At 36.1% G+C, this 72,089-nt stretch overlaps 3 protein-coding genes and 1 pseudogene across 5 annotated transcripts; 3 read left to right on the top strand and 1 right to left on the bottom strand.

The window, feature by feature from the left end:
• Window positions 1-16,332: 16,332 nt before the first annotated feature.
• Window positions 16,333-21,331, top strand: LOC145107426 (uncharacterized; annotated as a pseudogene). The gene is made up of 10 exons (XR_013707857.1): window positions 16,333-16,518; window positions 17,422-17,517; window positions 17,816-17,925; window positions 18,034-18,102; window positions 18,332-18,437; window positions 18,651-18,705; window positions 18,855-18,961; window positions 20,774-20,821; window positions 20,905-20,997; window positions 21,098-21,331. The product of XR_013707857.1 is annotated as an uncharacterized LOC145107426 (transcript).
• Window positions 21,332-24,069: 2,738 nt separating this feature from the next.
• Window positions 24,070-26,941, top strand: LOC145107425 (Ist1p). Its single transcript, XM_079044307.1, has 6 exons — window positions 24,070-24,402; window positions 24,510-24,642; window positions 25,304-25,407; window positions 25,487-25,658; window positions 25,738-25,866; window positions 26,074-26,941. Exons 1-6 carry the CDS (start codon window positions 24,350-24,352, stop codon window positions 26,794-26,796), a joined length of 1,314 nt encoding a protein of 437 aa, XP_078900433.1. The 5' UTR covers window positions 24,070-24,349; the 3' UTR covers window positions 26,797-26,941.
• A 10,327-nt stretch (window positions 26,942-37,268) lies between these two features.
• LOC145107423 (RNA helicase, ATP-dependent, SK12/DOB1 protein) lies at window positions 37,269-47,640 on the top strand. The gene is made up of 23 exons (XM_079044303.1): window positions 37,269-37,625; window positions 38,130-38,381; window positions 38,908-39,165; window positions 39,565-39,624; window positions 40,143-40,221; window positions 40,483-40,673; window positions 40,755-40,862; window positions 41,047-41,148; window positions 41,414-41,614; window positions 42,011-42,121; window positions 42,594-42,661; window positions 42,811-43,201; window positions 43,542-43,697; window positions 44,150-44,260; window positions 44,537-44,590; window positions 44,745-45,002; window positions 45,092-45,201; window positions 45,501-45,654; window positions 45,775-46,246; window positions 46,393-46,607; window positions 46,694-46,932; window positions 47,031-47,157; window positions 47,247-47,640. The coding sequence occupies exons 1-23, from the start codon at window positions 37,491-37,493 to the stop codon at window positions 47,457-47,459; spliced, it is 4,065 nt and encodes a 1,354-aa protein (XP_078900429.1). The 5' UTR covers window positions 37,269-37,490; the 3' UTR covers window positions 47,460-47,640.
• Window positions 47,641-47,862: 222 nt separating this feature from the next.
• LOC145107424 (cytosolic enolase 3-like) lies at window positions 47,863-51,820 on the bottom strand. 2 transcript variants are annotated; one of them, XM_079044304.1, is made up of 13 exons: window positions 51,463-51,816; window positions 51,139-51,293; window positions 50,554-50,728; window positions 50,234-50,305; window positions 50,036-50,152; window positions 49,808-49,888; window positions 49,546-49,622; window positions 49,349-49,452; window positions 49,013-49,111; window positions 48,826-48,911; window positions 48,654-48,740; window positions 48,302-48,499; window positions 47,863-48,182 (listed from the first exon to the last, which is right to left on the bottom strand). In XM_079044304.1, exons 1-13 carry the CDS (start codon window positions 51,565-51,567, stop codon window positions 48,114-48,116), a joined length of 1,425 nt encoding a protein of 474 aa, XP_078900430.1. In that variant the 5' UTR covers window positions 51,568-51,816; the 3' UTR covers window positions 47,863-48,113. The 2 variants fall into 2 exon arrangements, with proteins under 2 accessions (XP_078900430.1, XP_078900432.1); XM_079044306.1 differs by lacking the exon at window positions 47,863-48,182 and having other exon boundaries at window positions 48,406-48,504; window positions 51,463-51,820.
• Between the last annotated feature and the right edge of the window lie 20,269 nt (window positions 51,821-72,089).

Below are 72,089 nucleotides of genomic sequence, written 5' to 3'. Positions count from 1 at the left end.
ATGTGAAATCTCTCCCAAATCTCTTTATGTACCTTCCTCAGTCGAAAACATCCCAAAACCGGAGGAGAAAACCTAAAAGGACCCTCTTGGTCCGGAACCCTCTTGGTCCAGAACCCTCTTAGTCTGGAATGCCTTCTAAGGAACCAAGAGGACTCGCATCTTCGGAACCCCTCCCTAGCTTCGGATCTCGCATGATCCGGAAGGTTAAGGCTTGCTTCGGAACCTCGCTCCAGAAAACCTCGCCTCGCGCCGTTTCGGAATTGGGAGCCGGCTTCGCACATCCGGACCAGACCTCCGGACTTCGCCTCCTGACTCCGGATCAGAAGATGCGCTACGGAATTCGTCTTGCTGACTCCGGAAATTGATGTATGGCTTCAGAAATTCCCTCCTTGCTCCGGAACTTGGATCATGACTCCGGAATCCTTCCTAAGCACTTCGGACCCTCGCATGAGCAAGGATACATTCCGGATTTTTGTCATTTTCGGACTTTTTCGTCATTTTAATGCATTTTGACGTTGGAAATCACATAAAACTCGTATTTTTCGTAACTTAGACCCCAAAAACCTCTATTGTATGCCAAATTTGATTATTTAAATCATATTTACATGAAATAAAATTTAGGATTTATAAAGATCATATCCTAAAATCAAGATAAGGACAAAGAGGTTTGACTTTATGATGTGATGCAAATTCTTCATTTCCCATGCAATCCTAGTTAAACACAAAATATCCATGGGTAACCAAGCATTGTACACCAGTCCTCCAAGCAAGTGTCATGTCACCCTTATCCCCTCCTTCTTGAATACGTGAACTCCCTCCTTTCCTCCCCATAATTCTACTTCTCACTTTCACATCCAGTAAACTTCTTAGAGTACTCTCAACTCCTTCAAGCTTCAAGTCCCACTGCTTCAAGGAAAATTCCCAGATTTTTGTAAGTGTTTCATCTTCTTTGACTAATGATTCTCCACATTATTCCTAAGTGTTAGGGTCGAAATGTTGTAAAAGTCGAAGTTTATATTTAGGGTCTTCGAACATTTTTGTAATGTATTTTACTAGGGCATAATATTCGAAGCTTCATGTTTAGTCCTTAGTATATTTTTTGTACGCTTTTCTCTTCTATAAATAGGAGTGGTTACTAGTGTCTAAGTAACGAAGTCTTTACAGAATATTCATTGTACTCTGTAAAATTTGCAAAAGCGTAATAGAGCCAAACAGATCATATTTACATCGGTGTTCAAATCATTCAATTCTACTTTGAATTTACACTCTAATTCGTTCAATACTTGATTCATTGTCTCATCACTAAGATTTCATTATATTTACACATAAAGTTATTCTTAGAATATTCTAAATTTCAAAGAACCTTTCAAGTGTTGGAACTTGGAAGCTCCTTAACACTTCATCAAATCACCCACAAAACTAACTCAAGGTGAGCTTCATACCCCTACTTTTTCGAGATTTCTATTGTTTTTGGGGAAGAATACAAGTCAAAGTCTTGTGAAAATCATGAGTTATTTGCTTATTGTGTATGCATGCCATCTTACATATGTTTAAGTATGAAAACTCTTGTAAATAGTCCAAAAACTCGAGATTTTGGTTAAGTCTCAAGAGTTTGGATTATATCTCACAAATCACGTTTGGAATCAAGAACTAGTATGTTACCAAGTATAAGTCACGAAATTTTATAACAACTATAAGGATTTATTTTAATATTTGCTTAAACAAGTTGTTGGACAAAATATTATAGAAAATGATTAAAGTATGGAAATAATAATATTTTAGATCATTTTTGGCCAAACATAAATACAAGGGTGATCTTGGAATATTATGTCATACTCATGACTTTTTACCAGACTAACCAACTATTTGTGAATATTTATAATTATTTAATATAAATAGTTTTATCAAGAAAAATATACGAAAACAGAGTTTTCATGACAAAAATATTTGTATGTCATAAACTGCTGTCGTAAAACCTCCAAGAACATAAGTAATGTTCTATATGTCATAAAACAGAAAATGTGTGTCATAACCTGCAGTTATAAATTTACACAAATTATAACTTCACACTTTTTCTCTTGACTAAAATGGCTTATTTTTCAATAAACGAAAAGGAACGAACACGAACATCCAGTTAGCGAGCACAATCATCGATATGGAACGAGAACGATATTTCTATTCAATGAGTACGAATTTCATTATTTATCTAACAAATAATGGATCTCTAACGATTGCTCAAAAGGTTGTTAATATTCTAGTCAGACAAATCTCAAAAGTACCTAAATATAAAAATATTAGTGTACGTCTAAAGTCCTGTAAGGAGTTATAGCCAGAGCCTCCTGGAGGAGAGCGGGAATTTGTGTATAGATCTATACGGGGTTGACACCCCGCACCTTCATTGTTCGCTACAGTTAGACAGGCCAGTCTAGGGTGACAAATGTCTTTTCCAAAACGAGGGCGCCTGAGAAACGCCAAAACAGGCATTCTGTCAGATTAGTATGGTCATAACGACTCACTAGAATATGTTATGTTATCTACAAATTTATGCAAGGAAAAACCTCATAAATAAATTTTGGCACGTTGTGTTGACTGTCCTATACATGATAGGTGATGGTCCGCATTTTTTGCGTTGATTGTCCTTTTTCATCGCGTAGAATGTCCACAATTGCCATGTTGATTCTTTCTCCTAACAAGTATAGAGTTTAAATACTGATATTTTACAAACTAAAAAGTGTAGGAATCTATGGAAAACGTTTGTAAACGATTTTGAAAACGATAAACTAACCCACACATATACACAGTTGGAAATAGAACTTACGAATATTTTATAGCAGAAAATATAGGATGAACAAAAGTAATGACATGCACACATATATCCATGATTTTCAAAGCAAGGCTTCAAACGATTTCGTAGAAAATATCGGATTTTCTGAAAGTACAATAGGAACGATTCTAAACAAGTGTAAACGATTTTATACAAAAATGCTTATGAACTCACCAACTTTTTAGTTGACGCTTTTCAAAACGACTTGTATTCTCAGGGAACTAGTAAGCAGGTAACAAGGGACGCGGATGCAGGACTATTTAGCTGTAGTTTGGAATTTTTTGCTTACGTCTCTTTTGTATAACTCGAAGAACAAATACAATATGTAAACAATGTAAGTTTGTTATCTCAATGTATGATGTTTGGATTGCTCTGTTTCATTTATATTCAATTGTTATGATACTGCACAATGAAGTCACCCGCCTCCGGACGTTTCCGCCGTCTGGTCCGGGGGTGTGACAGATTGGTATCAGAGCATTGTTTATAGTGAACTGGTATATCTAGCCATACAAGATATACAACTATAAATACAATGGGACTAAAACACACTCTGCCTGAAAGTATACTTTAAAAAGACAATATACATACCTACTAACAGAGGATCATAACGAGAAGAAAACAAAAGAAACTAAATGTTGAATGCTACAGTCAAACCTAGGCAGTATGTAATCATATCTGGGATAAATATAGCCTGATCAACTATATTTATTTGAGATATGACCAACATGTGCTTGGGAGTGATGGTGGTGTTGCAACAAACCTAAAACCTACCAACTATGAGTACAAGAGAATACTAGAATCGAACATCAAGTTTAAAATACTATAGGAGTATTTTAGGATACTATAAACCCCTCCCATACCTAAACTTTCCCCGTATATCTCGTACCTCGATTCTCGCACAAACAACGTAGTTGAAATTCCTTGCCAAGACTTCTACTACCCTATCACAATGATTTGCGGATGGGGCAAGGAGAGACCAAAAGAAGTCCATGAGGAAAAATCCAGAAGTGGATCCTAAAGAATACCAAGAGATGAATCGTGAAAGGGAGGATTCCGGCTAAGCAGCAAGGATAAAAGTGCCAAGGAAACCCTTGGTGAAGCTCTACCCAATTGATGGTAGAGCAGAGACCCTTTCACCTTTCTCTTCCCAGATACATAAACACCCCATATAGGTACTCCTGGAATAGACATACCTAGAAACAAAACGATACCCACGCAAAAACAAGTTGAGTAATTGACTCCTATCGAATTCAGGGTGCACCTTCACGAAAGACACCCCGATCCACAATCGACGTGCACCGAACTCCGATAGCCAACACCCTCACGAATCAAGCATCACCTCCGTATGGGCCACAAGTAACCCGAATTGACTTCCGGTTTCCAACTTTCCGTCATGGAGTAATGGAGACCATAAACAAAGCCCAGTGTGCAACAATGTAAATCCGATCCCCCCACAAGTAACAAGAACGCCATTCCAAATGCCTTGCGAAACCCACAAGTAGAACCAGAAAACTAGGCAGACCATCTACACTCCTCGAACGAGGAAATTGTCATTTGGAGACCACAACTCATAGCAATCAAGGCTAGGACAGCCTTAACAGTGCAAGGAACACAAAAAGGGCACTCACGGTATAAGTGAAATGGCCAAGCACTTTGTGCGCCAAAAGAGGATTACCTCACTACTCGCCTTAGGTTCATAATGTCTTTAATAACAACCCATAGTGGTAAACCAAGAGGAGTACGCCCTCCAAGAATCCATGCAACTAAATCCACAAACTATACCACTAACTATGTGCTATTTTGACGGGCTTAACGTCATGCAATATATGTTTCCACTCTATACCATAACTACATCATGGGGATGTAGGTTGATACAATTAGCACCAGTACGTTAAGATTATACGATTAAACTCACTTGAAACTAGCTACAAGTACTTACGAGCTCACTTTTCGTGTGCAACAGAGTCATATCTTCTCATGAAGATAATCAGTACCTCGACGATGCACCGGTCCTACGAATAGACTTCGCAACTTTCCAAGCCACTGTAACAGCTGTCGTGGCAGCCGCCATGGCATACTTCAATGCCAACAGCACGAACGAAAATGGAAGCAGTATCGATAAGTTCAACCGTAACAACAACCAGGGAAACCAACAAAGAACAACTCACCAATGCACCCTAAAACCTAAACCTAAGCTCAAGAAAAGAAAGTTCGAAAATGAAAAAGGAGGCAGTTCAACTCAGAGGCTTACTAAAAGACAACAAGCGGGATCACTTCCTACCCCTACTAACCCTACTCCTCCCCCATCGGGACAATCATACCTTGGGAATAATCTATCTGCAACAAGTGCAAATACCATCATTGGGGAGCCTGCCAGACATTTTGTTGCAAAAGGTGCAACAAGATGGGGCACACCTCCCGCTACTGTAGGGCTTCGGCCCCATGCGTCACACCAACCCTCAACCCAGAAGTACGTCCAACTTGTCGCAAGTGCAGTGCAACAGGATATTTCAAGAGAGATTGTCCAACAGAGATGGCTAACGAATGAGTCGACAACTAGACAGGAGGAGACGACAAGGAACCCTACTGCAGATTTTGGTACGTTCCACGATAAACTTAAGCATCGAATTATCACAAAAAGTTTTTGTCAATTAAAAACATAATCCAAAAACTATTTTCTCATTAGAGAAAATCCTGTAAATCACGGGAAGCTAGGTATCCTTACGAATGGACCACGATGGTCCCATATGAACGTTAGTATCATATATAGTTAGGATTCCGCAAACTAAGAGCGTGCGATTCCGCCTTATTTTCTGTCCCTGGGCTGAATAGCGATTAGGACAGAACCCCGCAACCAACCATTTCTAAAAATCCTAAGTATGTACGGTTATGTCACATCCATCTATAGTGAAGAACCTGGCAGAATTCGGATTACGAATTCCCTTGCCTTATAACAGCACCCTCGTGTCGCCAGAACACCTAACAAGCAGAAACAAGATAGACCCAATGGTAACAACGAAAACGAAACTAGCAACGATAAGAACACGAACATTAGAACACCTAACAAGCATAAACGAGATAGACTCAATGGTAACAACGAAAATGAAACTAGCAACGATAAGAACATGAACATTAGAACACCTAACAAGCAGAAACGAGATAGACTCAATGGTAACAACGAAAACGAAACTAGCAACGATAAGAACACGAACATTGGAACACCTAACAAGCAGAAACAAGATAGACCCAATGGTAACAACGAAAACGAAACTAGCAACGATAAGAACACGAACATTGGAACACCTAACAAGCAGAAACAAGATAGACCCAATGTTAACAACGAAAACAAAACTAGCAACAATAAGAACATGAACATAGAACACCCTGTCGTTCCTGGCAACCAATACTCCTCAAATCGACATAACAACAAGGGGTCCAATGTCATCAATTGGCACGGATAGACTTGATCCTCACCTTACAACCTTCGAGCTCTGTAGACAGACTTTCGTCTTACTCAATCAGATAGCTAAACTCTTTCAGCCAGTAACGACAAATCCCTGGCAACCAGACACCTAAGTCCTGGTGTAAGAAATACCACACCCTTCCCTAGCCCCAATAAAGATAGAAAATCAAGAAGCAAAAGGCATCAAGGGAATACGAAAGGTTACCAACCTTCCTCCAGAGATTCCCAAGGATCACTTTGGAAACCTCAACCAAGTGCTAAGCGGAGATAGAATCACCCCGACTCCTGGAACCATCCCAATAACCAAACACCCTATACCACTTAGTACGGTCACAAGAACAGATAGTGTCTGATTGCAAGATCGACATAATAGATAAAGGAAACATCAGACCCAGCCCCTAACCACAGAAAGCACCTACCTAACTCATAAGGAAGAAAGACGAAACTACCATAGACACCACCGACTATGAATAAGCCAAACAAACCCATCCTCAAGGATCGATACTCCCTAACCCGAATCGGAGACATGTTCAACCAACAGCAAGGAACTGGCAGAGGCCGACCTACCGTTAGCTCGGAAAACCATAGAAAGAAAACTCCAAAGATAATCTAAGACACATAAGGTCCACTACATCACGCAAACTCAACCTTGGTGACCATAGTACCAACTCTTAGGGCTTAGAAAACCCTATTTCTAGGACACCAGGATCCCGATCCCTAGGAGACAATTCAAAAGACCTCGCCAAGCTAGGCCCGATAACTCATAGCCTCCGATTAACCAAAGAACCTAGTCTCAGACATTTTACCTTCCATGTGCTCAGCACTCATAAGTGTCAGACCACCGAAGCTCTAGAAATCCCACCTGTCGAGGTCAAGGTAAACAAGAACCCACATCCCGAAGAGAAGCATGTGTAATGGACATTGACAAAGTTTGGGATACCCACCTGCCTCTAATCGAGTAATTATATAACAACAACTACCACTCGAGCATAGAAGTTGCACCCCTCGAGGCCCTGTGTGGCCAGAGGTGCAGATCATCCTCTGTTAGGCTGAGATGGGAGATACCCAGCCGACAAGATGACAAACGCCCAATAGCACACTCACTAGACCCGAGATTATTCGAGAAACCACGGAAAGGATAATTCAAACCCAAACACGACTCCAAACATCGTAACACCGGCAAAAGAGCTATGCAGATAACATCTTAAAACCTTGAAATCCCAAGTAGGGAATCGGGGTATTATTTAAGAACTCCCCTCGGGGAAGAGTGACACGAGTCGAAAGGAAAAGTAAACTAAATTCCCAATGCACCAGACCCTTCGAGATCCTCGCACGGATCGGTCCGGTCGCCTACAAACTCCAACTACCCTCCGAGTTTAGTAGCGTACACCCTGTATTCCATGTGTCGAACCTAGGAGGTGCCTATCGGACAAAACCCTCCCAGTTCCATTAAACAAGACTAAAGTGAACTAGAACCTACTAATCATTGATCAGCCTATCAAGTCAATGAACAGAAAGGTTAAGTACACAAAACAAAGCCGCATCCCGATTGTGAAGGTTCGAGAGAACGCTAGACGTGAGCCAGAATTCACTTGGGAACGTAAAGACTAGATAAATCAAAAGTACCTTCACCTATTCCCATATTCAGGACCCTATCTATCGAAAGAATTTCGGGACGAAATTCCCTCTAACGGGGGGATGATGTCACAACTAGCATTTTGGCTAGGAAATTTCGTCCTCATATAAGCAATAACTATTGTGAGACTTGTGCTAACACATTAGAAGTATACTTTATGGTTCCTAATGGACCATGAAAAGATAGAATGCAAATCTCTCCAAGAATAACAAATCTCTCCCAAATCTCTTCAAGTATGTGAAATCTCTCCAAGTATGTGAAATATCTCCCAAATCTCTCCAAGTATGTGAAATCTCTCCCAAATCTCTCCAAGTATGAGAAATCTCTCCCAAATCTCTCCAAGTATGTGAAATCTCTCCCAAATTTATCTATGTACCTTCCTCAGTCGAAAACAGCCCAAAACCGAAGGAGAAAACCCAAAAGGACCCACTTGGTCCGGAACCCTCTTAGTCCGGAATGCTTTCTAAGGAACCAAGAGAACTCGCATCTTCAGAACCCCTCCCTAGCTTCGGATTTCGCATGCTCTGGAAGGTTAAGGCTTGCTTCGGAACCTCGCTCCGGAAGACCTCGCCTCGCGCCATTTCGGAATTAGGAGCCGGCTTCGCACATCCGGACCAGACCTCCGGACTTCGCCTCCTGACTCCGGATCAGAAGATGCGCTTCAGAATTCGTCTTGCTGACTCCGGAAATTGTTGTATGGCTTCGGAAATTCCCTCCTTGCTCTGGAACTTGGATCATGACTCTGAAATCCTTCCTAAGCACTTCGGACCATCGCAGGAGCAAGGATACACTCCAGATTTTTGTCATTTTCGGACTTTTTCGTCATTTTAAGGCATTTTGACGTTGGAAATCACACCAAACTCGTATTTTTCGTAACTTAGACCCCTAAAACCTCTATTGTATGCCAAATTTGATTATTTAAATCATATTTACATGAAATAAAATTTAGGATTTATAAAGATCATATCCTAAAATCAAGATAAGGACAAAGAGGTTTGACTTTATGATGTGATGCAAATTCTTCATTTCCCATGCAATCCCAGTTAAACACAAAATATCCATGGGTAACCAAGCATTGTACACCAGTCCTCCAAGCAAGTGTCATGTCACCCTTATCCCCTCCTTCTTGAATACGTGAACTCCCTCCTTTCCTCCCCATAATTCTACTTCTCACTTTCACATCCAGTAAACTTCTAAGAGTACTCTCAACTCCTTCAAGCTTCAAGTCCCACTCCTTCAAGGAAAATTCCCAGATTTTTGTAAGTGTTTCATCTTCTTTGACTAATGATTCTCCACATTATTCCTAAGATTTCATTATATTTACACATAAAGTTATTCTTAGGATATTCTAAAGTTCAAAAAACCTTTCAAGTGTTGGAACTTGGAAGCTCCTTAACACTTCATCAAATCACCCACAAAACTAACTCAAGGTGAGCTTCATACCCCTACTTTTTCGAGATTTCTATTGTTTTTTGGGGGAGAATACAAGTCAAAGTCTTATGCAAATCATGAGTTATTTGCTTATTGTGTATGCATGCCATCTTACATGTGTTTAAGTATGAAAACTCTTGTAAATAGTCCAAAAACTCGAGATTTTGGTTAAGTCTCAAGAGTTTGGATTATATCTCACAAATCACGTTTGGAATCAAGAACTAGTATGTTACCAAGTATAAGTCACGAAATTTTATAACAACAACTATAAGGATTTATTTTAATATTTGCTTAAACAAGTTGTTGGACAAAATATTATAGAAAATGATTAAAGTATGGAAATAATAATATTTTAGATCATTTTTGGCCAAACATAAATACAAGGGTCATCTTGGAATATTATGTCATACTCATGACTTTTTACCAGACTAACCAACTATTTGTGAATATTTATAATTATTTAATATAAATAATTTTATCAAGGAAAATATACGAAAACAGAGTTTTCATGACAAAAATATTTGCATGTCATAAATTGTTGTCGTAAAACCTCCAAGAACATAAGTAATGTTCTATATGTCATAAAACAGAAAATGCGTGTCATAACCTGCAGTTATAAATTTACACAAATTATAAGTTGACACTTTTTCTCTTGACTAAAATGGCTTATTTTTCAATAAATGAAAAGGAACGAACACGAGCACCCAGTTAACGATCACAATCAACGATATGGAACGAGAACGATATTTCTATTCAATGAGTACAAATTTCATTATCTATCTAGCAAATAATGGATCTCTAACGATTGCTCAAAAGGTTGTTAATATTCTAGTCAGACAAATCTCAAAAGTACCTAAATATAAAAATATTAGTGTACGTCTAAAGTCCTGTAAGGAGTTATAGCCAGAGTCTCCTGGAGGGAGAGCGGAAATTTGTGTATAGATCTATACGGGGTTGACACCCCGCACCTTCGCTGTTCGCTATAGCTAGACAGGTCAGTCTAGGGTGACAAATGTCTTTTCCAAAACGAGGGCGCCTGAGAAATGCCAAAACAGGCATTCCGTCATATTAGTATGGTTATAACGACTCACTAGAATATGTTATGTTATCTAGAAATTTATGCAAGGATAAACCTCATAAATAAATTTTGGCACGTTGTGTTGACTGTCCTATACATGATAGGTGATGGTCCGCATTTTTTGCGTTGATTGTCCTTTTTCATCGCGTAGAATGTCCACCCTTGCCATGTTGATTCTTTCTCCTAACAAGTATAGAGTCTAAATACTGATATTTTACAAATTAAAAAGCGTAGGACTCTATGGAAAACGTTTGTAAACGATTTTGAAAACGATAAACTAACCCACACATATACACAGTTGGAAATAGAACTTACGAATATTTTATAGCAGAAAATATAGGATTTTCTGGAGAAAACGATTTTCTACGATTTCAATAACGATAAACTAGAACGTACACTTAATTTTACTCGATAAGAAGAACAAGATTTTCAACCATATTCTCTTTTTGAAAATAGGAGATTTTCTGGAAACGGTTGACTATTACTATACAAAAGAACTATTCTCGAACACAGCTCGTTTTTACAAATTACACTACTTTTCAAAATCACTCCTTATAAGGATGAACAAAAGTAATGACATGCACACATATATCCATGATTTTCAAAGCAAGGCTTCAAACGATTTCGTAGAAAATATCGGATTTTCTGAAAGTACAATAGGAACGATTCTAAACAAGTGTAAACGATTTTATACAAAAATGCTTATGAACTCACCAACTTTTTAGTTGACGCTTTTCAAAACGACTTGTATTCTCAGGGAACTAGTAAGCAGGTAACAAGGGACGCGGATGCAAGACTATTTAGCTGTAGTTTGGAATTTTTTGCTTATGTCTCTTTTGTATAACTCGAAGAACAAATACAATATGTAAACAATGTAAGTTTGTTATCTCAATGTATGATGTTTGGATTGCTCTGTTTCATTTATATTCAATTGTTATGATACTGCACAATGAAGTCACCCGCCTCCGGACGTTTCCGCCGTCTGGTCCGCGGGTGTGACATTTATGACCTACAAGCATAAATTTTGAAGCTTTTTACCTTCTGGAGCTTCTAGGGCACAACACAACTTCAGATCTACAAGCCAATCTCCTTCTTCAACTATTTGTTGCAATGGCTCCACCTTCAAGAGCTCAAAATACTCACCAACTCACTCTCACACACAAGAACTAGGGTTTGGGGACGTTTTTGGAAGATGGAGGCTGAGAAGGAGGAGAGAAAATGAGCCATAAGGATGTTTATATAGCCCCCAATCTGAGATATTAGGGTTTCCTTCTGTTATGAGTACCCCCAGCGTACCCTTATGTACGCGCAGCGTACTCCTCCTGGTCCCAAAATTACAATTTAGCCTTTAGGCTCTTCATGGCTTTACCCTTCCATCCCCATGGACTACAAATGACAAAACTTGGGATGTTACAGGGTATCCCACCATTCTAGATAACCTATTTTCTCGAAACACCCATCAATGGTGTGACCAAGTTCTCCATTGTGTTTGCTCTTCAAATTTTCATGATTTTATTCTCGTTTTAACCCTTTTCATAAATCTGTTGGGTATACATTTGGAATGTTGCAGCATTGATAGTAACCTTTCTTGATGTGGAGATGTTGCTTTGTCGGTTGTCTTCTGCAACAAGATGGTAGGTGGTGTCGAGATAAGGCATAGGTTTGGTGCTCAAAATCTGCGTTTTTACAGTCTGAAAAGATCATCCAGCCCCATAAGAAACTCGTAGAGTCGTTCCTTTTCTTTTGCTTCAAAAAAGTTTTTTCCTAGATCGCAGGTACACTTCCCACATGTGCATTTGGGAATAGGTGAAATCGGTTGTATTTCATCCCATACCCCTTTCATCTTGGTATAATATGTTAAAACAAAAGCTTTGTCTTGTTGTAGTCGTATTAGAGTGTGTTTTAATTCATACGCTCATGGAGTGCTTTCTTTGTTGAATCTCTCTTCGAGATCATCCCAAATCTCCTTTTTTCTTTTGGCATACTTTACAATGTTTCTGAAATCCTTTTCCATGGTTGTCATGCGCCACCTTTTAATGATTGTGTAACGCCCTCTTCCGAATCAATTCCTAATTGGAGGCTGTGGCCCGAAAAATGATCATCATAAGGATTAGGGCCTTTGAAAAGGTAATATTTAGGCCCATTTGGATGTGGGTAATGTAGATATGTGACCCAATAGTTTGGTTTGCACTTTGGAGTCAAAGGGTAAAATGGGAATGTAGTGTTTGAGACTTCTTTTATGAAGTATGGATTTTAGTTTGATGTGTTTTAAGTCAAAAGTAATTAGACAGGGTTGTAGAGCTCCTCAATACCTTTCCGTGGATATAAAGAACGTCGAAAACGGAGTTAGAACGGAGAAGTTATGACTGTTTGAAGTTTGGGTGGTTTTAGGCCAAGCTGAGTACGGTGGGCGTACAAAAAGGTGTACGTTGGGCGTACTAATTGAATCATGAGTACGTTGGGCATACACATTCAGTGCCCAAACCCTATTTTCGTGGTTTAAGCCCTATTTAAGCTCCTTTAACTCCCCCAAACCCACTCCATTCTCAGCCTCCACCCCTCCAACACCCCTTTCATGAAACCCTAACCTTAGATGAGACTTGTGAGCTAAGAGAAGGTGATTTTGAGTGCTTTGGAGTATGCGTGGTGCACCTTGGAGAAGAAGGAACTTCTTGTAGAAGTGTTGGTTGCATTGGAGCTTGTAGATATGGACTTTGTTCACCTTGATCTATCTTCTAGAGGTATAAAGTTTGAATCTTGATGAAGCATTTGTTAGATCTAGCTAGTTTTGGATGTTATGAGCTTTTGGTCATTTTAGTGCATAAAGTTTAGATCTTGAAAGTTTGTGACATTGTTATAGATAAAGTTGGAAACTTTATCCGTCTAAACATCATTGTGATTCAGATCTAAAGGTTGGAGACTTGGACTTAACGAATTAAGTTGAAAAAATGCACTTTTGGTCCCATTTGATGCTTAAAGGCTAGATCTTGGTGGTTTTGACCATTCTAATGGATAAAGTTGGAAACTTTATCCATTATGGAGCTTTTAGGATCCATAAAAATGTAATCTTGATCCTTTTATACCTTCCATGAGAGTATCATGATGTCTTAATGGATTAATAAGTTAAGGTTTTAGCTTTTGGACCTTTTCTAGACATGGAAAGTCATAAAGGTGGAAACTTTATGACTTATAATGTTGATGTGGGACTAGATCTGAGTGTTGGATGAAAGTACTTAATAGATTAAGCACTTAATGGAAAAGTGCCATTTAGCCTGGTACTCCGGGCGTACCTTCGAGTACGCTGCGCATACTTATATGGGGTCCTGATTCTGGTTGGTAAGTACGCCATGCGTACGAGCTGAGTACGCTGGGCGTACTCAGCTTGAAGTTTGATTTGTTGACTTTGACTTAGGTTGACCGTTGACTTTTGACCAAGTTTGACCTTGGGCCAAACTTGAGGGTTTTGGCCTATTAACTAAGATTTTATCTGGTTCTGGTATTGATAGCTCGGAAAGCCGACGAGGTAGCAGCTAAGGATTTCTTCCAGGGAGCTTCTGCATTCGAGGTGAGTCTCCTCACTGTTTGTATGGGTCGAAGGCACCAATGCCGGCCCATTTGGTTTATGTGTTGTAGGAAGACCCGCGGGTTAGCCCTAGGCATTATGTATGAAAGACCAGGAGGCGGCTCCTGGCATACTGTATGCTATTATGTATGATAGGAAGACCCGGGGGTTAGCCCTAGGCATTATGTATGAAAGACCAGTAGGTGGCTCCTGGTACACTGTATGCTAATTAGCTAAGTAGATTAGTATGTATGCTAGTTGTCTTTGTGATGCTTGCATGGAAGACTAGGAGGTGGCTCTTGGCACTTGTCTGTAAGACCCAGGGGGTGGCCCCCAGCTTGGCAAGAAAGACCACGTGGCGGCACGTGGCATAATATCAAGACTATGTATCGGCACATAGCATCTTTATTGATTATGATATATGAATGATATGTATGGCCCATGGTTATGTATGACAGTATGTGATTTATGTGCTTATATGCTAGACAATATTCGGTTGAAAGAGACCGAAGGGGTAGGCCAGCACCTAGATATGCTAGGCAGTATGTTGATATGCATGGTATGTGGTATTTGGGGAACTCACTAAGCTTCGTGCTTATGGATTTCAGTTTTGGTTTCAGGTACCTCCAGTTTTCAAATAAAGGAGCTCGGGACGATCGCAACGCATACACCTATGTTTTCCGCAATATGTGATTTCTGGGAATGAACTATGATAAATGTTTTATTTGAAATGCTTTTCAATGTGTGAACCAAGTTACAAATGTGTTTTAGTTATATTAAAAATGAAATTTTTTGGTCATGAATTTTGGGAGGTTACGGATTGCATCACTTTGTTGCCATGACTTCAATTCTGGCGAGTCGGGTTGAATAATGGATCCATCGATAAATCCGATATAATTTTTGGCGAATAAGAAAGCCTTCATCTTTCTAGACCAGTCAGAATATTTGTTGTTGGTGAGGCTTTCGTCAACGCGTGTTTGTCTTGGATAATCATTGTGATGCATGTAATATGGTGAGTTTGTATCAGAAAATGGGTTGGCAACCGGAGTTCCGTTGCCATCAGGATCAGTTACTACACTATCAACCATGAAAACTATTACAGATCAATTGACCCGCTCTGGTACCATATAGAATTTGATGTTTAGGTTTAAACTGGAAGAATCATATTCTAGTAGTTAGAAAATAAAGTTCAACACCAACCTGTAAAACCAAGACGAAGAGTCCAGTAGCTTCTAGGTACATCTCCATCCCCCTATCGTCTTCGTTAACATCGAAGTTCATATTTTTCATCTCAAAGCATTCAATAGCTTTTAAAAGAAAACCATAAGCGAGAGAAGGGATCAGACCCCACTAATCGTCCACAAGAGGTAGAAAAAGAAGAAGCAACTATTTAGGGTTTACGAGGGAGAAAAAGAGAGATGTCACATGTAGTTGGATGAGAGCGACTCCAGAGAAAAAAAGAAGAAGCAAAGGAGCAAGTGTGAAGAAAAAAAATTGTTATAGAATATTATGACACTTCATGCTTAAAATCAACGATCTTCACGTGTAATTGAATCAATGAAATGACCTCAAGCTTTTATGGTGGTGGTTGCATGTGTGTGTGTGTGAGAGAGAGAGAGAGGACTAAAGAAAAGAAACGATTCAGATGTGAAGCTCTTTATCAACTCCAATTAAAAACATGGGGAGTAGTTGAATCTGGTCTCCATTCTCAAATTTATGCAACCGTGTGAGTTAGAGTGAGATAGGAGAGACGTGGGCAGTTGAAGACGGAGATGTTGCGCAAGAAAGTTATCAGTGAAGTACCGATATAATTAGCAATTTTAAAGGGCTAATATTTAAAGTATACAAGATTGAAAGGCTATGGTTTTCTTGACAGGTTTTTACCGCCCATAGTTAGTAATAATAATTATTATAATTTATCCCAAAACTAACATACAAACATAAATAATAAATAAAAATAATCTTCATTTGTTATATAACATTAAATTAAAATAAATTTTAGAAAAAAAAAAAGGCAGCAAGAATTTAGCAAGCACATGTGTTTGGGATTGCTTTTAAACATCAAAAGTCTTTTTTGTATAATGACTTTTTGTAAAAAGACTTTTTGTAAAAGAAGCTCTTTAAAAAATGTTTGGATTAGCAAAATGACTTTTAGCTTAACTTTTACGTGTAAAATCACAAAAAGTCAGGTTTTTGTGACTTTTTGAAACCCCTCATTTTACTTTATAAAAAAAAATCAATACTTTTTTATTACCCAAACATCTTTTTAACTTTTTGAAAAAGTTAAAAAAGTAAAAGTGATTATAAAAGCAATCCCAGACACCCAAAAAAACGCCAGGATGAGAAAACCTTTGCCTTTCTGGTGAGGGTTGTTGGGGTCCCTTCGCCCAAACCCCTGAACGCATAACTCCCCATCCCCTTCGATCCTCTGTTCCACCGCTTCCCCCTGTAGATGGCTCCGCCACCCGCACCTTCTCACGCCATCATCCTTCCCATGGAATCCCCGTTTCTTCTTCTTTAAGAGGTATTCGTATACCTGTATATGTTTTTATTCAATCAATCAATAATACATATCTATGTTTTCATTGATTCATATCTTATATGTGTATTGTTTCTATTTACACCTCCTTAGTTTAATTTATTGTTGATATGGTTTTTGTTTGTTTTCTTGGATTCCGATTTTGCATCTTCATGGACTGTATGGTTTATCATTTGGGTATTGTCTCATAATCTCATTATGTCTTTTCCCCTTTACTTCATCATTTTCTTTGTTCAAAAAAGGTCTAATTACCCTTTGATTGCTCTCTTGATCCCCCATTTGTAACTTTATTTCCTTTTCTCTTTTTTTTTTTTGGGATATCATGATATTATCGCATAGGTCATGCCTAATGTTTGTTAAATTACTATTACTATCTTCCAGATATGGGTTTTAGAAGTTAAAAAGATGTTTTACTCGTGTAAAAACATATTGATATTACTCCCTTGACCTTTTAATTTGCTAAACAAAGATTCACTTTAGGCCTTAGCTCGTGATCTAGCAGAAGTTAGATGATTGTTTTACAAATTTGGTCCCTGTGCTTTACTCAAAATCGCAAGTTTGGTCTAATTTTTAAAATCTCCCAAAGTCGCCTTTTAAGTTTGCATTTTGTTTTGTATTTAGTCCCTTTGATTTACTCAAATCCCAAGTTTGGGCCAATGTTATTTCTTTTAAGACTTGCATTCAGTTGTCGGAGGGACTAAATCCGCAACAAAATGCAAACTTAAGGACAAGTTTGGTAAGATTTAAAACTTTACTCTTGTTTTAAGGTGGGTGGTTGCAGTTGTCCTGAAACTTTTTTCTAATTTCATGTATGCACTTAGTTTATTCCATTATTATACAAAGGATTTTCCTTTTTGATTAATATATTTGTTTCTAATTCCAAACCAGGTTGATGAAGATGACTATCATTGGAGACTCAAGAAAGGGAATATCTTGAAATTTTCACATGATTCTGTTGCCACAAAATCACAATTAAATGAATTAGTGAGTGAAAATGTTCTACACCTATTGCTTTGTTGTAATTTAATGTTGGGTTAAATGCATATTTATGTAACAACTAACAACATTAACCAAATGAGGACAAATTTATCAAAATTTAAGACCTAATGGAGAAAGAAAGCCTCTTTTTCTCTGTTAAGTCATTCTTTAAGTGGAAACAAAAGTTTCCATCTTTTTATTATAACTGAGAGTCTGAGACTAGATGATCAGACAAGGCCTAAAGGGTAATTTTGTCATATCAAAATTAAAGCTTTCTATTGTCTTTTCCATGTATTTAATTTAGCTGATGTCATGGTTGGATCACGAACTCTGATTGGAGGAATTTTTAGACGCTCAGGCCTCAAGCGCTTTGAAAGTAATAAATACTTGGATTACACTCTCACTCCTATACAGGTAATCCATAAAGTGTTGTCTGGATAAAATTATATTAGAGGAAAATATAAATGAGGACAAATTTGGAAAAAGTTAGGAGATAATAAATTTGTAAGCAACTTCTTGCAGAAGGAGCGTCTTCAAAGGCTTCAAGAAAGGTTGAACATACCATTTGATGAAGAAAGCCTTGAACATCAAGTATATTTCAACACTGCTTTAGATTTTTTATTTATAATAATCATTATTATTATGATAAGTAAGTGGTTTGATTACTTCATAAAATAGTTAAGTAGCATTTTGCATTTTGGTCTTATTTCATTTGCGTTATTAATTTTCATATGTAGTGCTTTCTCATATCATATCTAATTTTTAATATGTTGTTTAATTGTTATTATCTATTTGACATAATTGTTTATGTTATCAACAGAAAGCTCTCATAGATTTGTGGTATTTAGCATATCCGGATGTTAAACTTCAAAGTTTGACCTCAGAGCAATGGAAGGATATGGGGTGAATCCATCAACCGACTTTAGGTACAAATACAATTGCACTTTTTTTTTTTAATAGTACAAGATTTTTAATTGTTTGAATTTCTTGATAAATATGATTATCTATTTTGTTCATGATAACATATTTACTCTTTTACCAAATACTTTATATTTCTTCAGCAAACCCCTCCATGCTTTGTGTTGTATACTTTATACAAAATGTTTTACTGATGGACTTATTTTATTTTTTTTCCATAGGGGTTGCGGATTTATTTCACTTGAGAATTTGCTGTTTTTAGCTAAAAAATTTCCGGTAAATTTTCTTGGATGCTGCAACTAATGATCTATCAGATGACTGTTGTATTCTTTTTTTTTTTTTTTTTTTTTTCTAGTGTTCATTTTATATATTGATCAATTACTAATTGATATATACATGTTCAAAATAAACGCTGCTTTTTGTAGGTTATTATTTAAACAATCCGGTGACCGAGCAACATGGGAATACCCTTTTGCAGCTGCGGGCGTCAATATATCGTATATGTTGATTCAGATGTTAGATTTATATTCAGGTTTGGATTAATTTTTATTATCAGATATTATTTGTTATGTATTGAAAAATTGGTACAAATTATGTGTGGTGTTGAGTTTAATCGAAAAAGAATCATCCTTTTTTGGTTATCACTCGATGATCTTCTAGGTGTTGTTTCTTTTTTACTTAATAGACTTTATGGGGACATGACTTTTATATGTATATATATAGGGAAAACTACAATAAAGTCCCTACATATTGGCCTCATAATCGATTTAATCCCTATATATTTTTTTTATTCAATTAAGTCCCAAATACCGATAATCGTATTCAATTTAACCCTTTGAACCGGTCAACAGGCCATCCAACTTTCAAAAATTACATTTTTGGCCCAGATTCCAAAATTTATTACAAATTTGGTCCAAAATTTACACTTTTGGCCCAGATTTTAAATTTTGTTACAAATTTGGTCAAAACTTTATCCTTTTTGCCCAAATTTTAGAATTTTATTATGAATTCATCCTAACTTTAGTTTTTTTTACAATTTTTTTTCTCAAAGAATTGTTTCTAATATGTTTTTTCTTTATAAAATCATATTTATACAAAAAAAAACGTATTTTCACATAAAAATCTTATATTTTCTATATAAAAAGTTTTTTAAAAAAGTTTTTTGTATATGAAATATCTAGTTATAAAAATAGGTATTTATTAAGTATATAAATATATAAAAATCCGTTTTTATAAAAAAATGTATACAAAACGTATTTTACAAAAAAAATGTATACAAACACCTATTTTATCTATATATTTTTTTATAAAATCTTGTTTGTTTATATTTTTTTTTTATAAAAACGTGTTTGAATAATTTTTTATATAATACGTGTTTGTATACATTTTATAAAATGTATACAAACACGATTTTATAAAATATATACAAACACGTATTATATAAAAAATTATTCAAACACGTTTTTATAAAATGTATACAAACACGATTTTATAAAATGTATACAAACACATATTATATAAAAAATTATTCAAACACGTTTTTATAAAAAAAAATATAAAAAACACAATTTTATAAAAAAATATAGATACACACCTATTTGTGTGCATATATATATATATATATATATATATATATATATATATATATATATATATATATATATATAAAGGTGATAGGTGTTTGTATACATTTTTTTATAAAAACAGATTTGTATATATTTATATACTTAATAAATACAGATTTTTATAACTAGATATTTCATATATAAAAAACTTTTTAAAATTTTTTTTTATATAGAAAATATAAGATTTTTATGTGAAAATACGTTTTTTTTTGTATAAATATGATTTTATAAAGAAAAAACATATTAGAAACAATTCTTTGAGAAAAAAAGTTGTAAAAAAAACTAAAGTTAGGATGAATTCATAATAAAATTCTAAAATTTGGGCAAAAAGGGTAAAGTTTGGACCAAATTTGTAACAAAATTTAAAATCTATGCCAAAAGTGTAAATTTTGGACCAAATTTGTAATAAAATTTGAAATCTGGGCCAAAAATGTAATTTTTGAAAGTTGGATGAGCTGTTGACCGGGTCAAAGGGTTAAATTGAATACGATTACCGGTATTTGGGACTTAATTGAATAAAATAGATATAGGGACTAAATCGATTATAAGGCCAATATGTAGGGACTTTATTGCAGTTTTCCCTATATATATATATGTGTGTTTCTTTATTTTTTTTTTTTTTTGACTTAATGTAGAAAGAACAACTTAATAGAAAGTCGGGGAATAATGTAGTACTAAATTCATGGTGATTGTGGTTAATGGTAAATTTTGTTTTGCAGTTAAACCTACATGCCTTCCTGGTGCTAATTTTCTAAGATTATTAGAAGGTAAACTGCAACATATGAAGTTAAAATGTAACTTACATTCCACAAGATCTCTAATTATTTAACTTTTGATTGAAAATTGACAGGCTGAAGAAGCATTTGATATTCTATACTGTGTAACTTTTGCTTTGATGGATGCTCAATGGCTTGCAATGCGTGCATCATATATGGAATTCAAGGTAATCTCTTTCTTTATACAAATATGCACATCATGTATATATTGAAAATGATTGATTTTTCTTATTTTTCTTATTTTGTACTAATGTAAATGAGTATCAGGAAATACTACAAATTACTCGAGCACAATTGGAGAGAGAACTATCATTGGAAGACATTTATCGAATACAAGATTTGCCAGCTTACAATATACTTGATAGTTAGGTCATCATCAGTTGCCTTTTCTAGAGATTGGGGAGTATAATACATGCTCTCTATTTTAGACCCTTTTCTCTTTTCTTTTTCTCTTAAGTTGTTTTTTTAGATAAATAAAAAACATATATTCACAGCTTACCATATGAAGTCTATTAAGTAATTTTTTTTTTTTCGTTTCACTATAGTGGATGAATGTCTCGTGGACTATTGGACATAACAACAAACAGTTGATGTGCATTTTATCAACATCAAAAATCTTCACAAAGTCATTCAAATTAAGCTCACACAAAACATCTTTTAGCAAAAACTGGTATAAATTATCATAAACACCAGTCAAACATGGATAAAATCACACGAAAAAAGACGATTAGGATGAAAAAAGAGAATCAACTACCTCACCTACTTTTATTTATCTCGGGATTCAGTATGCGATGATGTGGAAAATTACGTTCACCATCATTACATTAGGGATGCGTGAGTGATTAGCTTTCTTCTTATTTCTTAATCTCATTGGCGTGCGTCTAATTGGAGTCGCAGTTGGGTCACCTGCTATTTCCATTTTTTTCTCCTTGCGCATGATATTGGTGGCCTAAAACTAAAATTGTGACTTCCAATAACAAAGGAATTGATAATTAAAAAAAAAAAAAAAGTAGATGTTTGTATGTGTGTCAGTGCGTGTGGTTTAAGGTTTGTGAAGCTTTTGTGTCGTCATTTTCAAGCACCAATAAGCACAAAGAGACAATCATGCCTGAAAAGTGTACGGGAAGTTATTTCAAGTCTTGTTTAGTATTTCAATATAAGTCAAGTTGTAATTTACGATTCATATTTGTTAAATTAATGTCTCCAAGTTGATTTTTTTTTTTTTTTTTTTTTGTTTATTATCTTTTGTCACCTCACCCGTTAATGTATGTTTGGACTTAAATAATTGCTTTGCTTTTAAAAAATATGAATCCTAAAATAAACTATAAAAATATAATTCAAAAACAAAAAATTACCTCAAAATATAACCTACGCGTCTTATCTAGTTTAAACAAAAATATGCATTGTCTTGTTAAAAAATCAATTTTTTTTTTAAATTATTGTCATTTGTCAAACATGCGCTTAAGGCTTAAGATACAAAACATAACATCTTATTATATTAATAATAATAAATTAGGCATTACACATGTTTTGGTTCTTATATTATAAAGGGTAAATATTATAAGATTCATAGCGTCTATTAGTTACAGTTTATCATAACTAGAGTTATTCAAAATCGTATATACAAAAAAAAAATGCAAAATGGAAACCCAATATTTTGGCAGGATATCATATACCAAAATTTATATATTATATTAACTTTTATATAATCCAAAATATTGGCAAGATATCATATTTAAATCAATTTTTCGCTTGTTTCCTCATCTCAATATAAATCAATTAATATTTAATTAAATCGGACATAAAATGGATTCGTAGGAACAAAACAAAAGTAAGACGATATTTAATTTCTCTTTATATATATATATATATATATATATATATATATATATATATATATATATATATATATATATATATATATATATAAAAGGGTTAATGTCATAAAAACCCTCAAGTTTTCAGGGTTTTGTCGGTTTTGCCCAAAGTTGAAATTTATGTCCGTTTTTACCCAAACATTTTCGAAAAAATGTTCGGTTTTACCCTTTTACCGGTGATAACAGGTTTTCCAGGTTACCATTATATTAAATTCGCAAAAAAACCCTTATGTTTACCATTTTTTTGCGTTTTTACCCTTAAGTTTATAATTTTTTTACACTTTTACCCTAAGTATATGTTTTTCATAATATACATATTTATGCAGAAAAATCGTATTTATATACGAAAAAATATTTAATTAAATATTATATTTATATTTTTTTAAAGTTATATATATATATATATATATATATATATATATATATATATATTTGTTTGTTTGTGTGTGTGTGTTTTTGCATGGTTATACCATTTAAAAAGATAAATAATATTTTTAGACTTATGAATATGTGTTTTATAGATATAGTTTTTAGAAGTATAAATACATATTTTTACATTTTTATATATTAATATGTATCTATACTTCTAAAAATATATTTATACTTTAAAAAAAACATATATCAAAATACATATTTACACTTCTGAAAATATATGTATATACTTATATAAACATGTATATGAATGAATAAGTTTTTTTATTGATATATATATTTTTAAATACATAAAAATACGTATGTGTAGTTCTAAAAACATATTAGTTTGTTTTTTTACATCTTAAATGGTTTATGCAAGAAAAAAAACCCATACACACACATACACACACACACACACACATATATATATATATATATATATATATATATATAGAATTAACATTAAAAAAATGTAAATACAATATTTAATTAAACTTTTTCATTTATAAATATGATTTTTCTGCATGAATACGTATAATATGAAAAAAAAAATACATAGGGTAAAAGTGTAAAAAAAATTATAAACTTAGGGGTAAAAACGTAAAAAAAATGTAAACTTAAGGGTTTTTTTGCGAAGTTAATATAATGGTAACCTGTTATCACCGGTAAAAGGGTAAACCGAACATTTTTTGGAAAATGTTAGGGTAAAAACGGACATAAAATTCAATTTTGGGCAAAACCGACAAAACCCTGAAAACTTGAGGTTTTTATGACCCTATATATATAATTATTGAGAAAATCTACTCATTACACACAAATAAAAAATCTGAATCGGAATATTTTTCAGTAACCCTGGTTTTCACTCTTGGTCAACAATTAATATGTTTTTTTTATATAAATTGTAAACCACATAAACATCACAATTTTTTGCACGCTTTATAACCAGCTCTTATTACATTCTGGAAACTGATTTAGACTCTAACCCCCCTCTCCCTCCTCATACGACGATTGAATTTACGATATTACCCTTCGAACACCCCATAGTCAGTTAATCCGAAGTCCGAACACCACAACCATTGACCTCAATGTACGTCGTGCCCTTAGCGGGGCAGTTCAAAACCGCAGTTGATGAACCTCTCTCTATCGCTCTCGTTTGTTCATACTCTCTCTCACACACATACACACAGTATGCCTTTCTCTTTCTAGACTTACGAAAGCAAGAGATGACATGAGGATAGATATGTTTGAGTTTATATTTGGATGGAGAAAAGCTTCCAAGTGGTAAATTTCGATGGCAATTTTATCAAAAAGATTTTGGTTTTTGGTGTTTTATTATATGTATAATAATCTCTTATCTCTGGTTTTGATGGGATTTATCATGCATGTAGCAAGAAGCTGATCAGGAAGGTTCATTGTCGTTTGAGTCTGCTAAAAAACAAGAGATGTTGTATAGTCAGACAAATCAGAAACGACGTCGCAGAGCTCATTAAACATGGTCACTACCAATCTGCCTTCAATCGGGTATTCTTAGTCTTTCGGTATAAAATAACAACGTAATGCAAAAATATATATTTCGTAATTGTATTGATTTTCTTTACTTTAGTATTTTTTTTTTCTTTTCATCCTCTTACAATGTTTATATTTTATAAAATCTATCAACCAAGCAATGTAATCCAAGTACAAAGACATTGTTCTAATTAATTGATCAGTGGCTTTTGGATTGGTGGAATTTCTAATAATTTGAAGGATTAATTTCCTCATAATCCTTTGTTATTGAAATTTGTATTTAATTTGTTTGAATACCAACTATCGTATTTTGCTCTTTTTTACTTCACTTAAATTTTGGGTTTGAATGTTCATATCTTAATATACCATTGATAAAACAAACAAATATTCATAAAAACTGAAATATGGAGAATATTGTCGCATAGACATAAATACATTCTAAAACGTACTAAGATTTTGAAAAGAATGAATTTGGATTCCATTCCAATTCCACAAACCAAAGCCATTACAAACTTAGATCTTTCTAAATCCAAATCCTATTTTATACAAATAAAGAAACTACATTGCCAATTCTTGTATCTAACCTAAAAATATAATCCGCCACATGCCCTCAATAAGTCGAAATTATCACATCTTTTTCTTCTATATATATAACCCGTGTTCACCAACTTTTCAGGTGGATCAAATCTATAAAGACGAATGCATAGTCAATGTATACGACCTATTGGCAAATTTTTGTGAATTTATTTCACTTCAACTTTCCTACATTCGTCGAAACAAGTACAATTTATACAATCTCACATATAATTATTACCCAAAGTTTATATAATTCAAACATAATTTATGTTTTTTATTTTAGGGATTGCCCAAATGATATTAAAGAAGCAATATCAACCCTAATTTTTGCATCAGCAAGATGTGGGGACGTCCCAGAGCTTCTACAGATACGAAAACTTTTCCGTGACCGTTATGGGGAGCGGTTCGAGGCAACCGCTCTTGAGTTTGGTCCCGGAAATCTTGTCAATTCTGAGGTACTTATTTAAACTTTTGATTTTTTTTTAATGTTTATGTTGTTTTGAATTATATATAATAAATAAGTATTTTATATAGATTAGAGAGAAGTTGTCTATCATTAAGGTACCAAATGAAGTGAAGTACAAATTGATGGAAGAGATCACTACAAGTGTTCTACAAACAGGACCTTTGGCATTAGAGTTTACTTCTGAGCTGCATCGACAGGTTGTACCTTTTGCATGATAATTTGTAAGCTAATTGTCTCAATGGTAGTTGTGTAATTTTTCCAAGGACATGAAGGTTATAGGGATTGTAGCTCTATTATATGTTTCAAGATTTGTACTTTCTATTATTGGCAAGTATCACTCTTCACTCTTGAAAAACAAAAAACAACCCTTTTAAGCCTATCACTCCTCCTTTTTGCAACTGCAGGCAAGTAAAGGCAATACTAATCGAGATGTTCAGGGCACCGGAAACAATCAGATCGCACACGTTGACTTTGACCATCTCGCCGGAGACAATGATCGATGGATAACTGATCGTTTTGATGCCGAATCCTCATCGGAAAATTCAACTACTGATATGCCGGAAGAAATTGTTTATCTTGACGATATTGAGGAGTTCCAATCTCCGTTGAACAATGGTACAAATGGAAAGGACCAAAGAGTTTTCGTGTTCAGATCATCTGTCGTCGTTCCCGTGGTAGAAAGTCGTAAAAATCATCGATTTATTGAATTCGACTTCGAGAAATCTGAAGGTTTGAGAATCGAGACAAAAGGGTCAAGAAAATCGAGGAAAAGATCGGTCTCATCAGATATCGAGTGCTCCGGCTACTACGGCAAAACGTCCCAACGCCGGAGAGCCAGCGACGAGAACAGAAAAAGATCAGCTATGCATTCCCCCCGTATATCTTCGCCATTGTCAGGCCATGAAAACATTTTTGTTAAACATATTGGGGAAGTGGGTAAGTGTTCTAGAGCAATAACTATGCCTTCTATGCGTTTGACAAAATGTCTAGAAGAAAATGTAGTGAGGTCGAATTCGTTTCCGGTTCAACCGTCTTCGCCTCATGTCCACCCGAAGCTTCCGGACTACGATGAGTTAGCGGCTAAGTTCATGGCTCTCAAGAAAGAGAACCTGCAAAAGCAGAAGTAGAATTGGAGGTGATGTTTAGACTTTAGACACGAGAACATGGGATAGAGTTGTTTACTTTAATTTTGTGTTCCAATTTAGTTTTATGTTAGGTTTGTTGCATTTGTTTATATTATGAGAAAGAATTATAAAGAGTTATTGAAGTAAATTTGGATTTTGAGATAAAAAAAAAAATACGGACTTATGCAACAAAATTTTGTATTTTCTTTTTATTAATAGGGTAGCACAACCCACTATCAGTTTTTTGTTTTAAATGGTTTCTCATGCTCTTTTTTTTTTTTTTTTTTTTTTTTTTTTTTTTTTTTGTAATTCTAGGTGCATAAACTATAGAAATCAGGATTAAAAACGACATTATTTGAAATATGAAGGGGTTAGTGGCTTCTCACCTCTTAGATGCCATCTTAGTCATCATAGTTGGTCCACGTGGTACTGTCGATGTTGTCCACGTAAATTTTCTTTTCAAATTATAATTTAAAAAAAATCAAAAATCAAAAATCAAAATTAAACCAAGATATATCATAGAACATTTGTGGTCTTCAAAAAACTATAAATCAAATAACAAAATCAAATTCAAAGATCTGCATGTAGAAGAAGAAAGAAGAAGTTCAATTAAACATTTATTGTCTTATGAGATCTTTGCCATTTTTTTGTATCAAATCCCAGAAGCTTCATGACCTGCATGCCACGTTCATGACCTGCATGCCACGTTCGAGATGCTAAACCCGAGTGTGATGCTAAACTCTTCTGGAGTACTTGAAAAAATGCTATAATCTACAAGAATGAGCCAAAGGACCCTGGAACGTCCTAGAATTCTTTAGGACATCGAAGAATAAACTAGCACACTTCATGAAGTAGTAAATAAATGTAGATTGGTAGAAAAATCTACAATACTCATGAACGTAAGATACATGTAGTAATCTCTAGAAACTTCCCAAGAAGAAATAAGAGCCAATAAATAAAGGAGGATCTCATTTGCTCCAAACCAGCGGAAGTTGCTTTGTATTCTCTCGAGTTCTAATATTACAAGTTCTCTTTCGTTTGTAGCAACTCTAAAGTCTTAGTCTTTTGCTTTCTAAGTCGTTAGTACATCTCAAGGAAGCGTAGTAAGTCTGACTTAGTCAAATTAACACTAAGTAGCACACGATGATTAAGTCGTCCCATGACACGTGGTATCATATCCATGTTTGTGAAAGCAAGAGATCGTAGCCATGAAAGGAGCAGGTGAAGTAGCCAACATACCCCCTCTCGTCGAGGAGAATGGGAGGAAGTCCAAAAAGATGGATCAATCGATAATGCCTTGGCAAGCTTAGAAAATAAGCTTACAAGGGTGGAGATTAACTTCGATGAGATTCTTCAGTGGAAGGATATCGTCGATCCGTTTGTGGGAGATATAAGTTACACGGGTATTGGAATGAAGGAGTCCATCATTGTCCTTAAAGAAGAAGACCTCGTATTAATCAACATCTTGCAGAAAGAGTTTTGTGAGAAGATAAATGCATTTGAATATAAAGTAAATTTGGGCAAGGCACCAATAGCCAGAGGAGTTGTTACAAAGATGACGTCGCACACAGAGGCACCTAAACCCTTGAAGTACGAAGATAAGCCCAACCTAAACTACTAGAAGATTTTTTTGGTCCTTAAAATGTTATTTCAATATTATCAGAGTAAAGGACAACAACTCTAACATAGACACATTTATCCTATATTTGTGTGAGAATGCCACTCTATGGTGGAGGCGGAAGCCTGACGGCGTAAAAAAAGGCCTTTGCAAGTATAGACACATGAGAAGAGTTCAAGAGGCAACTCAAGAAGCAATTTTTCCCCCATAACGCCGAAGATATAGCCATGAAAAAACTTCGAGGATTGAAACATGTTAGGTCGATTAAAGATTACATGGCCAAATTTATTGCTTTGATGCTTGAGTTGTTTGACTTACAGGAGAAGAACAAGTTATTTTACTTCCAATATGGACTATAATCTTGGGCTTACAATGAGCTCAATAAAATAAATGTCCAAGATGTTGATGAATCTATTGTCGTGGCACAAGACCCTATGGACTTCCATAGAGATGCTCCAATTAGAAAGCCCAATTGGGTAGATAGACCCACACCAAGGCCGCCACAAAGGGAAGATAGGTTCGCTGTTAAACCCTTGACTTTTAAGGGAAATGCGATTAAAGGAGGAGCCCGAAGGGAGGTGAAGTGTTATTTATGTGATGGCCCCCATCTGACCAGAGATTGTCCCAAGAAGAAAAACTTCAACTCCATGGTATTTGAAGATGAAAAGGAGGAAAGGGACGAAGCACAACTAGGCTCCATGCGACTCCTCAACTCGGTGGAAAAAAAGAAGAAACACAATCAAAGAAAGGAAGAGGTCTCATGTTTTTTAAATTCAAAGCTAATAACCAAGTCACTAAAGCCTTAGTTGCCACATGTACATCCCATAACTTCATCGCTAAAAATGAAGCTAAAAGGATGAATATCAACTACTCAAAAGAGGTAGGCTAGCTAAAAACCATTATCGATCTCTCACTTCCAAACCAAGCCTTGGAGTTGCTCGCGTAGTAGTTATATAGATAGGAGGGTGGAAAGAACCCATCGATATGACAATTATCTCGGTGGATGATTATCGTATGGTATTGGGAATTGAATTCCTAGACCAGGTACACCCTTTCTCATTTGAAGACCAAACTATGAGAATCACCAAAGGTTCCACGATACACATTGTACATTTGTACCCTTGGAAAGAAGCAAAATAGAGTCTCGAACCCTATCAACCATGCAACTAAGTAAGGGACTCAGGAAGGGTAAAATTACGTACTTGGCAACATTAAAAGAAGAATTCATCCCTTCCAAGGTAGAAATACATAGAAAGATTAAGGAAGTAATGGAAGAATTGAAGGGCGTGATGCCCCTAGAGTTACCAAAAAAACTACTACTAAGACGGGAAGTCAATCACGAGATAGAACTAGAGTCAGGAGCTAAACCACCACCAATGTGTCCTTATTGGATTGCTCCACCCGATTTGGAAGAACTAATGAAGAAATTGAAGGAACAACTAGATGTTGGATTTATCCGACCCTCGAAGACCCCATTCGGTGCCCTGGTCTTGTTCCAAAATAACCGTGGCGGGAGCCTAAGAATGTGTGTAGACTAACAGGCGCTAAACAAGGTAACGGTAAAGAATAAGTGCCTCATCCTATCGGTAGCATATCTCTTTGACCGACTCACAAATACATGATGGTTCATGAAGCTAGATTTGAGGTGTGGGTATTAGCAAGTACACATATCCGCATGGGATGAACTGAAGATGACATGTGTGACAAGGTACAGTTCATTCGAATTCTTAGTAATGCCTTTCGAACTCACCAATGCCCTGTCAAAGAAGGGGAACCGCTAAAGAACGTGTCCAAGTTACAATTATTCTTAAGTCTGATAAATTACTATTGAAGGTTTATATCATGATACTCGAATAAGGCCACACCATTAACCGACCTTCTCAAAAAGAAAGCAACATGGGAATGGTTAGAGAAGTTTCGGAAGATGTTTGATGACTTAAAGAAAGTTGTCATGGAAGAACCAGTTTTAAAGCTTCCCGAATACTTAAAGCCTTTCTTGGTACAAATGGGTGCCTCTGACTTTGCTATAGGAGGTTTATTAATACAAGACGACCATCCAGTTGCTTATGAAATCTGGAAGCTCAATGAGACAGAACGGAGATATCTTATACATGATAAGGAAATGATGGCAATCATACACTACCTTCAAGTATGGAGAAATTACTTGTTTGGGAGTCGATTTGTAATCCAAACTAACAATATAGCAACCAGTTACTTCCAGAACCATAAAACAATAAGTCTCAAGCAAGCTCCTTGGCAAGATTTCTTGTCCGAATTCGATTATGTCATGGAGTATAAGCTGGGAAAGGCCAATGTCATTGTTGATGCATTAAGTCGAAAAGCAAAACTAGCAACCCTCGCTCGAGTAACATGCGATCTTGATAAACTGAATCAAAGAATGGTTAAGCCATGACCCACTAACAAAGAGCTTATTGGATATGGCAAGAGAAGGTAAGGGACGTAAATTTTGGGTCGAAGACGGACTCTTACTCACAATTGGCAAATGAATATATGCTCCAAAATCTAAGTGGGATGGACATCCAGTCACCCATCATACAAGGTCACTCATAGAACAATCATATTGTTGGCCAAGTATGTGAAGCGATGTAGATGCGTATGTAAAGACTTGCCTTATTTTCCAACAAGACAAGGTAGAAACAAGTCAAACCAACAGGATTGTTTGAGTCATTACCATCTCGAAGAGACCACAGGAGAGCATATCCACAAACTTCATTTCGATGTTACCCACATCTGAAGTGCGACACTATAATGGTGGTTGTAGACCGATTTTCGAAGTATGAAACATTTATTCCCGCCCCAATAGATTACACATTCGAGGAAGTCGGGTGATTATTCTTCAAGCATGTAGTGAAGTATTGGGGACTTCCTCGGAACATTATAAGTGATAGAGATCCACACTTTACAGGGATGTTTTGGAGGGAGTTGTTTAAACTAATGGGTCATACCTCCACTTCTCGACAAATTTTCACCCACAAACTAATGGACAAACTGAGAGGGTGAATTACTTGCTCGGGATTTATCTAAGACACTTTGTTAGTGCAAACCAATGAGATTGGGCCAAATTGATTAATGTGGCCCAATTTTCATATAACTTACAACAAAACGAGTCTACGGGAAGAAGTCCTTTTGAGCTTCTTACGAGTCAACAACCGATAACTCCATAAGAGTTAACAAAGGGAAATGCACAACATGTATGCAGAATCAACATTTGATGTCTCAATGGATAATTTGGTATATCTTGCAAAATATGAAATCTTTTTTTAAGAACACCAAATTCCCGTTCAATGACATTACGAATGGATGAATGCATAAATTTGAATAATTCTTTCTTTCCCCTAACTCCACTAACATGTTGCCAATCAGAAGGATGATATCGTTCACCGTGATATGGTGCTAAAAATTCCTTCAAATTCAAATACTCGTTACCAACAACATAAAATGATCTACAACCACATAATGCATATATATATATATATATATATATATATATATATTTGAGTTGAGTATTTAAAAACTAGATTAAATAAATGAGGTAAACAAAAAATTGAGAAATCTTACCAACAGTTGGTATTGGAAATTTGTTTTCGGGTATAATAACAACATCGTAAAATACACGAGAGTCATTTGTCGTTCCCTTCCAGCCGATATACACAAAAGTGAACATCATATCATGGGAACAAATTGCCATCACATTTTGTGTTACATGCACTGGTTTTCTACCTCGAAATTACTTTTGCTTTGACGATAGAGCCCAAGATACTACATGTGTACAATCAATAGCACCGATACAATTCTGGATAGAAATTATATATATTTGTGAATGAGAGATTTATTCACCTCTAGGTTATATGTGTAAATATTAACAAAGATAGATAAATGAATACCTTACAGAATGGATACCATCTTGCATTTGCTCGAATTTTCGGTTGAACTTCACCTCTATCAACTATTTTAACTACTAAAAGAGCAATCACCTTCAAAGCTCTTAATACATTCTTAAACCAATAATGCACGGTCAAAGTGGGATGTTGAAAACGGTTAGAAATCATTTGTTGTGTTGTGCCATGACAAAGAATTTGCATACTCATTGACAAACCTTCTTCTACACTAACTTCCTTACAATCTTGCAAAAAAACCCAACATTTTTTGTTTATCGCACAAGTTCAAAAAGCATGTGTTTTCATCCTAATTGCTTCATAACAACGAATAGGAGTCCTACATAATATATCATTAATGTATTCTTTTCCGCTTAGCATAGATGTCCTACAAGGAGTTCGATCAATAAAATTCTTCTCGTGCTTTTTAAGAAAAAGAACATCATCATATCATCCAAACCATCATCTTCATCTGAGTAAGAGCTAATCTATGAGGAATCTAACATTGTAACACTTTATCTGCATAATAAATGATTAATAATTAATGCTCATCAAGTAAAATAACACTATCTGTAATCAAAATGTACCATAAATGACATCAAGTTCATACATAAACATCAAACGCACGACACACCAAATTCAAATACCAGATAAACTAGTGCAATAATTCCTATAAAGTTTCATTCGACATCCTTATATTGTAAACCACCTACTCATCGAAAGAATCAAGCCAATCTTTCCTCCTATTCTCAGACATCATTAGGAACATCTTTCTCCAATTAATATCATGAGGGAAATTCGTAGACTGCCAAATAGGGTGCGTTGGTAATAGACCACTACTAGGCATGTATGATGTTATTTTGCCAATTAGGGGTGAGTCTGGGGGTAAAATACCGCAGGGCCAGACCACTTCTAAGCACAATTATCTAGATAACCACCCCTGACTTAATTGTCTTGTGGTATTTTTGAACAGAGGTTTAGCAATGAGATTTATTCAATTCCCCTCATTTGATGTCCTTGTTAATCCTCATCTGATGCTAAGGAATCCCCAAAGCAATACCGTCAGCTTGTTGTTCACATTGATCATTTAGGTTAGATTCTGTAAGATCATTGTATAGGATCTAAATACATGAGGGTCGATGGGATGGGGTAGTTTGTCTCATAAATATAATATATATGTGTTAATGATAACAGTCAATTTTATAGGTTCGAGGTATATCACTATTAAAACATTGTGGGATTGAAAACCCTATGTATCTCACCAAGTTTCCCAACCTGGCCCACTTAGTTTATATATATCACAGGTAGATGTATTAAGATTGTTGAAGACTTGAGTAGGATGTTGAGTGATTAAAGAGAATAACTGCAATATAGTTCAGGACCGTTAGGTATTTATGTTGTAACATATGTTATGTATCGATTATGACATCCTTATAGATTTATTATTTTGAGACAATCTTTTGTAATCAAATTGTTTTAGTGTACTGAGAATTTTCGCAATAAAAGATATTATGATTTTTGAAAGTGTAAAGAAAAAAAAAACGGTTTCAAAAATTGGGGATGTCACATGTGTTACCTACTATGTGTTTTAAAAAAACATGTGTTGTTTTTATAAATAATTAAACTCATACCAATAAATAAGTTACATATGGTTGACGTTGGTAAAAAAATTTCTTATTGATCTTCAAATTTAAAATTATACGGATACACTATTTTCCATGCACCATTTTCTTAACCCCCCCCCCCTAGATAAATGAAATACACGGTTTTGTAATCTTCAAAAATCAAAGTTGCAGTTTTCGATTCGGTTTCGGCCAAAAATCGCACCGAACCGCACCATGCTCACCCCTAGCACGAAACGCCTTTGACCGGATCCGTTGACTTTTGACTAAGTTTGATTTTTGGTCAAGCTTTGGGATTTTGAGCTACAGACTAAGGTTTGACCTTTTTTTTGGTGTTTAGTCGTTTTGCAAGTCTGATATATGCAAGTATTTGTGTATGCAACAATCATTATTCTGTTTATTATTCAGGTGAGGTCTTCTCACTATATTACTTATGTCATGATTGGATCCTATGTGTGTTGGATGCATGTGTAATAATGTGACATGATCGTATACTTAGCTAGACTAGTATGGTCTTGCTTGTTTGCATGTATGTTTATATGCTCTGTTGGGATGATGACAAGACCATACAGGCCATGAGTCAAGACAGACCATGAGTCAAATTGGGGTGGTTGGGATGATAACAAGACCAGAGAGGTCGTAAGTCAAATAGGCCCCGTTGGGATGATGGCAAGACCAGAGAGGCTGTGATCCAAATTAAGCCTAATATTGACATGTATAGTTATTACTGTGGTGTATGTGATATTTTATGAACTCACTAAGTTTTATGCTTACAATTATGGATTAAATGTTTTCAGGTTGTACTTCTGGCAATAGGAAGACTCTATCTCGACTGTAACACATGTGCATCTCCTATGATTATATCTTTCAGACTTCCGCTACTTCTGATGTTTTTGGATACAATGATTTTCATATGTTAAGGTTTTGGGGGTTTTGAACTATTGATTTTTCACCTTTATGGAAAAATAATGTTTTATTTACACTTGTAAAAAGAAAATTTTGGTTCGAAATTTAAGACGTTACAATCGTGCTCCTTTGGGCAGATTTCTTAATCCATTAAGAGCTTATTCCTTAAAGCCCAAGGCTCAATACTTACATATCTAAAGCATATGGAGATCTTAATTGATAAAGTTTTCAAGTTTATCCATGCCTTTGGCTCAAACTACCACAACATTAAACCCTAACTCAATATGAGTAAAAAATAGCCAATATTCATCTTACATGGAACAAAAGGAAATCCTCACATGCAATACAACTTTCTTTGATAACTTCTATCCTTGTAGTTTTCCAAACTCCAAGGAAACATAGCCAAACGGACCAAAACTATCTTAAAATTTTGGATCTATCAACTAACAGCCAAAAGGTGATAACTTTATGCCTTTCAAAGACCCTAGAGGAGATAAAGAGGTAGGAACTCCCTAGATATATGCTTCCATGCAATAAGAGGCTTCTTTTTTCTTCAAATTAAGCACAAAGGCACCCAAAAGCTCAAGAACAATGGAAAGGGGCTAAGGTTTGAACGAGGGAACGTTCTCTGAAGATGGAGATTGAGAAATGACGAAACCCTAAGGGATTGTGCTTTTAAATAGGCCCAAAACCTAAGGCCTAAGGCTTTATCCTAACAACGAGGACGTGTCACGTCATTACTTGGCGCTCCGCGCCTCACGTGGAAAGCCCACTTCATGCCTTACCCAAAATTCCCAAATTGACAATCCAAAAATTATTGTTACAAACTAGTAAGCAAAACAATGGATATAATGCGTAGATTCCACTCCTTTCACAATTAAGGTCTTCAATTCATTAAATGCATGTCATGTTACTTGTTATATCGTCACCTTGTCCACATATCCTATGTGGGCTCAATCCACATTCGGACAAAAATGAATAAATAATCGTTTTAAGTGACAAATCATTTGTTACAATTTAGAAATTAGACGTGTATATGGTAATTAATTTTTATTCATAAATCTAAGGATGTCAATCCTTGAAATTTTAAGGACATGGTTAATTTTTTTTACATACTCTTCAAGAAAGGGGTGTCCATAGACACCTTTCCATACATATAGTGTCCCCTTGCTTATTAATTCATTTCTGCTTATATTTTCAGGTACATGTTTAATTCATTTCAACATGTGTTTTTAGGTATATGTTCGAATGACAAGGAAAAAAAGCATAATATAATACCAAGTCACCATGGAAGCCTATATAGATTGCTTAGTTATTAAGTAATTCTCTTAAGGATACCCAAATTAGTCCATATTCAATGTTTTCTATGAATATATGTTGTACTTTATGAGGTTCCTTTATGTATATTCCCATAATATTATGAAAAGTACACCGCATGATTATAAATAACGCATAAGCCTAGATGAAAACAACTAACACATAAGCTTAAATGAAAACACTGGGATGTTACATTACCTCTCATTTCACGTCTCTTTCGATGTGGAGCCTATTTGGTGTTTTGTTCGAAGTTAGTGTAAAGCTAAATGAAACTACTTGTGAGATAGTGTTTGGTTTGATATGGAAATGCTAACAAGATAAATATAGGGACCAAAGGGCTTCTAGCTCAACGGTATCGGGTGTTGCCCTCCCTCCTTGAGGTTGAGGGTAGGGATGTCAAAAACCCCCGCGGGAACCCGTTCCCGTGGGACCCTGATACCGTACGAGACTAATTTTTTTAAAAATTCGGGAGCGGGGGCGGGGGCGATATTAACTCCCGTTTATTTTCGGGACCGGGGGCGGAAGTGAGTATTTCCGTCCCGTACTCCCGCGGGGACCCCGTTTATATTTATATAAAATATATATATATATGTTTATAACTTTAGTGATGTTTTATGTTTGATCAATTCTTGATTTATCAAGGGCTTACATGCTTTGTTTATATACAAAAGTTATTAAAAATAGTATTTTTAGCCTAAAACAAAACAATTTTTTGGCAAAAAAAATCCATTTTTAAGCCTTTAACCCGGGAGTACCGGGGGAACGGGGGCGATGGAGGTAACCGGGGGCTGTGTAAGCGGGGGATCTGGGGTGGGACCGGGAGCGGGGGCAACAAGTGATTTCGGGAGCGGGGGCGGGGGCAACCATTTCCGCTCCCGTTTGGTCCCGTTGACATCCCTAGTTGAGGGTTCACGTCTCATTGGAGACATATGTGGTATTAGGAGTAGTTTCGGAGTAGCGTAGATTTGCCGTTCTAAAAAAATAAATAAATATAGGGTGATGACCTATTCTTGGTATTTGGCTCCATTAAAGTAGACGGGTTTTAGTAGCATCACAACTAAATCATTAGTAGGTCATTTGTAATATGAAATTCCTGATTTGTCCACTTCATGCCTTCAACGTGTTAAATTGCTTCTTTTAGCCCCCTTCATCCTTATACGCCCTCTTAAACAATCTTTTACTCAAATCGACCAAACAAGAAGCAAACTAGGAAAACGCTTTTACCATTCGGGGGTTTTAACAATGGTTTAAGCAAACCCGCTTAAATTTGAACATTCGAATTGAAAATCCAGTCAATTTCACAGAAAGATTGAGAATTCTAAACGACATAGAAGCAGAATGGATCGGATCGAGACAGTGAAAGAGTTGCCTTTCCGGGTTGGATTCACGGGTCACAGCGGCCATATTCGAATCGAGCCGCTACCTCCTGTTAAAAAATCCACCTCCATTGACTCGCTACCGGAGTTTATACTCGTTAGTTTTCTATCTCACTTATCCTATGTTACTTTTAATTTAGTTTTGTTTGTGGCTTTATTGATTTTCATGAATGAGAATGAACTGTCCTTTGTAGAATGTCGTATTGTTTCATTGTATGCTATACAATAACTCTTGCTTGGTTATAGAACAAACAAATTTTCACAAAATTGGATCATAATTGTGGAAAAGAGAGAAGCAATTCACCAAAAAAAATATCTTTTATGGAATGGAGTTAGTCAGTTTCGGTTCTGAGTTCAAGTTTCTAATCTGGTTTGAGAAAAACCTCATGGTTTTTAATTAGGGATGTGGTTAACTGGCACCAGTGGAGCCAAAAAATCTATGGACAGGGTTTGAAACTCTTTAGTTTATGATTTTGAACATACACGAGTAAAACAAATTCAACAAATTGCGACTCATAGAGAGTGTTACCTATTTTGAATTTAACCTAAGATTCATTTATGAGAAAATATTCGTGTATAACACCTATGTTTATATTTCCAGCCTCCTGCATTTGCTAGGGAAACACCAGAATCGATCAAAAAGTTTGTTGAGGATAAATATCTTCTGCCAAGATTGGATCCTGATGAATTTTCTGCAGAAAAAGCCGGAAGGCAGTGGGAGTTTGATTGGTTTGACCAAGCAAAAATTCACTTAGAGCCAACAATGCCTCGCTCTGTTGTAGTACCTGCATGGGAATTGCCATTCAGACGCCCCAAGCCTGCATCAGAGAAATGGGAACCTGCATCCGTGCAGGTAATTTATGCTCATGTCTATGAGGGCAAATTTGTAAAAAGTTAGGATTTTATGTGGAAAGCAAACGGGAGCGGAAATGGTTGCTATTAAGTCCATTAACTCAAAAGTAGAGGACACCTTGGTTAAGGTCTCTATTCCCTTGTGAAGATACTATTTATTGTGCATGTCCTACAGTTGTTTTAAGGTTGACTTGACATGCATATTTAGAAATCACCTTGAAATAGCAAAAATTTCAAGAATGTTCTTTATAATGTTTTCAGTTTTGGAGGAACATCCCAGTAAGTGTTGTATGCATAAAATAAAGACTGTTTCTCTTTTGGAAAGAATGAATTGTCTGAACTCTGAGTGTGTGTAAATGACTATTTTGCCCTTCTGTTTAGAAATAATGCTGAATAACAAATGACTGCTTATACGTAATAAACTTTTTAAGATGCTGCTGCTAAAATCGGGGATGTTTAAAGGGGCATCATGGTCCACACATTTTGAAATGAGTTGAGTTGAGTTGACTGATTATGTTGAGTTGTAGGTTGATGTGTCTGAACTGATGGTGGAAGCAGAGAGTTCTATTGGAGTGCGTATTAGTGGACCTCCAAAGGATTTTGTAAAAGGAAGCATTAACAACCGACCTTTTCGTCCAGGTGGATTGGATGATTCCCAATCATTGGGAAGGAACTTTCCGGAAGGTTCTTGTAATGGTGAATGGGTAAGGGAAGTCTTGGATGGTGCTCCTGCACAACTCATTCCTCCTAGTTGTAAACAAGGAATGGATCTTGGACACCTCAAGGTTTGTTGCCTAAGATACCATATACTTTGTTACACATAATTGTCTTTGGACTATCAATGGGACAAACTTTACATTCTTTTGTCCCACCCAAAAAAGACTCATTCTCTCCTATCATATGTGCAAAAGACGAAAATGCCCTTCTCATCAGGTTGTAGTGCGTTTGGCATGCATTGGATTGGGACTGGATGGGTGTCAGTTGGACAAAAGATTGCAATTTTTTGTGTCACCCAATAAGGTGGGACAAGAACTTGCTCTTGATCTTTCAACTGTTGAAAAGACGTAAATGCCCTTCTGATCCCCATCATCGAAAAGATTGTCTAGTCCCATCCTGTTTGATTCTATCCGGTATAACAAATGTAACATTTTTTTAAAAAGAAATTTGCTGGTTAACTTTTGAAGGGACATCCATGTTCTTGGATTATTCATGAAGATAAGAGTGTGCCCAAGACAACATCTGAGGTAAAGACCCCACAATTAAATATCAAGTGTAACGAGTTACCTTTTTAATTAAAAATGCTTTGTTGTAGATTAAAAACAACAAAGTACTGCAATGACATCATATTTTTAAACTTGTAACAAATAACGTCTTTTACAATTCTGTAAAGGGTTAAATGCAAGAAATAGCAACGTACTTTCATATATTTGTTTGTTGTAGCATCTTACTTTCATTCTAACCTATTATAATACACCGTGCTTTGAAAAATCTTCCCAATTATAACAATGTCATTCGAATGCAAAGCGGTTTTCAATGCTATAATTGGATAGATTTTCAAAGTACAATGCCTTGATAAAAAAAGAATTGGAAATACGATGCTGTAATAGAAAAACATGAAAGTAGCATGCTATAATAAACAAATAAATGAAAGTGCATTGCTATTTCTTGCATTTTATGTGAGAAGTACAAGGTTCAATTCTCAAAATCAAAATCAGACCTCATCTTTTCATTCTTTTTAGTTAATGTGTTGCTGTCTCTGCAGAGTACTTTATCTGTTCAGTTTGATGACTTATTTAAAAGAGCTTGGGAAGAGGATGTTATGGAAGTTCCCATTAATGATGGTATGTGTGATTCAACTCCTTTCCTCCAATTATTCTTCCCCTCTTTTCGGGATTCAGACCACTATTAAACTGAATGGAATCCAATTCCAGTGGTTTGAGTTTGACAATGGGAATGAGGGAATGATTGTTGGAGTAATCCAGTATCTGAAATTTCGGATATCCGGTTTTGAACACAAACACCCCTACTCATCTTTTTATTTCTTTGTATTATGACTATGAGTATCTTTTTGTGGGAGGTTGATAACATTGCTCATCATGTAGGAAATACACCTGAGTTAGAAATCAATGTGATTGAATTGGGGTCTCCAAAATCTGTTCCTATAGAAGATGAAAATAAACCGGATTCACTTGACACTGAATCATCTGTTATTGATCAAATTTTGTCAACGGGATCGACCAAAGGATTGGATGATTCCGATTCCGGAGATGGTGGACGACAGAAGGAGCCAAAAGTATCTTTTGATTAGGATTGAAATGCTTCAAACTTTTTTGCATGATTCCTTTTTTGCTTAGTGGGTGTGTTTGTTTTGCAGGTTTGGGCAGTTACAGGGGGTAGTGATGGGATTGCAGATAATTTTAATGAACTTGTTCCTGATATGGCATTGGATTTCCCTTTTGAACTAGATGCATTCCAAAAGGAGGTAATATTAATTTGATATAAAACTAAATAGGGTTAAACTTGTTCCTGATATTGCATTCTCTAATTAGATGCATAGAAAGAGGCAAAGAGCATCTCAAGATGATAGAAATTCCTAAAATTGCATATTATATGTATGTTTTTTGTCATTTTAAACTCATATACATCTTTTTCCTTTATGATTACAGGCTATATATTTTCTTGAGAAGGGGGAATCAGTTTTTGTAGCAGCTCATACTTCGGCTGGAAAGACTGTTGTTGCAGAGTACGCCTTTGCACTCGCATCAAAAGTACGATATCTTACTCTTGATCTCTTGTCTATTCAAAAGACGTAAATGCCCTCCTCATCATAAACATCCCTAGAAAGCTTGTATAGTCCCATGTGGACGCCACATCATCATGGTAACCTGTCAAAATTGGATCATTGACCTGATTGTAACAACATTAAAAAGTTTAGTGATCTAGGATGTAGAATTAGAAGCTGAATGCAAAATTGGAATAGTTGGTTTCCATTTATGACATTAACCGTTTTTTTATTTCCAAAATTTTATACAGCATTGTACAAGAGCAGTATATACTGCTCCCATTAAAACAATCAGCAACCAAAAGTACAGGGACTTTTCTGGAAAGTTTGATGTGGGTCTTCTCACAGGGGATGTTAGCTTAAGGCCTGAGGCCTCTTGCCTCATCATGACAACTGAGATTTTAAGGTCAATGCTTTATAGGGGTGCTGATATTATACGCGACATTGAATGGGTAAACCTTCTCATATTTTGTTTCTTTTTTACCTTTTGGGTTAAAATGTTAAAAACATCAACATACTTTTGTTCTTTTGTTTGTTATAGCATCATAACATGATAGCATATTACTTACATTGTTATTACAGTATTGTAATTTTAAAAAAACTACCAAGTTATAGCAATGTCATCCACATACAAAGCAATTTTCACTTCTATAATTGATTGGGTAGATATTCAAAGTACATTGTCCTAATAGGGTAGATTTCAAAGTTCAATGTAGGATGCTGTAATAAACAAATAAGTGGAATGAAAATAAGATTCTACAGTTTAGCCCTTTCACTTTTGGATAACAGATTTGTGAATGTGAATTGATGTTTTTTTTATTGGTTGGATTTGTCTTCTTAATGAGTAGGTTATATTTGATGAAGTGCATTATGTGAATGATGTTGAAAGAGGGGTTGTATGGGAAGAGGTTATCATCATGCTTCCAAGGCATATCAATTTTGTTCTCCTCTCTGCCACGGTAATTATACTTGCAGCATATATTGTAAGATTTTCTACACAAAATATTGAGTATTTGTTACGCCATTTTTTTTTTATTAATTTTATTTCAAAAAGAAAGCTAGAACTAGAAAAGTGTTGAACATTTTGAGCTAGGACCAAAATATTCAATATTTTACTATTACTTGTTTAACCCGTTGAAACATGGTTGCATAATTCATGTCAGTTGCATAAATTGATAAAAAAAAAAGGTGAAATGCTGTTGCATAAATTGGTAAAGAAATGAAGCATTGTTGCATATATTGTTAAAACATGAAACATTGTTGCATAGATAAAGATTTAACAGGTGCCACATCATTAGGTAATTGGTCCTGCTTAAATTGAAACATGGTTGGATATTTTGTCTAAAAATTATTTATAGCATAAATTGGGAAAAAGGTGAAACACTTGCACTGTTGCATAATTACACATTTAACCTTATGTTGTATTTGCAGGTACCTAATACAATAGATTTTGCTGATTGGATTGGCAGAACAAAACAAAAGCAAATCCGTGTAACAGGGTAAGGGTCCACCCTGTTTTTTTTTTCTTTTATTCTCATGAGGTTGTCTTTATAAACGAATCAGAAAAATATGTAACAAAATGAAGGCACATTTGGGGAAAATATAAACAACAGTTAATTGTAGACTGTAATGTAATATTTTGTGACAGGACTACAAAGAGGCCGGTCCCACTAGAGCACTGTCTATTTTATTCGGGAGAACTTTACAAAATCTGTGAACAGGAGAAGTTTATACCACAGGGACTAAAATCCGCAAAAGATGCTCATAGGAGAAAAACCATGGCGACAGCTGGCAGTGGTTCAGGGGCATATCCGTCACTTCCCACCACTCATGACAATTCCCGCTCTCAAAAACCAAACAGTTTTGCAAGGGGCAAACCGATTAAACAAACCGGGCCCCAGAATTTGGGAAACTTTGGTGGTGGTGGGCGGGGCAACCAAGGATATGGTGGCGGCAATAACAATTGGGGGAATAGAGTATCAGAAAAATCTTTGTGGTTATCACTTATTAACAAGCTAGGAAAAACCTCCCTTTTACCAGTAAGTAAAACCTGTTCACATTTATATTGTGAAATACTATAACAACTTACTTTACTAATTTTTATGCATAATTTATTTTTTACATTTTGCTACCAATAAGGGCAATGTAATTTATATGTTACATATTGCTATTATTGGTAAAAAGAATGCAACTGTGTGGCTATTATGGGTAAAGAAATGTAAGTTGGTTGCTATAATGGGTAAAAGATAAAGTGTGTTGCCTATATTGGTAAAAAGACTAAGTTACATTGCTATTTCTTGGAGTTTGTCCTATTGAAATCTATATTTCAGTTTTTTATTTTACAAGATGTTGATGTGTTATGAGTTATGATAATTATAGGTGGTGATATTTTGTTTCTCAAAGAATCGGTGTGACAAATCAGCTGATAATCTGCGTGAAACAGACCTCACAAGTCGCTCTGAGAAAAGTGAAATTCGTGTTTTTTGTGATAAAGCATTTTCTCGATTAAAGGGATCTGATAGGAACCTACCACAGGTATATGTATCTATTATTTGAATCAGTTTGACACCAAGAATATAAAAAAAACACATTTTTTATTAAACCATTATACTTTTTTGACTGTTTATAAACCAAAAAAGGTTAAAAAGAACAGAAAACCACAACCTACTTTCACCAATTTTGTCAATTTAGTCACTCGACTATTTTTATTTATCATTATTATGATAATAATTCAGTGGCTAAATCGATAAAATGGTGAAAGTATGTTGTCTTTTTTGTATTTTGCCCTGAGACCAGAACTGTGTGAGCGGGAAAAATGGTTTTTTTGACTGTCAAAAAAAGTAGAATGATTTAATCACTACAGTAAACAGTAAAGTGGCTAAATTGATAAACTTGTTAAAAATACAAGTTTGTTTGTTTTGTATTTTGCTCTTTTATTTTTGTTAAATTGCTAAAATTAAATCTTATAATTTCTTTTTGCACAATAGATTGTGAGACTCCAAGGGCTTCTTCACAGGGGGATTGGTGTACATCATGCTGGTCTGCTCCCGATAGTCAAGGAAGTAGTTGAAATGCTTTTCTGCCGTGGTGTAATTAAGGCAAGTTATGCATACCGGAATCGGAATTCCATTCCAATCCCGGGTTTGGTTGCAAAGGAGTACGGAATTGAATTCAGTTGGAACTAAAAAAAAATCTTTTCACCATACAAACTCCAATCATCCACTTAGATTCCACTTCCTTTGACACATTCCAATTCCTTCAAAAAAGTTCTACGAACCAAATGCCCTTACATTTATTTCTCTTTCTCAAAAAAAAAAAAAAAGTTCCTTTACTTATTGTCTATTCTATTGATAATATTTATTTGTGGTATGTAGGTTTTGTTTTCAACCGAAACATTCGCAATGGGGGTTAATGCTCCTGCTAGAACGGTGAGTCATCATAATAATTATTTTATTATAGCATCCTACTTCCTTTGTTCTTATTACATACAACATTCTACTTTGAAAATTGTGCTCAGTTATAGCAATGTCATTGAAATAGAAAGTAGAATGTTAAACTAGTGGGTTGTAATTGTTGTGGCAGGTTGTTTTTGACACAGTAAGGAAGTTTGATGGGAAGGAATTTAGACAGTTACTGCCCGGAGAATACACGCAAATGGCCGGGCGGGCGGGCAGGCGAGGACTGGATAGTATCGGGACGGTTCTGGTGATGTGTCGTGATGAAGTCCCGGACGAGAGTGCTTTAGAGCATGTGATTATGGGCAGTGCAACCAAGCTGGAATCCCAATTCCGCTTGACATATATCATGATAATGCATCTCCTCCGTGTTGAAGAATTGAAGGTATTATTATTTATTACTATTACTATTTATGCATATATCATTGTTATTTGTGTTTGCCATTTATCTGATACTGGTGACTAATTTTAAAGGTGGAGGACATGCTGAAAAGAAGTTTTGCAGAATTTCATGCTCAGAAAAAACTACCCGAGCAACAGCAACTGCTGATGCGAAAGCTTGCTCAGCCTACAAAATCTATCGAGTAAACAAACCTTCTAAATTCTTCTTTATTTTCATCATCATGATTCATGACAATGAAAAATTATATATGTTTGTTTTATCTGATGGAATGGAATGGACCATTCTTGGAGGAATGTGATGCGACTCCATTCATCTGATAGGTGTTGCAATAGATCCCATTTTTATGTATGCAAATTTTGATGACAAATTTTTTAAAAAGTATCCACAATTAGTAATTAAACTACAGTTTAATATTAAAAAAAAAAAAAAAAAAGTTAGACTGTTGTTTTGATGATAATGATGAATTATTTGTTATAAAAGGTGCATAAAGGGTGAGCCAGCAATTGAGGAATACTATAAGTGGCACTTTGAGGCTGAGATGTATAGCAACCACATAAACGAAAAAGTGTTGCAATCTTCCGTTTCTCAGTCTTTTCTTCAACCTGGAAGACTTGTGGTTGTCAAATCACAATCCGTGAGTTTATTCCCCTAAATTTCTCTATTCAATCATTTTATTTTAATCAAAATAATAACAAGAAACCAAAGTACATTGCCATTTCTTGCATTTAAATTAACCCAACATTGACATTAACAGGTTGAGGACCACTTACTTGGAGTTATCTTAAAGGCACCTTCCTCCACCAACAAACAATACATTGTTCTGGTTCTCACACCCTCTTTACCAACAACATTACAAACCTCCACATCCATGGATGGCCCACAAAAGAAGTCAGCTTCCAGTGGTGGTGGTGGTGGTCTTCAGATGCTAATGCCAAAATCCAAACGTGGGATAGATGATGACTATTACACTTCTGCCACTGCCCGAAAAGGTTCAGGCATTGTCAAAATCAAACTGCCCCACCGTGGTAATGCTGCTGGGGCAGCTTATGAGGTGCGGGAAGTTGATAACAAAGAGTTTTTGTCGATTTGTAATGTGAAGATAAAGATCGATCAAGTTGGGCTTTTGGAAGATGATAGTAGTGCAGCTTATTCTAAAACTGTACAGAGTCTTTTACAACAAAAGTCTCAAGGAAATAAGTATCCTCCTGCTCTTGATCCCATTAAAGGTATTATCTTCTTTTTCTTTTAGGGCTAAATGCAAGAAATAGCAACCTAATAAAAATATGATAATCATAGACTCAAAACCGGTTACTCTGATAAATGCACATTCAAACATTCCCTTAATGTGTTTATTTGTTTTTATTTGTGTAAGATTTGAAGCTGAAAGATGTGGAACTAGTGGATGCTTACGACAAATGGAATACCTTATTGCAAAAAATGTCACAAAACAAGTGCCACAATTGTGTTAAATTAGGGGAGCACATCAAAGCAGCTCGAGAGTTAAAGAAGTACAAAGAGGAAGTCGATGCATTAAAATTTCAAATGTCAGATGAAGCACTTCAACAAATGCCCCATTTTCAGGGTCGTGTACGTACAAATATTAAATATTATTTTCAGTACAATGAACAAATAAATGAAAGTAGGTGATTATTTGTTGCAATTGATTTTTGCAGATTGATGTGTTGAAGGAGATTGGGTGTATAGATGCAGACTTAGTGGTTCAAATAAAAGGGCGAGTGGCTTGTGAGATGAATTCAGGAGAGGAGTTGATATGCACAGAATGCTTATTTGAGAATCAATTAGATAGTCTGGAACCAGAAGAAGCAGTTGCATTAATGTCAGCTTTTGTCTTTCAACAGAGAAAAGCTTCCGAACCTTCTCTTACCCCTAGACTTTTGCAAGCAAAAGAAAGGTCTCTCTCTCTCTCTCTCTCTCATATCAATGTAGTTTTGAAAGTAGGTTGGTATATTTAGTTGAGATGTCTTTTATTGTTATCTTATCTTCTGTAAGGTTGTATGATACGGCTATCAAACTTGGGGAGCTTCAATCACAATTCAAGATACAAATCGACCCTCAAGAATATGCTCAAGAGAATCTCAAGTTTGGACTTGTTGAGGTCGTTTATGAATGGGCAAAGGTTTTTTTTCCTCTCTCTCTTTCTCTCTCACACACACATACACACACACACAGTCACAGGTGCTGACGTGTACATTGTTTGGAATGTAGGGGACTCCGTTTGCAGATATATGTGAACTGACGGATGTTCCGGAAGGACTCATAGTGCGGACAATTGTACGGTTGGATGAAACATGTCGGGAGTTCAGGAACGCAGCAGCAATCATGGGCAACTCTGCTTTATACAAGAAAATGGAAGCAGCATCAAATGCAATCAAACGGGATATTGTTTTTGCTGCTAGTTTGTACATTACTGGTTTGTAGTAGATGCAATCAAAGGATGCGTTCACAATGTCAACTTACTAATTCTTTTCTTTTTTTTACTTGATGGAATTAAGAGAACATGATTTTACCTAGGAAGTTATATGTACACAAGAGTTTGTTTTCCAACTTAATGTAGAAAGAACAACTTAATAAAGAAATCAAGGAAATGAGGTTTTCCACATTAAGTCCCTATTTTTGTCAATGATGCAAACCAAAAGCCAACCACAATTTGATCACATATCTTTATAAATAAAAACTAAATATCTTTCTACCTTTTGTTCCTACCTATCTTCCTATCCATATAAAATAATGACATGTGGAATCCAATAACTTTCTTTCTTAATTCCTTATTTTGATTTTGACATTTGTCTTTCATTATTCGTCTAATGAGTAGGAATTCTGATTGGTAGGAATAAGCTATAGAAGGATATTTGATTTCTCCTTTATAAAAAATTGAATACAACAAATTAACATATACGAAATGCCAAAAATTTAAATCATGTGACCCAACATCTCACCATAAATCAGGAGAATTCTCATAAGGGTTATCTATATAGAATTAAAATGGTACTGCCTTCTGTGGTGCAAAATAAAAAAAAAAAAAAAGTTGGTATTTCTTTATCTTTAAGAAGAATAAAAGCAAAAAAAAAATGATCATGACTGCTTCCAGTCATCACCAACATAACTCGATTGATCTCCAAGCTCTTCTTCGATTCTGATCAACTGCATAAACATCGTTGTTCAATACAAGTTTTCTCATTCCTATGAAATGTATGGAATGGAATCACAAAGGAATGTAATATATGATTCCATTCCATTCCAAGTTTGATTAGAGTTTTTACCTGATTGTACTTGGCTAAGCGCTCTCCACGAGAAGGAGCACCTGCTTTGATTTGACCGGTGGCAAGACCAACCGCCAGGTCAGCAATGAAAAAATCGTCTGTTTCCCCACTTCTCTGTGATATCACCACCCCCCATTCAGCATCCTTTGCCATCTTCACCACTTCAATCGCTTCTGTCACTGTCCCTATCTGGTTCACCTGCCCTTCCAAAAAACACCCCCCTCATCATCAAAATCCAACAAACACCAAAATACTTTTCTTTCTTTTCTTTTTTTAATATATATATATATATATATATATATATATATATATATATATATATATTTACTTGTTTTCTGTTTATCATTTATACCTTGAGAAGAAGGGCATTGCAAGCACGTTCATGAATGGCTCTCTCAATACGTTTTGAGTTTGACATCAACAACCCATCTCCCACAACCTTCACACATCAAAATCACATACTTTTTAAACAATATTAATATTACAAATATCTGACTTCACAATCATTGGTCAACAAAGCCTACCTGGCAAATTCCAAGCCCTGTGAAATACTTGGCTTGTTCCCAGTCCTCCATGTCAAATGGATCTTCAATGGAGACAATAGGATACTCTAATAATACCAAACAAAAGTTTAATTAAGAAAAAATAATCATTTGGACATATGTACTTGCATGAAGTAATTAAGTCAAAAACTATCTTGATAACATATACCTTTACATAGTTCTTTGTACATCTCAACCATATCTTCTCCTGACTTGAAGTTTTGTCCTGATCTGTTAGGAGATTTATAATCCAAATCGTACTTTGTACCTAATACAAAAAAAAGAAATAAATATAAATGTCAATTGATCAATGACATGAATATCTACTCAATTATCATAAAGACAGTTGCTTAATATTTCAATAGCATACCTATAACTAGGTAGATTTTTCAGAGTTGTAATAGGAAGAAAACAAAAGTACAATGATATTGTAAATAAGTCGATGAAAGTAGGTTGTTATTTCTTCCATGAAGCCCATGTTGAGAGGAATGATGAGAATTATTACCTATGCAGAAATCTGTAGCAGCAACATCAATAGCAATCTTGATTTTACCATTATACCCTGTTCTGTTAATCGCCTCCTTTACAAGATCTAATCCTTCTCTAAAGCTGCAAAATCAATCAAATCAAAGCACCAATATCACAAACAAAGCTTTCAAAAAGATCACATTACAATCATGGTGTATTGATAAAAAGATATGCCTGGAGACATTAGGAGAAAAACCACCATCTTCACCAACATTACATCCTTGTGCACCATATTTCTCTGTAATAACAACCTGCATATGAAAAAAGACCACAGATAAATGAGGAAATGTGCTAGACTTCAGTTAAATTAGACTTTCTTGCAACATGCTCCCATTTTCTTGACTAAAATTGATAGCCTTAGTAATGGCTACACATATGTGAATGATATGCATCCAATTAATAAATGACATGGATGAAGTTGATAGGATTAGGTTACCTTTAAGTGATGATATGTCTCAGAACCCATTTGCATTGCCTCTTCAAATCTTTTTGCTCCAATTGGAAGTATCATTATGTCCTGATTTTTGTTTTTTAAACAAATTTACACAAAAAGTTAATAACTTTGCCAACTTACTAGACATGTTTACAAGAAATGATGAAATATGTCCAAAGAAACAAAATATACCAATTAAATCGATAAATATAGAACAGAAAACCAGCTTACTCTTATAGCCAAATTGTTTGCAGCATGTTTTCCACCACTTATTAGGGTGAAGGAAGGAACAGGAAGGACATGGTTTCCTCTGCCTGAAAGATCAGCAATATGTTTGTAAAGTGGAACCTGAAAATAACATTTTCTACTTTTATTTATGAGTGATATTATTTTGGATGAAGATCAAATAAATTATTAGATTGTGCATACCTCCTTCTCAGCAGCTCCAGCTTTGCAAGCAGCCATTGACACAGCTAATATTGCATTTCCTCCAAGTTCACCCTGGATGCCACATTAATTTTGGTGAGAAGAAAAAAAGTAATTTTTGTTCCAATGACATCCCTTTAATGCCACATTAATCAGTAGGCACTATTATATTTTCAACTAAAAGAAATATAGATACAGATTCAGAACATCAGCTGTTATAAATAACAAAAAAAACTAATGCACTAATGACTCTGCAGGCATGTCAGACATGAAAGCATTATGCAAATTACCATCTAGCTAAATCAAGAGGAAGAGAAAGCTACCTTCTTCTCAGTCTTATCCAAGTCTATCATTGCCTGATCAATTTGGTTCTGAAGGGTTGGATCCATGCCAACAATAGCCTCAGATATCTTCTCATTTACATTTCTAACAGCTCTGGTGACACCATTTCCAAGATATGTGCCCTTGTCTCCATCACGTAACTCAATAGCCTCATATCTATGATATGCAAGAAATTACAAAAAAAAAAGGTTCTTATATCACCAGTGGAACAAATAAACCCGAAGAAGAAGAGAGGGAAACTAGTTTGTAACTATTTCTATTGAAAATAGACACATAACCACAAGAAAATAAGACATGCATCATTATCCTACAATGTAGGTTGGGAACTAAATGTAATAACAATACTTAGTCCATGAATAATAATGAACTCTTACTAATTTAACAATTCAGGGTCTCATTACGTTGTTGATCATTTTATAAGACAGAAAACAAAGTCAAAGAAATCACTTGGAACTAAACATCAGTTAACGATTTCATCAAACAGAATGAACAAGGTTGTATGCCTTCATCTGCTTTTCCACCTACAGGAACTTAGAAGAGATGAAAAAAATAATATAGAAACTTACAGTCCAGAGGGAGCACCGCTTGGAGCGGAAGCTCGAAACATTCCTTTATTGGTGTATAACTCAACTTCAACAGTAGGAATTCCTCTGCAATCAAGAATTTGCCTCGCTTTAACCTTTGTTATAACCGAAGGAACAGCCTTTCGCATATGATTAGACTGCACAAACAAGCAAATACAAATTAATTACCCAGACTTGCCTCATTCTCATAGCCTCCTCGTCAGAAATCGTTAGCTAACGTCTGATTTTAAGGTAGGAAAACACTTATTATGATCACAATTTCGTATGCTGAGAACAAAAAAATAGAAAGAGAAAAGAAGAACCCACGATGAAGAGAACGGGATCGGGAGTTTTGGCCCTAACAGCGGCATTGACAGCGTCTTCAATTTTCCGCGAGAGCATGTGTTTGTCTAGATACTCTTGCACCGACATTTTCACTTAGCTACTGCACCTCCGCCTCGATTTTATGTCTCTCACAGTTCGATTACAGTTAGATTGATCGATCGGATATGGAGAAATTGGCAGAGATCGGAGTGAATTCGGCGGTGAAGAAATTTTCCGACAGGTTGAAACCTAAAACCGTTGCTAAGATTTCGAATCGTTCACGGACAGTTACTCGAATTTTGTGTTGTGAACTTATTTACCAAACGTTAAGATTGTAAAAAAATTTCAATAAAAAGTAGTAAAAGAGAAATTAAGGGATAATGTCTTGTAATGTATTGTAAAGGACTCTTGGCACCCAAAATCAACAACCAGAGTTCTTGGAGATCGTTAGAGCCGATTTTGGAGTTAGCAACATCTCTCTGAAGTTCTCGTCTTGTCCAAGGTGTGTTGTGAACCATTTGAGACATTCACACTATTGGTGCCTTAAAGGCCAAATACAACAAGTTTTACAAGCTACATAAAAACTCCTAACTAGTATTTTATGTTGTGTATGTCAATTGTTTGCTAGTTGTAGACTTAATACTTTGGAAAACAATATTGCATGTATAATTAAAAAAAACATAGATCCAAAGCATTTAGGGTTGTATGTGCACCATAGGATGTTGTAGTATACTAAAACTCAACAGTGGTATCAGAGCCAATAATTGTTGTCTATTATATTTGATGCATGACTTATTTTCAAAGCTTAAAAAATCGATTTCCTGGCGACCTGACTGATTAACTCGTCGAGTCCACGAACTGACTCGACGAGTCCACTCAGTAAAAGGCCAACTCGACGAGTCAGGTTCATGCACTCGACGAGTTGGTGCTTCTGGTTGTAGAATTTCGAGTTTTTTGGTCTGTTTTGGTTAAGGATCATTACCACAAAATGTTTTAGTTCATAAAATTTGATTTTGTTGGTATGGTAAATGATTATATTCATCCAATAACAAAATAGTTGTCAGAGTTTTAATATAATTGTTGGTTTATATGATAAACAAAGTTATTTACAAATTGTTGATTTGATATTATCTTGATTTATGAGTTTAGTTAGATCAATCTTGAATCATATGATAATTCTAGTTGTTGGAAATTGATCTAAATGAATTTTAATGACTTCCATAACTTGTCATCAAGTTATGGAACATGAAAAGTCTTTTCTTAAATGTTTTAATGAACTCCATAACTTGTCTTCAAGTTATGGAAAATCAAGAGTCTTTTCATAAAAACCAACATTAACTCATAAGTTATGGAAATGAAAAGTTTTGACAAGTTTCAAAACTTGCCCTCAAGTTTTGGAATTTGTAAAGTCTCACTTTTGAATACTTTAATTCCAAACCCTAGAGTTTTAAAAGTTAAAATTCAACCATTATATTATTATAATATTAGAAGTTTAATGATTATATATATGTATAAGACAAGTCAGTCTTACTGTTAGTAGGCCTCGTTCACAAAGTCAGTCTATAAGGGGGATATAAGGTTACTGCCTATAAAATGGCAGTTTAATGGGTGTCCACTCTCACCCACCGATTCCTTGACTGGTGGAGGGTCGTTAGTCGAACGGGTAGGATATGACACCAATTCTCAATATAAGTATAATGATAATTATAAAGTAACTAAACTTTTATTAAATTCTCAATCTTAGTTACTTTAGGAAAAATGTGAAAATGGTGCTATCCCATGAAATTGCACTTTGCACCTTGTTAAGTCGTTAGTGGAGCGTGTGTGGTTAACCGGCACACTAATCTGGGACTGACAGTGCGTGACAAAGGGTAGCTTGATGTTAATCATAGATCAATGGAGCGTGTATGGTTAACCGGCACATTGATTAGATGATTTGTAACATTAGGAGTACCAAACACATTTGCATGGTTATTCACACCTTGTTTGTGATCCTCGGTATCCCAGTCACAAACTTGAAGGGCACAATCGAGATTTAAATATGTCATTGAAAAGTTCAATGAATCTCAAAGAATCTAGGAATTTCAATTCATTTAAAACCTAATGTTCAATTTCGTTTTTCATGGTGGAAATTGGTAAATCGTCATTTACCTACCTTCAAATATTTTACAATTGTATTACGGCATCCCTCTTTCGAATTGTAAAATATTGTGTTGGGACCTAGCCTTAATATTTCATTTTGGGTGTTATATTAAGGATTTAAATCAACTAACTTGAAATTTCTCCCTTGTAGATGTCTAGTTCAGACAACTATGGTCTTCCCAAATCTTTTAGAACAAGCTTTCCTCTTGAAGATGATGTTCCACGATTGGATCATGGAAGTGGAAATCATACTTCACTTCCTCCACCTCCTCCAATTATTCTCCCTGACCTACTAGTTCAAAGACTTGAAAAGTTCAAAGTCACTCAAGCCCTATTGGCTAGCAAACACCAAGATGGAAGGTTTGTGTGTGCACATGTCTTGGAGATGAAGTCACACATTGATAGGCTGAAAATGTTAGGAGTCGATTGTAACAAATCGTAATTTCAAAACTATGTAATAGTTTAGGTCAATGTATAGTTCTTTTTATAATAATAAAGAGAAATTTTAGCATAATGTGCATATTTACATAATTGACCCTCAAAAATAAATTATTTAGCAATCTCGATTGGGACGAACCAAGTGATGGAGATTGTAACAAGGTTTCCAAAAACATAAAGAACACTAAAATCCGAGTTATAACGAAGAAGTTATGACCAATCGAAAATCTGCGACAAAACCGACAAAACACTGTTTAGTGTAAAAACTAATTTTTTGATAAAAGGCTTTTTAGCCTTAACAATCTAAATGAAAGTTGTAGTTTATGTTAAACCGAGAACTTTCATAAAAAGAACGGAAAAATCTGACTTCGTATGAGGAAGTTATGATTTTTCTAAAGTTTCAGTATAACAGTGTACAGCTAAAAACTCGAAATAAAGATCGAGCGATTTTTAGCCGACACAACCTAAACGAGAATTGAAGGTCTCGTCGGTAGTAGTACAATGGTAAAAAGACAGATGAAAACGGACGTCAGATGAAGAAGTTATGAATTTTTAACGGATTCCCGTCCCGGTCTGTTTAAAATAATATTATTAAAAATAAAGTCAAAATTAGCCGACGAAGTCTAAACGAAAGTCGTAGATTATGATTTTACCTACGCGTGCATATAAAGAACGCCAAAAACGGAGCTCGTATGCGAAAGTTATGATTTTCGCAAGTTTGGCACAAAAATAAAGAAAAAATGGGAAAAACCGGGCAATTTCGCATGCCACGTCACCCTCGCACGTGGCAGCTGCTGAGTGGACCGAACCCATGCGTGGCACTTACTGATTGGACCGCAGCTGAGGTCCACTTAGAAGCAAACAGCTTCGCAGGAGATGCCCCGGAGACACCCCTCGCACACGCCTCGGACCCTCCCCTTCGCACGTGGCTCCTTCCCATTGGACCGAGGGTTGGTCCAATCCGAGCCAGCCAGCAGCGAGCCTCCGGTCCGAAGAAGCCCCCTCGCCTCGCCACCTGTCCGACGCGTGTCACCTTCGCGCAGCTTCGGGTCCGAACCTTTGGACTATATATAGCATGCGAGGGTTCCGGATTTTTTTACACTTTTTCACCCCAAAAATCATTCTCTTTCACATTTTCCACTCCCCTAAGCTCATATACAACCCCTAAAGCCCCGGTATCAAGTATCGAACCCTAAGCAAGCCTCGAAGCCTCGAGATTCCCGAGAAGTAACCTCTCTCCTGTCGAAACTCTGCCCAATTTGAGCCGGTTTCTTGACAAATAAACTCCTTTTCGTGAAACGAAACTCTGTCCGGTTCACCATTTATCAAGTGAGTTCATACCCCCGTATTTTCATAATTTCTACTGTTTTAAGGGGGGGAATACAAGCATAACACAAGAACTTTGTGTTATAAAATCATGATTCAAATCATGATAAAATAACATTAAATTATCTAAAAATACTCAACACATCAAACTCTTTTATAATCTTATATTTTCCCCAAAATTCATATTTGTATATATATATGTATATAAATAAGATTTAAAAGGCTTAGGACTGATAACTCATTTTGGGTCCTTTTCCTTGTTTGGATGTGGGCTTAAAGTACCGGTTACTTGTCCGAGTGTCGTTTAAATTTTACTTATATATAAAATTGTATATGTATATAAATATAATAGTTATTTCATCAGTTTAACTACCTTTGTAACATGCTGAGCAAGGGATTATATGCAAACATGGTTAAATACACAATCAGGGAGTACATATAAATTATAATAGATATAATTTATACATAGAACAATAATTCATGATACAAGTATACTAGAATACACAAGAAACTAGGGTTTTGATACAGAACAAATCAAGGTTTACACTTATCAAATACATGTTTGGAAATACTAATTCAAGGACATACTGTCAATCATTATTTCAGAATGATTTGGGTTTTGATTCAAAGAATATACTGTCAATCATTATTTCAGGATGATTGAGTTTTCAAACTAATATACATGTAACGTTTATATGTTTTTTATGAGACACTAGATTCAGGTTGTTTAATTCATTTTAGACAACATAGAAAAGTCCTGACATTATAACCAGAATCTCCAGCCGGGGATCGAAACAAGCGTGTGTAGATCTATATCGGGATTGACAACCCCGCACTCAGGCTGCTAGCTACAGTTAGATGAGTGGCAATTGTTATCACCAGTTTAAACGCCCACAAAGCGTTTGTTTCAGGCCATCAGTCATAGTATGGTTATAATAACTCATTAAAAAGATATTAACGATACGTTAGTGTATAAATAACTAAACAAAAGTACACCTTCAAAGTACTAGTTTACAGAATACAAAATACAAAGATTCAATACAGTTTTCAATATAAGCTGGTGGAGCCAGGCACACTCTCAGTTACAAGTTTTCATAAGTAATACAAATACAAAACATTAATACACAGAGAAGGGTTTTGTGGGAATAAAACTACTTTTCATATACAAACAGAAAATATAGGATTTTCTGGAACAGTTTACATATACAAGATACAAAGATACTCTTTCAAACATAAACATTTATGCACTCACTCAACTTTATGTTGATACTCTCTTTTCAAATTACTTGTATTCTCAGGGAAATAATACACAGGTACTCCCCGAGCTTTTGAGAAGATGGAGCTTTGTTGAGTCATATCTTCTTTTGTATAACTATATTTTGGTTCAATATACAATGATTGAACACATGTAAATATTTATATTTTTTTTAATACAATGGTTGTTTCTACTTTGATTACTATGATGCATGTGTTGTGATACTACAATTCAAGTCCTCCACCCCCAGACGTTTCCGCCGTCTGGTTTGGGGGTGTGACAGATTGGTATCAGAGCATTGTTTATAGTGAACTCAGTATATCAATCAATAAAAGATATACAAACTATAAATACATCGGGGCAAGGAGCTCTGACTACAAGTATACTTTTAAAGATTTAAGTATTTTTATAAGAAGTATACTAACACTCACAAGTAAAGTATCACAGTCATAAGAGCACACTCATACTTACAAGTATAATATCACAATCATAAGAACTTAAAAGTATTTGGATGTTGAGCACTATAGTCAAACATGAGCAGTTATGTAATCATATCTGGAATTAATATAGCCTGATCAACTATATTGATTTGAGATATGACCAACATGTGTTTGGGAGTGATAGTAGTGTTGAGACATGTCTAAAACTTACCATACATATTCAGAAGAACTATATAACAAAATACAAAGATTAAAATACTGTGGAGAGTATTTTACTAATCTTATTTCTAATACAGAACCTATGGCTGCACCCAATTTACCGGGAGACCCCTACAATCCATAGAATGCAGGCTGGATCACAGACTCAGACGAAGAACCCTTTGAGGACAACGAGTCAAGTGGTACGGATACAGAGCTACAAGTCTGCAACCCTGGGGAGCGTCCCCAGAGGCAAGAGGACGCAGAACCAATACCTGAGTGGGGCCAATACATAAACCATTGGAGTCGACAAGACGGCCAACGCCCTCCATACGGAATGGCACGAGGTTTCTATAACGTATCTAGAGGAGGAACTGCTGACAGAGCTCTTCCAGTTATAGTAAACCGAATAGCCCGGCAGTTCGATCAATCAAGGATGTCGATCAATCGAATCCTAGAGGTGAATGCGGTTGCGCAGGCAAACACTGCAGATATCCTTCGTCTTGACGAGATGCAAGATGACACCCAGAACCATACTGAAGCCCTTCAAAGGCAACTTTGTACTGCTGAATCAGAGATCAGAGAACTGAGGGAGCACCAAACTGCCCAAGAAAGGCGTTGGAAAGCGCAAGACGAAGCAGAACCTAGCAATCGTCGTAGAAACCGTCGCAAGTAGTGTTCGCTCTACTTCTACTTTATACTTTCTATATCGAATGTGTATACTACTTTCTATGTTATGTACAAATCAAGTATCAATAAAACGATAAGCACTTTACTTCAACAAGAGTTATTACAGTTTTCATAATCATCTTATTCCAAAGTTTTGGATCACAGAAACGTTCCAGTGTTATTTTTCATGCTTTCACTACGACCGCGGAAATATTATTTTCGGTAGGTCGGTTTGATGTCGACACTTTCTCAGTATTGGAGTATATTATAATCCTGCTTTAAGGTCAAGTTTTCTGGACCTTATATACTTAATATACCAATACAGTTGACATGTACATTCATACTTTTTGAAAAATAACCATTCAATTTCATATTATCCTGTTGCAAGTTGTACTTGCAGTGGATTTCTATTTCCAATTCTTTGTAAGATTCATGTTGAATTAAGTGTTTAGTTCAGAGATATCAAATTCATATTCCTTCTTGATATCTCACTATCTTTTTATCTATTTGACTTTTATAGCAAGAGATGCCTCCTCGTAGAAATCCAAGATGTATCAACACCAATGAAGCACCAACGTCACCCCCACCACCACCTCATCAATTCGATCCCGCTATGTTTCAAGCGGCGGTCACGGCGGCTGTAGCGGCTGCCATGTCTCACGTTCATACTCCTGGTGTTAGTGGGTCGGGAGTCGGTGCACATCCTTCTAACCATGGCGAAAGTCATGGGCATTCGCGAGAATGCACTTATAAGGATTTCTCTAATGCCAAACCCAGGACCTTTAATGGGACTGGGGGAGTTATGGCACTAAGGCAGTGGATAGAAAAGACGGAAGCAATCTTTGAAATTTGCTCCTGTCCTGAGGGTAGCAAGGTTAAATTTGCTGCCTGTACTTTTTCTGATAGGGCTCTAACGTGGTGGAATGGCCACATTAAGTCACTTACTCTAGTTGTGGCTAACTCCATCAGCTGGGAGAGCCTAAAAGCCATGTTAATGCGAGAATACTGCCCGCGAGGGGAGATACAGAAACTGGAGCAAGAACTATGGGCTCTTACAATGGTTGGTTCTGATATATCAACCTATACCAATAGGTTCTGTGATCTGGCAATTCTTTGCCCGGATATGGTTCCTATCGAGAGCAAAAAGATTGAGAGATATATTTGGGGTATGTCGCCCCAAATTCAGTCAAGTGTTTTAGCTTCAAAGCCTATTACTTTTGACAGTGCCAAAGAACTGGCACAATCTCTTATCGACCACGGAGCCCGTCAAAACTCTGTGGTCTCTACTCCACAACAACCCAAGGAGAACAACAACAACAGCAAGAAGAGGGTTTGGAACAAGGGGAAAGGCAAATCTCCTCTGGAACCAGCAAAGAAGCAACAAGTAGTGGCAGTCCATGCTACTACTGTACCTGCTACCATACCCGCTACTGTACCTACTGCTGTTCCCAATAATTCTGCACCAACAAAGCCCTATGTTGGTACCCTCCCTAAATGCAACAAGTGCAATTTTCACCACAATGGAAATTGCCGAGACCTACAGTGTCGTAACTGCAACAGGAAAGGGTATACTGCCCGATTCTGTAAAATGCCACCCCAACCACTTAACCAAGAACCTGCCGCTGGAGTAGGCCGAGCATGCTACCAATGTGGTGATGTGGGGCACTTCATGAAGGATTGCCCAAAAGCTAGAAATGTCGGTGGAGTTGGGAGAATACTAACCCTGGGTCATGAAGACGCAGTGGCAGACCCTGCTGTGGTCACGGGTACGTTCCTTCTCAATAATACTTATGCATGCATTCTATTTGATTGTGGTGCTGAGAGGAGCTTCGTGAGCCATAATTTTAAACACCTACTAAATCAAAACTCACAACCACTCAATGAAACATTTACAGTAGAAATGGCTAACGGGAAATCTGAATCCACCAATGATATATACATAGGATGTATCCTTACCTTGAATGACTTGTCTTTTCCAATAGACCTTATGCCGGTCTCTATCAAAAGTTTTGACATCATAATAGGTATGGATTGGTTGTGCCCCAACCATGCCGACATCCTATGTTATGAAAGAGCTGTTCGTTTGAACTTACCAACTAACGAAACTCTTGTTATCTATGGCGACAAACCCGGAACGAACCTTAGGATCATTTCTTGCATCAGGGCACATAAATACCTTCGCAAAGAGTACTGTGCTTTCTTAGCTCACGTCGTAGACAAAAAGCAAGAAGTAAAAGATATTGCGAGCATTCCAGAGGTTTGTAACTTTCCCGATATCTTTCCTGATGATCTTCCAGGAGTACCTCCCGAACGACAAGTCGAATTCCGAATCGAATTAATCCCCGGAGCTACCCCTGTAGCCAAATCCCCCTATCGTCTTGCACCTTCTGAAATGCAAGAATTATCCAGCCAACTTAACGAACTCCTTAGTAAAGGTTTCATAAGACCAAGCTTCTCACCTTGGGGAGCACCGGTTTTGTTCGTAAAGAAGAAGGATGGATCATTCCGCATGTGCATAGACTACCGCGAGCTGAATAAACTTACCATCAAGAACCGATACCCTCTACCTCGCATTGACGATATGTTCGACCAACTTCAAGGTGCGAGCTACTTCTCGAAGATAGACTTAAGATCCGGGTATCACCAATTACGGATTTTGGAGGAAGACATTCCCAAGACCGCGTTTAGAACTCGTTATGGTCATTACGAGTTTATTGTGATGCCATTCGGATTGACGAATGCACCTGCTGTGTTCATGGACCTAATGAACAGAGTGTGTCGTCCATTCCTGGACAAATTCGTCATAGTCTTCATCGACGACATCCTTGTCTATTCAAGAAGCAAAGAAGAACATGGCCAACATCTTCGTCAAATATTACAAACCCTTAGGACCGAAAAACTTTATGCGAAGTTTTCAAAGTGCGAGTTTTGGATTAGGAAGGTTGAATTCCTAGGTCATGTGGTCAGTTCAGAAGGAATACACGTGGACCCTTCCAAAATCAAAGCAATTGAAAATTGGCCAGCACCCACGACTCCTACAGAAATCCGACAATTCTTAGGTCTTGCTGGCTACTATCGCAGGTTCATCCAAAATTTCTCCCGAATCGCTAAACCACTTACCACCCTGACACAAAAGGGTGTAACCTACAACTGAGGAGAGAAGCAAGAAACCGCATTCCAAACGCTCAAACAAGCCTTGTGCAGTGCACCGATCCTGTCCCTACCCGAAGGGACAGAGGACTTTGTAGTGTACTGTGATGCTTCAAATCAAGGGCTTGGGTGTGTACTTATGCAAAGAGGAAAGGTTATCTCCTACGCCTCACGACAACTTAAGACGCATGAAGTCAACTATACAACACACGACCTTGAACTAGGAGCGGTGGTGTTTGCTCTGAAGATTTGGAGACATTACCTATATGGCACGAAATGCACAATATTCACGGACCATAAAAGTCTCCAGCATATCTTCAATCCAAAAGAGCTGAACATGAGACAACGACGATGGGTGGAGCTACTGAACGACTATGAATGTGAAATTCTTTATCACCCTGGTAAAGCAAACGTAGTAGCTGATGCCCTTAGCAGAAAAGAATACTCGGGACGCCGAGTAAAGTCGTTGACCATGACAATCCATACACATCTGTCCACACAAATCAAAGAAGCTCAACTAGAAGCCTTGAAACCCGAAAACGTGGCAGGTGAAACCCTGAGAGGAATGGATAAAAACTTCGAAGTCAGGGATAATGGAGTTTATAATTTCATGAACCGGATCTGGACACCAAAGTTCGGTGGTTACAGAGACGTGGTTATGAATGAAGCACACAAAACCCGATACTCCATTCATCCAGGTTCAGACAAGATGTATATGGACCTTAAGAAACTATATTGGTGGCCTAACATGAAAGCCGAAATCGCTACCTTTGTGGCCAAGTGTCTTACTTGTGCCAAAGTTAAGGTAGAATACCAGAAACCTTCAGGTTTATTACAACAACCTGAAATCCCTGAATGGAAGTGGGAGCGGATTACAATGGATTTCATAACCAAATTACCCAAGACTTCGGGTGGTTATGATACTATTTGGGTAATCGTCGACAGATTAACCAAATCCGACACTTCTTACCAATAAAAGAAACCGACAAGATGGAGAAACTAACCCGAACTTACCTCAGGGATATTGTTAGACTGCATGGTGTACCAATATCTATTATTTCGGACCGAGATAGTAGATTCACCTCTCGTTTCTGGCAGTCTTTACAAAACTCTTTGGGAACTAGGCTGGACATGAGTACAGCCTACCATCCTCAAACCGACGGACAAAGTGAGAGGACGATTCAAACACTAGAAGACATGTTGCGAGCTTGCGTGATAGACTTTGGAAAAGCATGGGATATTCACTTACCCCTTGTTGAATTCTCTTATAACAATAGTTATCACACTAGCATTAACGCTGCTCCATTCGAAGCTCTCTACGGCCGCAAGTGAAGATCCCCTCTGTGTTGGGCTAAAGTGGGTGACACGCAGCTAGCTAGAGGTCAAACTCCTGACAGTGCTCTCACTGGTCCGGAAATCATTCGAGAAACCACCGAGAAAATCACACAAACGAAGAAAACCCTTGGAATTACAGGTTGGTGACCGCGTCTTGTTAAAGGTCTCACCCTGGAAGGGCATGATACGCTTTGGAAAGCGTGACAAATTGAGTCCAAGGTACATAGGACCCTTCGAAATTCTTGCTAGAATTGGTCCTGTAGCTTACAAACTTCGACTACCCCAAGAACTAAATAACATTCATCCTACCTTCCACGTTTCAAACTTGAAAAAGTGTTTATCTGATGAGACTCTTGTGATCCCACTCAAGGAAATCGAGTTAAACGAGAGCCTCAACTTTGTGGAAGAACCCGTAGAGATTCTAGACAGGGAAGTTAAGAAAACCAAACAAAGCCGTATCCCGATAGTGAAGGTTCGCTGGAATGCAAAACGGGGACCTGAATTCACTTGGGAGCGGGAGGACCAAATGAAACAGAAGTATCCACATCTTTTTCTCTAGTCTACCTGAAATACTAATTTCGGGACGAAATTCTCTCTAACGGGGGGATAATGTAACAAATCGTAATTTCAAACCTATGTAATAGTTTAGGTCAATGTATAGTCCTTTTTATAATAATAAAGAGAAATTTTAGCATAATGTGCATATTTACATAATTGACCCTCAAAAATAAATTATTTAGCAATCTCTATTGGGACGAACCAAGTGATGGAGATTGTAACAAGGTTTCCAAAAACATAAAGAACACTAAAATCCGAGTTATAACGAAGAAGTTATGACCAATCGAAAATCTGCAACAAAACCGACAAAACACTGTTTAGTGTAAAAACTTAATTTTTGATAAAAAAAAAGCTTTTTAGCCTTAACAATCTAAATGAAAGTTGTAGTTTATGTTAAACCGAGAACTTTCATAAAAAGAACGGAAAAATCTGACTTCGTATGAGGAAGTTATGATTTTTCTAAAGTTTCAGTATAACAGTGTACAGCTAAAAACTCGAAATAAAGATCGAGTGATTTTTAGCCGACACAACCTAAACGAGAATTGAAGGTCTCGTCAGTAGTAGTACAATGGTAAAAAGACAGACGAAAACGGACGTCAGATGAAGAAGTTATGAATTTTTAACGGATTCCCGTCCCGGTCTGTTTAAAATAATATTATTAAAAATAAAGTCAAAATTAGCCGACGAAGTCTAAACGAAAGTCGTAGATTATGATTTTACCTACGCGTGCATATAAAGAACGCCAAAAACGGAGCTCGTATGCGAAAGTTATGATTTTCGCAAGTTTGGCACAAAAATAAAGAAAAAATGGGAAAAACCGGGCAATTTCGCATGCCACGTCACCCTCGCACGTGGCAGCTGCTGAGTGGACCGAACCCATGCGTGGCACTTACTGATTGGACCGCAGCTGAGGTCCACTTAGAAGCAAACAGCTTCGCAGGAGATGCCCCGGAGACACCCCTCGCACACGCCTCGGACCCTCCCCTTCGCACGTGGCTCCTTCCCATTGGACCGAGGGTTGGTCCAATCCGAGCCAGCCAGCAGCGAGCCTCCGGTCCGAAGAAGCCCCCTCGCCTCGCCACCTGTCCGACGCGTGTCACCTTCGCGCAGCTTCGGGTCCGAACCTTTGGACTATATATAGCATGCGAGGGTTCCGGATTTTTTTACACTTTTTCACCCCAAAAATCATTCTCTTTCACATTTTCCACTCCCCTAAGCTCATATACAACCCCTAAAGCCCCGGTATCAAGTATCGAACCCTAAGCAAGCCTCGAAGCCTCGAGATTCCCGAGAAGTAACCTCTCTCCTGTCGAAACTCTGCCCAATTTGAGCCGGTTTCTTGACAAATAAACTCCTTTTCGTGAAACGAAACTCTGTCCGGTTCACCATTTATCAAGTGAGTTCATACCCCCGTATTTTCATAATTTCTACTGTTTTAAGGGGGGGAATACAAGCATAACACAAGAACTTTGTGTTATAAAATCATGATTCAAATCATGATAAAATAACATTAAATTATCTAAAAATACTCAACACATCAAACTCTTTTATAATCTTATATTTTCCCCAAAATTCATATTTGTATATATATATGTATATAAATAAGATTTAAAAGGCTTAGGACTGATAACTCATTTTGGGTCCTTTTCCTTGTTTGGATGTGGGCTTAAAGTACCGGTTACTTGTCCGAGTGTCGTTTAAATTTTACTTATATATAAAATTGTATTTGTATATAAATATAATAGTTATTTCATCAGTTTAACTACCTTTGTAACATGCTGAGCAAGGGATTATATGCAAACATGGTTAAATACACAATCAGGGAGTACATATAAATTATAATAGATATAATTTATACATAGAACAATAATTCATGATACAAGTATACTAGAATACACAAGAAACTAGGGTTTTGATACAGAACAAATCAAGGTTTACACTTATCAAATACATGTTTGGAAATACTAATTCAAGGACATACTGTCAATCATTATTTCAGAATGATTTGGGTTTTGATTCAAAGAATATACTGTCAATCATTATTTCAGGATGATTGAGTTTTCAAACTAATATACATGTAACGTTTATATGTTTTTTATGAGACACTAGATTCAGGTTGTTTAATTCATTTTAGACAACATAGAAAAGTCCTGACATTATAACCAGAATCTCCAGCCGGGGATCGAAACAAGCGTGTGTAGATCTATATCGGGATTGACAACCCCGCACTCAGGCTGCTAGCTACAGTTAGATGAGTGGCAATTGTTATCACCAGTTTAAACGCCCACAAAGCGTTTGTTTCAGGCCATCAGTCATAGTATGGTTATAATAACTCATTAAAAAGATATTAACGATACGTTAGTGTATAAATAACTAAACAAAAGTACACCTTCAAAGTACTAGTTTACAGAATACAAAATACAAAGATTCAATACAGTTTTCAATATAAGCTGGTGGAGCCAGGCACACTCTCAGTTACAAGTTTTCATAAGTAATACAAATACAAAACATTAATACACAGAGAAGGGTTTTGTGGGAATAAAACTACTTTTCATATACAAACAGAAAATATAGGATTTTCTGGAACAGTTTACATATACAAGATACAAAGATACTCTTTCAAACATAAACATTTATGCACTCACTCAACTTTATGTTGATACTCTCTTTTCAAATTACTTGTATTCTCAGGGAAATAATACACAGGTACTCCCCGAGCTTTTGAGAAGATGGAGCTTTGTTGAGTCATATCTTCTTTTGTATAACTATATTTTGGTTCAATATACAATGATTGAACACATGTAAATATTTATATTTTTTTAATACAATGGTTGTTTCTACTTTGATTACTATGATGCATGTGTTGTGATACTACAATTCAAGTCCTCCACCCCCAGACGTTTCCGCCGTCTGGTTTGGGGGTGTGACAGATTGGTATCAGAGCATTGTTTATAGTGAACTCAGTATATCAATCAATAAAAGATATACAAACTATAAATACATCGGGGCAAGGAGCTCTGACTACAAGTATACTTTTAAAGATTTAAGTATTTTTATAAGAAGTATACTAACACTCACAAGTAAAGTATCACAGTCATAAGAGCACACTCATACTTACAAGTATAATATCACAATCATAAGAACTTAAAAGTATTTGGATGTTGAGCACTATAGTCAAACATGAGCAGTTATGTTTGACTAATTTACCAAATAAGGAAAGATTCTTATCACCCAAGTTTCAGTGGGATAGAAACTTGGAATCATGCAACTGGTATTGTGTGATGAATGAGAACTTCGTCTTTGGGAAATTAAGACTAATTCCTTGTTCACATGTATATGTGAGTCAAGTGAAGGATTGGGGGATCGGGTACACTTGGTTGTGCGCTGGTCAGGTCCACCACAAAGAACAATAAGACTATTCATTATGATTTACTAAAAGTTTAGTAAATATGGTTATACTTACAAGATTAAGTGTAATTCTGAATCATTGAAAAAGTTTCAATGTATAGCAGGACGAATAAGAAGAATCAAATTAGGTAGAAAGATAAAAGTTTCTCCAATCTGAAAGGATGAGAGAGTACTTGAGTATCGTGTTTTATGATCATCTTAATGATTATGAAAACCATATCACAATTGATCCTCTAAGGACATCTTAGTACATTTGTATGGCTAAGAAGAGGAATCGGGAATTGTTGAAATGGTTAAATCAATTAAGGTGAATCATACTTCGTTCCAAAACATGTCTTAGAGTCATACTCCAAGATTGTAACTTGAGTGACATAATCTTAAGAAAGGTTTATAACACTTATCAAATGTAGAGTAAAATGTTTTCTACTCTTGTACATTTGAAATTGGTAAGTTGTGATGTTTTGGATAAAACAAAGACCAATTAAGGCCAATTATGTGAAGAATTTGTCTTGATAAGAAACCACACTAAATCTTGAATATTTGTTTGTCAAGTAATGTTCCTTGACAAAGTGAATCTTATATGTCAAGCGGTCAGTAGGAGTCTTAAGGATCTTGAATAGCTTCAAGAACTAATCAAGAGTAAACCTATTGTTAATCACTAGCACACGACTTGAGGTTTGTAACCTATTGTGTTGACATATTCTTGTTTCTGTGCCCTTTCCAGTTAAACTTGACTATGCATGTGAGTTCTATGAGTTCTCAACTGTTTGCATAACAACTTGGAAGCAATGGTAGGCACTTGTGCTGCCAGGTGGCAAGAAATTAAGATTGAACAAGTTCAGTCCATATGAGTTTGGATTTGTCACTAACCTTGTCTTGTGATTATGGTTATGACAAATTCACATGGATAGGAACACATACACCATAAAATCTGAAGTGTCATAAGGTTTCTCTCCAATTCATGAAAATGATTGTGAGGAAACCCTTTCACTAAGTAGATTTTAAATAGTTAGCAATTGTGATATTTGCATTCTCAAAATTCGATTATGATTACGGCATCCCTCTTCATAGTTCGAATTGTGAGAAATGGCAACAGGTCTAAACATTTGAGACTTATTGTTGTAAGTTCTAAAATTGTTTAGACACACATGTGAGCTATCTAAGGAAAGGTGTATGAGTTTGAGAAGCCTAGATAAAGTCTTATCGAAGCATCTCGTATCAGAAATCTGAACTTTTGTAAGGAAATCAATAAGTATTGATTTCTAGAAGTCCATCTGATTTCTGGGTACATGTCAAAGCTAGTGGGAGCATAAGTATTATGCTAATAAGATAATAATTATTATGCTAGTGGGAGCATAATTATTATGGTAAGTGTTGCGAGTTAGCAATGTTAATTATAGAAAACAAAAGTTTCAATTTGCAAAGTTGCAGAGTTTGAAAAGTTGTTTTGTTATAATTAAGGGAGAGGAATTTATACTTCATTTCAATTCTAAAAGCTTAGATTGTGGGATTTTAATCAAATTTAGTCAAGGACATATATGAATGTTATGTTGAAAAGATTCGACATAAGGAAATTCTATATATGGAAATGTTAGAGCAAGAGACTGGTAAAGTATTAGGTCTTTATGTGAATCATTATGAATCGTATTCCATATGCTTCGGATATAGGATTGATTACATATGCTATAATATTAATCCGTTCTAATTTTCCAAATGCCTAGGGCATTAAGAGGGAAAAGGGACTAGAACGAGATATGACTAAAATGGTTAAGAAATTGTCGATGACAATATGAGGTTTACCAAAGATTGGTTGCTCATGGACAGTTGGAAGTAAAGTGTAAATTTTGGAAGGACCATATTGACATACTCTAAGAAGAGGTAACTCTTGTTCAGAAGTGATAGTCAAAATGAGATTGTGGAAATGTTCCATAAGTGGAAGTTGATCATAAAATATGTATAAGATTAGAACACTTAATGCAATAAGTTTGTTCAAAGGAATGTACTTTGAATGTGAGACTTTGTTTCCATGGAATTTCTCTCCATTGGAATACTTTGTAATGTCTGTTGCCAAGTCTCTGTGATTTTGTGCATAGTCATTACAAGAGGATCATTGCATATAAGTTTAGAATCTAAACAGATTATAGCAAATGGCAAGAATTTGGTATTCTTACATTTATGATAAGGATTAGGAATTGTGAAATGGGCATCATTGAAATGTTATCAATTGATCTATTTCACAAAGAAAGGACCATAGGCAAACATAGTGTGCTTGCTTGGAGCATGGCATAACTATTGTTTTAATTCAAATTAAGTTGATTAATCGAAACATTATACAATGAATAATGTATAATCAATATGGTGATTAAATAAAGAGTGTTTTATTTATATTCATAAGTTCTGAGACCATATTGGATTCGATTATTCTTGTGTTTCACTTTGCATGTTTTGACTTCCCGAATAACTAGGTTATTCAAACTATCCACAGTCGATCATACTTTGGAAGTAAGTATTGAGGCAAGACTGTCATGAGTGGGTCTGTAGATTGTCTAGGTGTTTTAGACATAGCACAAGTTTGTTGTAGTGTTCATGAGTACTCCTGGAATAAGATTCGAGTATTGGATTAAACCCACACTCATCTGAATCACTTCATGGATTTTATCACGAGTGATTGTGAGACGATAATATCTTATATTCTTGAAACCAAGACATGTGAGTTGTAGTTTACAAGTCGGTTGCACATTGACATATGTAAACGCACCAGTAACTTGGTGTTATAAAACATATTGTTGTGTGTGATTTGATGAGTAAGTACAAGCAAGCATTTGAGTCGAAGTTTATCCATTCCTTTTACCCAATGTGGGATAAAAGCGATATCTGTGGACCCTCGATGATTTAGTGATGACACCCTAAGCGCTTGGCTAAGCCTGGACTGATTTGATTTGTTCAATTAGTCAGTCATCATAAATCAGAAATCAGGAAACAGCAGATGGACAGAGAGAATGATTATAATAAAGGTCTCAGTCCATATGATATCTTGTATAATGGAGGAATATATGATCCCTTATCTAATGGACGCGTCATTGACTAGGTCAGAGTTCGACAACGGCTTTTAAGAGCTACGATTGCTAGTCGGGTTGTGGAGTCGTACCTGCAATAATAGTCATTAGACTTATCCAAGTGGGAGACTGTTGGATTAGGTGTCTAAGCCCATAACTATAATTGGTATGTACTTGACCCGAGAGTAGCATGGTCCATTTGGGTTGCATATCACCAGGACAATTTGATAGGATAGATACTTGAGTAAGAGGTTACTAATGATTTATTAATATATTATAAGTTCTAATATATTAATATGAAATCATATTATTTAATTAATATTGATCAAGAATTAATTTGGAATTAATTGTGTGATCAAAAGAGACTAATTAAATATATGAGGATTGATTTAGTAAATCAATGATTCTTATATTGTGGGCCAATTGTTATTTAGGATGGGCTAAACCAATACGGTATAGTCCATGGAGGTTTAACCCATGGAGCCTAAGTAATATGAAAGCTCATGGACATTAGGGTTTGCATGGATGTAACCCTAGACTTTGCCACACTATAAAAGGACTCCCTTGGCACCCAAAATCGACGACTAGAGTTATTGGAGTTCATTAGAACCGATTTTGGAGTTAGCAACATCTCTCTAAAGTTCTCCTCTTTTCCAAGGTGTGTTGTAAACCATTTGAGGCCTTCACACTATTGGTGCTAAGTTCTTAAAGGCCAAATACAACAAGTTCTACAAGCTACATAAAAAGGTAAACTCCTAACTAGTATTTTATGTTGTCTATGTCAATTGTTTGCTAGTTGTAGGCTTAATTCTTTGGAAAACAATATTGCATGTATAATTAGAGAAAACATAGATCCAAAACATTTAGGGTTGTATGTGCACCATAGGATGTTGTAGTATACTAAAACCCAACACTATTAGGGTACTTTGCATTGACAAAACCCTCTGGCTGACTCATATAAACATCTCCAGCCAACTTCCCATTAAGGAAAGCGGTTTTGACACCCATTTGCCATATTTCATAATCATGAAATGCAGTTATGGCCAGCATAACCCTTATAGATTTAATCTTCGCTACTGGTGAGAAGGTCTCGTCATAGTCAACTCCAGGAGTTTGAGTAAAGCCCTTCGTAACCAATCGCGCCTTATATGTGTGTACTTTCCCATCCATTTCCGTATTCTTCTTGAAGATCCATTTGCACCCAACTGTATTGCGACCCGGTACATTGTCAACCAAGTTCCAAACTTTATTGTCATACATGGACTGTATCTCGCTGTCCATAGCCTCCTTCTATTTTACATACTCGGGGCCTGCCACGGCTTCCTTGTAGTTGTTAGGTTCATCCAAGTTTACCAGTGTACTATCACTGATAAATGTGTCACCTTCAGTAGTAATATGGAAACCATAAAACTCAGGTGCCATTCTAACTCTACTGGAACACCTCAGAGGCAAGGACTCGTCAATCGGTTCAACAGGAGTTTCCTCCTCGGGTTGAGCGCTAGTGTTTGAGGTTCCTTCATCACTTAACTCTTGAAGCTCTTCAAGGTCAATTTGCCTCCCACTTTCCTCTTGGCATATGAGTTCTTTTTCACGGAAAACCCCTCTCCTCACAACGAAGACAACATTGTCACTCGGTCTATAGAAGAGATATCCAAAGGACTTTTGTGGATAGCCGATGAAAATACAATGCTCACTACGAGGTTCGAGCTTGTCGTGAGTCTCTCGTCTTACAAAAGCCTCGCAACCCCAAACCTTGATATGTGCTAACGAGGGAACCTTCCATGTCTACATTTTGTGAGGTGTTTTGGCAACCTTTTTAGTTGGGACTAGATTAAGGATATGGACGACAATCTCTAAGGCATACCCCCAGAATGAGATAGGTAACGAAGCTCGACTCATCATGGAACGAACCATGTCCAACAAGGTTTGATTGCGCCTCTCAGCCACACCATTAAGTTGTGGTGTCCTAGGTGGCGTCAATTGTGAAACAATTCCACATTCCTTAAGATAGTCGTGGAACTCGATACTAAGATTCTCTCCACCTCGATCGGATCAAAGCATCTTTATCTTTCTGCCCAGCTAATTCTCAACTTCTTGTTTAAACTCTTTGAACTTTTCAAAGGTTTCTGACTTATGCTTGATTAAGTAGATATAGCCATATATGTTGTAATCATCAGTAAAAGTCACATAGAAGCGGTTAGCATCCCTTGTGGCGGATCTGAAGGGTCCACAGGCATCGGTGTGTATGAGATCCAACAAACCCTCACCCATTGCACACGAACCGGTGAAGGGTGACTTGGCCATCTTTCCAAGTAAACAAGACTCATATGTGTCATCCGACTTTAAGTCAAATGACTCCAACACTCCATCCTTTTGGAGTTGGGCTATGTGCTTCTTGTTGACATGTGCAAGACGACAATGCCAAAAGCATGCTTTATCCAAACCATTGGACGAATCGATATGCAACACATTATTTCCTAAGTTATCTACAACCATCACAGTTACATATATACCATTACTAGGCATTGCTTCAAAATAAAATTTACCAATATAATAAGCATTAATACTACCAATCTCATTATTAAATGAAAAAGTAAAACCTTGTTCATACAAACCATGAAAAGAAATAATATTTCTCGTCATGTCAGACGAGTA

Source organism: Lactuca virosa, chromosome 4 (genome assembly GCF_052849685.1).
Source record: "Lactuca virosa cultivar CGN04683 chromosome 4, Lactuca_virosa_CGN04683_v6, whole genome shotgun sequence".
Classification (NCBI taxonomy): domain Eukaryota; kingdom Viridiplantae; phylum Streptophyta; class Magnoliopsida; order Asterales; family Asteraceae; genus Lactuca; species Lactuca virosa.
Note: the sequence above shows the minus strand (reverse complement) of the source record. Positions and strands in the feature narration are given on the sequence as shown.

Bases quoted from the DNA above. Each gene is read 5' to 3' on its own strand.
- LOC145107425 (XM_079044307.1), top strand. From the start codon at position 24,350: ATGAGGATAGATATGTTTGAGTTTATATTTGGATGGAGAAAAGCTTCC. The intron at 25,408-25,486 runs GTACAATTTATA...TTTTTATTTTAG, and splicing joins TCCTACATTCGTCGAAACAA to GGATTGCCCAAATGATATTA. The intron at 25,659-25,737 runs GTACTTATTTAA...TATTTTATATAG, and splicing joins GAAATCTTGTCAATTCTGAG to ATTAGAGAGAAGTTGTCTAT.
- LOC145107423 (XM_079044303.1), top strand. From the start codon at position 37,491: ATGGATCGGATCGAGACAGTGAAAGAGTTGCCTTTCCGGGTTGGATTC. The intron at 45,202-45,500 runs GTAAACAAACCT...TTGTTATAAAAG, and splicing joins CAGCCTACAAAATCTATCGA to GTGCATAAAGGGTGAGCCAG. The intron at 47,158-47,246 runs GTTTTTTTTCCT...TTTGGAATGTAG, and splicing joins TCGTTTATGAATGGGCAAAG to GGGACTCCGTTTGCAGATAT.
- LOC145107424 (XM_079044304.1), bottom strand. From the start codon at position 51,567: ATGTCGGTGCAAGAGTATCTAGACAAACACATGCTCTCGCGGAAAATT. The intron at 48,741-48,825 runs GTAGGCTTTGTT...TGATGTGTGAAG, and splicing joins CAGGGCTTGGAATTTGCCAG to GTTGTGGGAGATGGGTTGTT. The intron at 48,183-48,301 runs GTAAAAACTCTA...ATGTTTATGCAG, and splicing joins GCTTAGCCAAGTACAATCAG to TTGATCAGAATCGAAGAAGA.